Consider the following 71778-nt stretch of genomic DNA (forward strand, 5'->3'; position numbering starts at 1 on the left):
CTCGCCCCTCCCCCCACCACACACGGCAGGCCCGCTCGGCTCCAGTGCTCCCCTCAGGGCACCTAGCCAACTACAACCAACCCCAGGAGGACGAAGACGCTCGGAACAGCCTGAGCCAGCTACTGGCCAGACTCATCTCCAGTAAAAGTGAGTGGTCGCACGTACAGCATGAGATGCATAGAAAGTTTATTAGGAGCAAAAGTCTTTCCCTTTAGTCATTTTACCTCATTACACACAGAACATTCCTCCCGTCTTATTTTGCTCCTGGTCTTGTTATTTCTATCTTCACAACATCCATCCATGTGCAATCTGCCGTCACTCATGCTGAGTCTTCGTCCCACCATCTGGCATTTCCTGCCTCCCTCTAGCTCACTCTCTCTCCTCCCTCCATCTTTCCATACCTCGTTGTTTCTTCCTCCTCCACTCGTCTCCCTGCCTCCTGACCTCCCTCTCTGCTCTCTCTGTCACCGTGTGTCTCTGTTTCTCTTTCAAGTCAACTCTGTGTGACTGGGAGACCTGCTGAGCTCACTGGTCTTAGTGAAACACACAAACACAGTAGTAGAAACACAACAAGTCAGCATGATTTACTCACAACCTCATTTAGAGTTTTCCATTACACAGTACAGTGGTATAGGTAGAAAAATGCGCACTGCAATCATGTTTGTGCCGAGCAGAATGTCATCTTCCTGTCTTCATCACATCATCAGTGGGATGAAGTGTGTATCTGTCTCCTCCAGGCTCTCCCTACCACACCAGGTCCTCCGTCAGCAGCAGAGCCAGCGGTCTAGCCCCCGGCCACAGGATAAAGGACAGAGATTACCTCGGCTGGATGGACTTTGGTCGACGCAGCGCAGAGGAGTATGAATACACCTCCTAAAGGCATGGCTTGCTTTCGCCAAAACCTAAATTACAACCCCCCATCACCACCTATTAAAGCCCCTAAAAATAATGAGCCCTTTTCACACTGCACTAACTGTAACCAAGAGCTGACTTGACTGGATTCTAGAATGAGTTTAGCATCATAAAATAAGCAGAGAGAGGGAAAATATTTCAAAGGGCATACCCTGCAATCTGTGGACGCTGAATCTCCATGCTCAAGTTAAGAGCACTTTCCAAACCGCTCCCCGAACACTATGTCAGAATTGTATATACTGTATATGCACAAATGTTGAATGAAAATATTCTATATGTTGTTGTCAGGAAATTCTGTGAAAAAAAAATAAAAACCAACCACTCAAACAGGAGAAAACACACAGTGCAGCAGCGTGACTCATTTATGGGTTTGAATAGTTTTTGGCCAACAATGGAGGTCTATGGTTGGAGGTTGGAGGTTGGTATTGGTGTTTTCATAGGATTTGTTGACAATAAGAAAAATATAGAATAGCTTTTACAACAGCTCAGTAGACTGGCTCTTAGGTATTTGGGTCTCTGGGGTTTGACTTTAAACATTAGTATCAGAAAGGAGTTTATTGCCACAGAAGTGACCCTATGTGGAATTTGCCTCCACAAACAAACACATTAAATACAGAAACAGAGACAAATATATACAAAATAGCTGTTTAAGTAGTTGTATGGTAAAAGACTATCACGTGGAACTTGTTCCTTTAGATATCAATTCAAGCACTATTCTCAGTGTCTTAGGACTCAAATGTATGTCACTCAAAGTATTGTTAAAGGGTCTCATTTAGTTGACAATTCAGAATGTATCAAAGGCCTTATATTGGAATTTAATGAGCCACTTAGGTGTCTTTGGAAAATTGGACCAAAAGTGGGATTTAAGTCTGGAGCTTTGATTTGTACCTTAATACAGCCCAGAGCTTCAATTCCCTTCAACTTTACACAAGTGCACCAGAAAAAAAGTGTGACACATTACATTACTTTAGGCCTACCTGTATGAAGTCAGTAAGGTTGTCTCTAAATTGGAAGAAAAGGGGCTTAAACAGCACCAACCCTGCCTGCTGAAGGTAACCCTGGGCTAAAAATGTGCAGTGTGAAAAGCACAAGATACGTCTCAGAAAGCACAAGGTGTTGTCTACTGTATATATAAGATCATTGGGAGGCTCCCTATTATTGCATAATGGACCTCGGTGGAGGAAATCGTAATAACAAGTACTGTAGATATGAACAGAAGAGTGTCTTGTTCTTTATGAAAGATTATGTATGTATGCACTCTTGAAGGTTAAGTCTCTGTGATGAATAATATGTTTCTACCAACTTTCAGATTCAATCAAATTCAAAATAAAGCTCCATTTTCCTCTGATGAGCAAGAAATACAAATGCCTTTGTTTTGGGATTATGATGTTATTATGTTTCAAGCACAGTTGGTGGCCTTCCATCTAGCCTCTGCCTGCCATGTCTGTCTATGGGTTTCCTTCCACACAGCATTGGGCGTAACTCACCAGGGCTTCCTGGACTACATGAAAGCCAGGACATTATCATTAGTGTCTACTGTTTACATAAATCAGGCTTTCCTAGGATTAGCACTTGGAATAATGAGCTAGGTTTCTGAACAGGGTATTAAATTAATATAATCCTGTTTTAGAAGTGGCTCTGAATCACATCTTAAATTTTAATTATTTCCATTATATAAGTTAAAAAAATATTGAACAGAACAGAACAGAAGTTGCTTTAAAGAGTAGCTGTCCTCCTGGGAAATGAAACTAAGTTTTAATACAAAATAAAAAGTGAGGGAACACCTGCATCAGATTTAAATCCAATGCTGAAGAGGAGTGAAGACCCAAATGTTCAAAGTGAAGGCTTCTCTGCCACACAGCTGAACATAAAGCTGCTGCACCCCGTTTGTAGAGAAAATTTAGTTTTGCGAAAACAACAGTAAATAGATGATCATGTATCTGAAATTTGTTTGTAACACAGATATGAAGCAGTATAAGTGTATGTGTATATCAGTTTTGATTATGGTTTTATTTTTTCAAAGTGAAGCAAAGACAGATCTTGATTTATCAATTGCTCTGGCTGGGGATTGATATACTATATTGATTCATGAATAAAACTCAACTGCCTTCAAACACACGTCTTGCTGCATCTTTTTCCACACAGAACACACATTCCAGGTTTCTCTTCACCTCTAAAACTTACCTGCTATGATGACCACTCTATAGCCACCAAGCTTGTTATAAATTAGTCCCTTCATCCACTGAGTCTAAAATCTGACTGATCTGTTCTCTCAAGCTCACACACTAATTGCTGCACAAATATACGCACACAAGAAACAGAGCACAGAATGTGGTGTTGTAGGAAGTACTCAGATCCTTTACTTTAGTAAAAGCACTAATACCACCCTGTGAAAATCCACTCACTATTAATCCAATCCAAATCACATTATTAGTACAAGTCCTGCATTCAAAAACTTACTTAAAGTGCTCATATAATGCTCATCTTCAAGTTCATAATTGTATTAAGAGGTTATATCAGAATAGGTTTACATGATTCAATTTTCAAAAAACATCATATATTTGTTGTACTGCACATTGCTGCAGCTCCTCTTTTCACCCTGTGTGTTGAGCTCTCCGTTTTAGCTACAGAGTGAGGCATCTCACTTCTGTTCCATCTTTGTTGGGAGTCACACATGCGCAGTAGTTAGGTAAGGACTACTAGCCAGTCAGAAGCAGAGTATGAGGGCGTGCCATGCTAGCAGCTAGGCGAGCATTATAACGTGTGTTACAAAGTGACGCACGTTTGTCACGGAAGTAAAGGCTGGACTACAATAGAGCTGTTTGGAGCAGTTTGTGAACAGTGTTTTGTGTTGGAGATGGTAAGTCCCTTTGGGGTGGGGCTTTTTCACTTTGTACCTATAAAATGCACATAAAAGATATATAACACAATAAAGGAAAGGGAAAAAGCCAAAAAGCATAATATGAGCACTTTAAAGTGGCTATTTGTAACTTTCAGTTTGTATTGATTCTAGTGGCCCCTTTGGTCAAAAGCAGTTGTGTTTTTACCACACCTGTTTACTCTGCTGTATTACCCACTGTAGATTACCAAGTTAGCGTTACCGGGAGGTCATATAGTTGCGAATATAGTTGAATGTTTTGCTCAGACAGAAAATCATTCATTTGCAATAAGAGAATAAGTTACTTATGCATCGTTGCATTTCAAGTGTTGCATACTGTAACTTAGCCTACTTTGGATGTATTGTGAGCTAAACCGGGTATCACTGTCACTGGGTCACAAGCCAAATCATTAAGAGATTGTTGTAGCAACCAACGTCATAATAACTTTGATTTATATAGCGCATTTCATGAAACCCCACAGGGGTACAAGAAAATAGTAGGCCAACACAAACACGGACTAAAAGGAATAAAATGTCCGCGCTAAATGGAAGGGGGACGTAATTTAATGTCGGCTACTGGCGTACAACCACATCGCGCAATCTAAAATTATTTTATGAATGAAAGAGACATACCACATACCTGAGGGCCAATTCTGGGATGTTTTTTAAACATTTACAATCCCGTAATTGTCTCCATCTGTTGAAAGCCCGACCGAAGTTGACTCGCGTTATCGCCCGTCGTCTTTCCCTTTCCCTTTTAGCTTTTAGTTGTTCTTCGTTTAATTTCCTTCTTTTCTGTAATGGCCCTGCCCCAGTATCAGCCATAACTACAACAGATAACTAATACAATTACATTAAAATACAATAAGGCCTATATAAAGAAATCTCCTGCTTCCTTTTACTGGATACGCTAACACATGCTTTTCCGGTGTTACAAAGAAATCTGTGGCCCTTCATAATGTGTTACTGTAGCGCCATCTACCTGCCGCAAATCATTCTGTGACTTTGCGGGGAAAATCGGACCCGGCCAGAGGCCTTACTAAAAACTATATAAAAATAAAGTTGTTTTCACGGTTAGTCTCGTTTGCTGTTACAGGTCATTTAAGACCATAGTATGAATAATGACCTTCAGAAACATTAAAAAGTTACATATAGTCACTTTAAGTAAAAGTATGTCAGTATTATCAGCAAAGTGTACAAAAAGTAAAAGTATTGACTGTGCATTAAAATGTTCTCTGCCAGTGTTTTCCTATTACAGTATATATATGATGTTTTTGGATTAATATTACTGCTGCATTCATGTTTATTTTGCATTTTACTGCTGTAGATGCTTAAGGTTGTGCTCATTTTAAATAATTTACATACTGTTGGGCAGTTTAATTTACAGCAATGCATCATATTCTATAAAATCATTATGTTTGCAGCGTCGCTGTCCTGTGAGAACCATGTATCTCTAAAAAGCCATGGGGTCAGAAAAACAGCCGGTTTCAGCTTTGTGACGATGCTTTTTCCAGCTGATCCAAAAGGTTTTTAAAGACTTAGCTTAAGAAGTAGGAGATTTTTTTCAACACATAAAGGAACACCTAATCAGTTTATCACAAACATTCAAATTCAAAATGACTAAATTCGGAGACACCTGGTTTTCACTGGACAGGAGGGTCATCAAAATGTGTAATCTAAAAAGTATTTGCCTCTGAAATGAAAATACTCAAGTTAAGTACAAGTACCTTAAACTTTGTACAGTACTTAAGTAAATGTACTTAGATAGATATATATATATATATATATATGATAGGTTACAACAGACAGATAAACAAGGTCGGTGTGTGTCTAACACATAATGTAGACACACACACACCCACAATATACAGCTCGAAGAATGACATCTGAAACACACAATAGTCATGTTTACCATCTGTCTGTCTGTGAGTGAAGCTCTTATACAAGAGCTCATGTGGCTCATATTTACTCTGCTGCTGTTATAGCACACGAACAAAGAGAGGACAGCTTCAAATTCCCACTATGTCACTGTCACACTGACTGTTTCGGTTAGTTTCACATAGGTCAGTCCACATAGACACACAAGTAAAGACCAATCTCTTATGACCAAATTGATACCCAGCTAATCACAAAATAAATTCCCAAAACATGACTATTACAGAGCTTTGGTATACTGGACATTTACATCAGGTAGAGATCATGATGAAAGAGCAGACATAGAACTTACAGTAAGACAAAGAGAAGTGAGGGGTATATGCTGCAATTACATTTGGAGTGTTGTTTGACTCATTATTATGCCTTTATGTTTAAATTAAGATATGTCTAATCTATTCTGTTGTTGCATGAAGACAAACTGCACCTGAGGTAAATACAGGAACACTGTGACCTTTTTAAAAAAAAAAAAGCACCATCATTGCATGATCACAATACCTTGCTTTTCACTGCACCCATATGGACACAGAAAAGTACACGTATGTCAGACATTTAATTTTGCTAACCAAAGAAATACAAATAATGGTTATATTTTTGATGGATGTTTATTTCTTCATTTTAAATACAATTGATTGCCATCATCCACTCTCTCTTGTGGTCCAGTAACAAATGGTGCGCATTCACACATGGAGCCATGTGTCATACATACTGGGACATACCTTCAACTTGTAAAAAAACAGGTAGATGACATGAACAAAATCATATCAGTGGTATAAAATTCACAACAGCTTTTAAAACGCATTACTAATTACCATTCACCCTAAACCAAGCCATAGTGTTAGAAAGTGCTAGAAGCCACGAGTCCCTGTTTGTAGAACATCTAATACAACGGATCCGGATCCAGCAGCAGCCTTTTTAATTTGATTGAGACATTTACAGCATGAAAGTTTTTTTTTTTTTTTACACACAAAAATTCTAACATTAGGGAAAACATTTGTTTGTTGAAACAAGCACAAAAGAAAACTATAGCAGCTCTCAGTTATCTATGGGCAAAGACATACAAATGTTCTCCACGTGATTTGTGTCTCGTGAAATTAAGGAAGATAAAAAATAAAAATAATAAAAAAACACAACAAAAAAAACAGGTTCAGCTCCTTGTTTGCCTTTCAGTTCTTAAAATCAGGGACTACATGACGGAGCTTAAAAGTGCAACGGAAATATTTAAGGTAGACATACATATAACCATTTATTCCAGAACAAACTATGTACTGCTTTTACCTGACTCTGTATTAGACATTTGCGGTCACCAGATGAATTTAAATTAAGATGAATAATGGATTATTTTGCATCCCTCCTTGTTGGCATTTGGAGATATAAAATGTACATGTACATACATCCTTACATAATACAACACTCTATTTACATGATAGTAAGAGTCCTGCAAACCAACAACTGGTGCTTAAAACTGTACAAACTCAAACATTTAATGGAATGACATGGAAACAACATTAAGTGCATTTAAAGTGAGAAAGAGAGAAAATCATTTACAGCATCTCTATGGTACTATTATATGTGATCAACGAACATTTGGCACAAACTGTTTTCAGCATGGCTACACTGGTCTGTTCTTCCTAACAACACAACAGTAATGGTTTGATTGACTGGAACTGGCTGGTTCAGTTGTTGAAGAGTTAGGTCTGTAATTTTAGCCCGACTAAAAACACAAAATAATGTGAACCCTTCTCAGAAATACATTAAATAGTGAGGACTTAAAAAAACAGGGTCACCACATTAAAAACTGTCATTTGGCTGGTGTGTTTACAATGGCTGCCTGGCAACGTTATTGTGGTAATAAATGTTCGTATACATATAATGCTTGTGTGACCCATAATGTGAAATTGAATCTTGAACTGTGTGCAGATTAAACAGACAGTGGTCAAAGAAAGAAAGTATAGTTACACCAGGAAGTGTCCACACTGTGTGTGGACATTTAGAGGTGGCAGTGATTTATAAACGGCGTCATTATGGCTTAGAAACAGAGGTGAGCTTTGCACCAATTTGTCCATGGGATTAAAAATAATAATAATTAAGTGGATGGTTTAACTGTCTTTACTCTGTTCTGAACAAGCCAGTTCACATGTGAGCTACTGTCCAAAGCAGGACCATTAGTAAGCATGAGTCCTGCTGTTAGAGATATTTTGTAAAACTAAAAAGTATAAGCAGTTACAGACTGGTTATTGCTGGCTTATTGGACAAAGTCAGCTAGATGACTGGACACAAAGATGAGACCATCTGGTTTTCTTTCAGTTGCATCTTACACACACACACACAGACACAGACACACAGACACAGACACACACACACACACACACACACACACACACACACACACACACACACACACACACACACACACACACACACACACACACACACACACACACACACACAGACACAGACACACAGACACAGACACACACACACACACAAGTCCTGCTGTAGCTTTTGTGCATTCAGCCTTTTTAGCAGTTCTATTACACACTTCACTTGAATTTACTCATGGTAACATGCATTTAACTGACCTATAATGTTTTATTGGTTCTACATAAGGATGGGCGGGGATAAAGCTCAGAGCTGATTTGTGAAAAGGAGGATACCATGTTAATCAGAGGGAGGGTCTTCAGGACACTAAAACCAAGCCCACTTCATTAGAACTTCTCTCTTATCTTAAAAGATAGTCTGAAACTAAAACAAACATCCACAAACAACACTATGAAACACACACACACACTTCAGCTCCAAGTCATGCGGAACGGTTGTCATGCACTTTAAATGTGCCTTACTGTTAACTTCTTCACATAATATTTGAAGAAACTATATTCATTCTAAAAAAAAAAAAAAAAAAAACTTTTACTCAAGTTCAACTGTGTCTTTAACCTTTGGATTGGAAAGGTCTTTATGCACGATACATTTCATTGACAGAACACATAATAACTGGTGTCACTAACGGAACGCTCAACACTGCAGACAACGTCCATCTGTACAGAGCTACACAGTCTTTGGTCACTAAAATATAGCTAAGAATTAACATTTTCTTTTAAGTACCATAGTTAAGTGTCAAAAGAAGCTTAAAAAAGCTGCTAACGGCTAAATATATGTGCATTTGTGCGATTGAATAAGTATTATCAGTGTTCATTTTATATGATTTTCGTAACATTGGTAAATCTGACAGTTTGGCTCCTGGCGCCACATTTGAGTCTACTTTGGTCCATGTTTTGATATTAATGAAGGCTGCAGTTGCGTTATTTAAGTACGGTTCTAATGTTTGCACATTTAAATGGTGGGCTCTAGATGTTTTTTTAAATTGCGGGCACAATTATAAATATTCCTGTTCTCTATGTAGTGGCAACCTATCACTTGTGTCTAAAGGAGATACAGATGTGTATGAGGGCTTTGTCTTTGTGTCGGTCAGTGGAAACGTCCCATGGCCTCAGCAGCCTTCACTCTCACCACAGGATCTGGATCTTGGAGCAGCATCACTAAACCTGAGGATGAACACACAAACACAGTCAATACCAGAAGACAAACATAATTATTTTTCATTTAAATAAAGAAAAGGTTGTGCAGTGAATCACCTTTAGTGATGGTGCCCATGTTGAGGTGGGAGAAATGCTCCTCTGGAAGATTCCCCAGCAGAAACCCTACACACACACACACACACACGTTCTAGAAGTTTTAGACACTAATGTTCACGGCGTGGAGCAAAGTCAGAGTGTTGCAGTCATACCGATAAACATGGCGGCTCCTGCTCTGACTTCAGCCCAGTGGCTCTTGAAGAACTGGATGACTGAGATGTGATAGAAGTTCAGCATGCCTGGAAAGTCCTGAATCTATGAACCACAAAACACGCACTTATCAAACCTAACCCTCTTTTATGTAGTTCAACAATATCATCTATTCTGACTTTGCAAAGAATCTGTGTGATTGACCCTAAAATACACTTTGTGTTGAAACCAGAAAATGTACTAACTAGTTCTGATTCTTTTTTCCAGATATCCATAGCATTGTTTCTCAATTGTTTAGGAAAATGGCAATAGAAAACCTGCATCTAAATCCAACACCCTTCACAAAGAACCATCTGAATACATTTCATACTTCAGAAGAAGTTGCAGAATGCCTCTTATTCAGCCATGCTTATGCTTGACTGTGTGTGGCTCACCAGGTACTTGGTGAGGTCATTGATGAACTCTCCATAGTGCAAGCTCTTGTCATCGAGAAGGTGGTTCTGAAACATGGCTGTGATCTGCTCCGATCCCACCACAGGAGCACACACTCGCATTGAATACTTGCACGCCTAGACAGATGGAAAAAAAGAAGATTTTAAGATTTATTTATTTAAGAAATAATGTGTTTTTTTTTTAAGTTTGTGTGTGGATGCTCATTTCCTACTGTACCTTGACCACCTGTGGGTTTGGGTCAACCAGGTGTAACAGCAGACTGACCAGAACATTGTGGATCTGGTCTTTGAACACTGGCTCTCCTGAGCCAAACTTGGACAGGTTCCCCATCAGATGGATGGAAGCACAGCGGATCTCATCATTCTCCTGGATGAGCACAGAGCCAAAAAGGTGCTGTTAGTGTTATATGTGTCTGTATGTGTTTTAAAAACAACTCCATCTTCTCACAAGGCTGAACAGAGCTACAGAACACTAACAGACATCAGCTCTGGAATAATTAAAAGACCCTAAATCCTGTAGGTTAAATTCAGGGTCAACGCTGAAATCGCTAAATAAGTTTGGATATTTCTGATTATTCTGAGAGTTTTCATACAATATATAACATCATACATACGACATGCTGAAAGATCTAAGGGAAACTTACACTTTCCAAGAATGGTTTAATCTTCATGAAGATATAGACCACTAATAAGTGGACGTTCTTCTTGTCCAAATAAAGGAGAACTTTGGAAAGACCTGACATGGCTTCAAGGGCAATCAGTTTACCTGCAGAAAGACCAGAGGCCAGAAATGAACAATAGCATTTTCTACTAACAACCAATACGGGATGAGAAATGTTGTTAGATAAACATGAGTGATGTGGTGAATGAAATGAAAAACCTAAACCACTAGACTTTAAGCTTTAGGAATCACTGCGATCAATCATGAAAGCCAGACTACAGATTACAGTAACTTTACTTTTTTCAACGTAATGGAAAAATGACTCCGCTGTCAATTTACCTGGATCGTCTTTCTCCTCCATGCCTGAACTCATGGCTGCCAGCAGCTCCTTGGCATATTTATTCACCTGGTGGGAGACAAAAGTGATAGTTAGAAAGAGGAAGAGATGGAAAGGTTTGTAGCAAGGATTCCACAAAAATGGCATCTGTCAGTAACAGCTAGTTTCCATTTGGTAGCACAGATCTGTGCTCTTGTGTGTGTGTGTGTGTGTGTGTGTGTGTGAGAGAGTGTTGTACCTTTTCCGGTGATCCCACGGCTATATTGCCGAGCCCCCGCACAGCCAACATGCGGACAGTGCAACAGGGATCTGATATCCTCTCCATCATGTTGTTCATTAGCACATCTATCAACATCAGCTCCGTCACCACATGATGGTTTAAGAGCTGGACTCAGTAAATGAGAGAGAAACAAAATATATCAGGTTATTTATGTTCTCTGTGTATCTGCTGGTCAATAAAAACTGAGCGGATATTCTTTCACCATCTGATTATCGTTTTGTTTTTATACACAATGTAACTTAAAATGTTACACACAAACACACACACATTTTAATTGTGTATCACCTCAGAAAAGAAAGCAGTGACGGTGATTCTCTGGCTTTCGTAAATGTTGTTCAAGGACGGACACAGACACTCCACAATGGCGGGCAACCTGGGACCAGCATGCTTAGCCATGGCCCTTTAGACAGGAAAAACATACCCACATTTACACAGTCTACAATTTTACTGGACAGTACTCTACTAGCATTTATCTGGTGTAGGTTTCTGACAGCGATCTCAGACTGAACCCACCCAGGTTAGTGTGTGTACGCACCTTGCCAGTAGTGTAATTCCAGTAACGTGTGTATTCAGTTCCTTCATTGCATCCCAGGCTTTATCTTCATCCAGTCTTTTCATCACCTCATCTAACTGGGCTCGTGCTAACAAGATTCGCAGAGCTTCAGCTGCTACCCTATAAAACATTACACCAAATTGTTAGCCAACACAGATACACCTGAAATTAAAACATTTATTTAGCAAACCCATTTAGATTTCAATAGCTATAAAGAAACAAAAGATGCCCACCCTGCTACATGGACAGCGGCAGTGTGCTTAGTGTTGTTGTCCTTCGGTGCCGAGACCCCGACACTTGCTCCCAGTCTGACAGTGAGACAGGAGAAGAGCTGAGGAAACAGACTGACTGCCGGCTCCTGACTCTGGCCATTTAATAACAGTTCTTTCAGACCACATGTCATCTGGAAACAAAGAACAGATGGACAACATTAACAAGTTAGAATCATTCTCTTCTGCAGTTTCTGTTTGGTGTGGAGCTGCTGCTGCCCAGTGCAGAAACTAGCTGAAGAAGAGTGCTGTGTCGCTTCTATTTTAGTGAATCCAGCTGTCTTAACTGGCCATGTAAGCGCCATCCAAAGATTTTTGTGCTTTAAGTCCATTTTCTTCCATTTTATGAGTGTCCCTACAGTGACTGTGTAGTGGGCCCTAAGCACTATCAAAATGCAGGTGACCTACTCCCAATACTATCCCTGAACACATAATGTGTAGGAACAGACAGACTGTTGGACTAAAGCTGCTGCTCTGCAGACATTGTATACGTTAAGATAATGACTAATAATCAGTAGTAAAAACACCAAATTCAACAACAGTACCTTGCCAGAGGACATACAACTGACCTTACAACCATTAATGGCATTGGTTTCTTTTTTTGTGATTAACAATTTTTTATTTATTTTTTAAAAACACACAAAACATACAATTTGTAAGTACCTTCCTCATTTTCCCGAGTAGACATCCAATCTGGCAAATTGTATGTATTATTTTCAAACGCAGCCACCCTAGCCATCTCACAAACCCACTTGTGTATTGAAGGCACCCCTTCATTCCTCCATCCTCTTAAAAATAAAAAAATAAATCTGCTTGGCTACCATTAAACTAGTTTGGATGCAGCATCTTATGTGCTTATCTATCCTGCTTAGGATTGACCCATCTCACAGAACAAATAATCTTGGGCTGAATGGAACCCGGGTCCCTGCAATCCGACATAGGTTATAAACATAATTATATCCGCTAATACACCATAGATGTTTGGCACGGAAAAATGCGATTGTCTCTGTGAGTCAGTTGCTGAGGCTCAAACCACCATGATGCACAGCAAGGCGAGACGCACGGATCCATCTCCCCAGGAAAAAACAGTGTCGGGTGTGCAAACTCGTGCGTAATTGATCCTGTGGATGATGTATAAGTAAGGAACAAAGGTTTAGAAAATGAACCCGACCCAGGCCCACCAAAACATTGGGCCGAATGCAGCAGGTTTACAGCTCTGTTTGGATGTAATAAACAGAATGTGAAAAAGTGGTCGGGGACTTAGCATATACGTTTTAATCAGTTTTTTTAATGATTTGCTTTATTATTATTATTATTATTATTATTATTATTATTATTATAATAATATTGTTGTTTTAAAACATTGTTAATTTGTCTTGGTTCTGATAATATTTCTGTTATCGTATTTATTTCATTCATTCATTCATTATATTAGTGTGAATTGTGTAAGTTGAAATGAAAGCAATCATGTATGAATTTTAGAATCTAAAACTTACTACATACAGTGTACTCAGTGACATGTCTGAGGGTTTGTGACTTACAGCCAGTGGCTGATTGGTGGCCACCTTTGTTGTCCCTCCTCTGATCATTGACTCCCTCTGGTCTACGTAGGGCGCCATGATGAGAAGCTTCTCCATCACCATCTCAATGATCTGATTGGCTACGATGGCATCTGCTCCTAAGGCCATCCACATCTCACTGGTCCAGCTGGACAGAGAGGCAGAACATTTTAATGTTTAAGTGTTTGTTTTTTTCATTGGGAAAAAAAAAGAAACTCTTTGCTCTAAGAGCTGTGAAAAATTCTTTGTCCTGCGGAAAAAACAAAAAGATAATCTAAAGAATTAGGCAATCCAATTTAATGAGTGAAACATTTTGAGGCCATGCTGATGTAATTTATAAGTTTTGTATATATACCTGTCATAAGGAAGTGGTTGGTTAACTAGTGTATTGATAACAGTCTGTAGATGCTGAGAAGCCAGGATTAGTACCGTCTGTCCCACTGCCACTCTCACCTAAACACAGGTACAATGAAACAGGGAGCAGATCATTACTGCAAAAAACACCATAAAAGGGTGACTCAAGTCTGTGATTCTTGGTTATTTAAAACATAAAAGGAATAACAAAAACAAACTATTGAATACTAAATATCTATGCTGAATACTGTCATACTGATGTCTGTTCGTACCTGCTCCTCTGTGATGCTCTGCATTCGCACATGTAGCACCTCCAGCATCTCTGGGACCTGACATACAAACAAGCACTGTGCTTGGTATTCCAGTACAGCAGATGTGTTTATAATAATTTAATTAATCAGCAGTTGCAACAAAGGGCTGTGTGAGAGTCTGTATATGTGTGTGTGTGTGTGTGTGTGTGTGTGTGTGTGTACCAGCTCTTGTAGTCCTCCTCCTCTGTTCTTCAGCAGAGTATTTAGGATGACAGATGAGGCTCTGCAGCAGTTTGCCTGACTGTCCACCAGCCCCTCAAACAACATGAACACCAATGTCGTCAGCTGTTGCTGAGGCAGACGCTTACTCATCACCTGACACACACAGGAAGAGACGCAATTACACAGTTTTACTCTATGGTTTACGACTTTGCCCACAAACATTAAAAAGAGAGTAACAATATTTTATGTATGCCAATATTACAGTGGACAGAGTTAAGCAGAATAAAGGCAAAACAACAGTTTGTCATTAAGAGCCATACTAAGGAGTACAATAATCTACCGTGGTGATTCAATACATGTAATAGTAACAGAATTTGTAAGACAGCCTTGCTGAGTGGTACAAGCGTACCTTGGTAAGGTCGGAGCAGGTCTTGTAGAGAACAGTGTGGTCAGGCTTATCTAGTCGGTCTTTTAGAAGCAACAGACTGTCCACACCTTCATCCTTATAATTTAGAGCGAAACCTACAAAGAGTCAAAACAGCACGATTTACAAACACGATGTAGGTTGAGTGAGAAATATTTTATACTATTTTAAAGGGGCCGTACTCGACATTCAGGACATAAACATAGCAGCAGGAAAAAATATGGCAGCTCGTGCATGTGGCCGTGAAAAAAATAAAGGTATTTCACGTGTTTGGGAGAGGTCTGTGAGAGCTGTGTGGAGGCAATGCCTTTTTTTTGTATTTCAAGTACAGTCCCTTTAATAGTTATTAAGTGACTGACAAAGGTAAAAGTTTGAGGCTTTGTGTCTCTGTACCTTCATAGCGTAGCTGTATGTAAAGCAGTGAGTATATACAGTCCATGGCTGCAGTGCGTACAGTAGGGTGAGGGTCAGAACATCGTGGAGTCAGTCGACCCAGCAGAGCTCCAAGGTTATGGAAAGACACCATGTTCTGCATAAAGATGCACAGAGATGAAAGAAAGCAACGGCACAACATTTTCGTTCCATCAGGTAAAGACAAAAACACATCAGCACAGACGTGATCCTTTAGTGGCCTTCAATGGCTTATAAAAATGAATATATATAATACTTTTGGAACACCATTTAAATTTGAATGAGTTACAAGAATTATATATCAGGACCATAGTGTTGACGAACTGACTGAAGAGCTGGTTAATTAACCCGACTCGTGTCCCTGAACCGGGAAAATCGAGTGCCATACGTCAATGAACCGACTCACTCCTGTTTTCTTTTACCTCATTTGTGCCGTTGTGTGTAGCTGGTATTCTTCTGCTACTGTGTGTGTAGTAATCTAGCTCATTAGCGCCTCCACTGAAATGGTGGTGGTAGAATCAATCAGGAAATGAGCTACCTAGACCACGCACCAGGCTACTGAACGAGACCGAATGTAACTGTGCAACCGGCCACTCGAGTCTATCAAGCGGTGTCTTGGTTCTCGGCAAGTTTGAGTTATTAACCAAGCCTCGTTTCTGGAGCATCTTAGATGATTGTGTTCATGGCAATTCACACATTATCGATGGAGAAGTACGTCACAAACAAATACGCGTAATGTTATCTTGGTAGTTATGTTAAGTTAAATGTTAGAAGTGAATGTTGCTACGTGGTAGTTAGACTGTCACGAGGAGATCGCGCACCAGGCTACCGAATGTAACCGTGGCCAGTGTGTGAGTCTAGTGTCGGTCAGTATGAGTGTATAGTATGTCGAGACCTAAAGTAACCGCAACCGCTCGAGTCTAATGTAATCAAGCGGTGTCTTGGTTCCTGGCAGGGGAAGTAAACCCCCCCCGCCACCGAGGGCACACGAACCGGTGACCGTATCTATTAACTCGGTAGGCCAACCAACGACCGTCCGGTTGAACCGACTCCTGTAAAGAGTCGGTTGTCCCATCACTACAGGACCATTATTAAAAACTACCATCTGTGGTGCTTTCACGAAAGTTACGTTGTCAGAAATCCACAACCCACAAAACAAACATGGAAGTGTGTGTGTGTGTGTACCTTGACAGTCAGGTTATCCAGGTAGTAAGTCAGCATGTGAGCAGTAGCTGTGACAGCTCTCTCTCTCTCGTGGTCCTGGCCGGAGCTCAACCATGATTCAATGTGCTGCACAGGACAATAATACACATCATGTCAGAGAAGTTGTTGGTTTAAAATGTTTGAAGGTACTGTTTTTTTTAAGCTATAGTGAAATATGCTAAATAAAGCAATCATCTAAGTAGAAATTGATTCTTGATGTTCCAAAATATTAGTAATAAGGATTTGCTTTATGTGATGACATGATCTGCCGTCATTTGTAGCCACAGTATTAACTACTCAGTTTTTTTAAATGTACAATTAGAAAACAGACTAATGCAATGATACACATATCTGGTACTGATACTATGTTTAGCTGAAAGGTGAGAAGGGTTGAGTACCCTGAAACACCACACTTTACCTTGAAGACACTCTGCAGGCCATCAGGTGTGGGATCCTTGGCCAGCACACTTTTCAGCAGATCCTGCAGTGCAGCCATTGTGTCTTTGTACAATGCCTGTACATATTTATTAGTTACTTTGACAACATGACAGCCTTCAAAAAAATAGTTTATGAAGTTTGCATGTATCAAAGGTTTGTGCACCTCTACACACAAGAGTAGTTAGAAGTTAATACCAGGTAGTTGTGAGCCTTACAAATTTGTGATAGCACAAGTCTAATACACTGCAAATTTGTAAGTAGCACCAATACCGTATGTGTGTGCACACTACTGTCTGCTGTACTTCACCTTTCTCTGCTTGGGGTCCAGTGTCTCCTCTTCTTTAGTTTTCTCTGGAGAGTGTGTCTCAGGAGGCAGAGAGAACACACTGTTCACACACACCTTTAGCAAGTCAAAGCTCTCATTCTCACTCAGCGCAGGTTCCAGAGGCCTGAAGCACTAACGGTCAAAGATAAAACACTGGGAAATGACAGAAACTCCGGTGCAAGAACGCAGGGATACCACGCTTTTGTGTGAACCTGTGTGATAAACAGATTCATTGAAGATGAAGGATACATTAGGTTGGCACAGGTGGTCATCACAAGATGGCGTACTGGAGTCCTCAATGAATCAGCTGCTTCTGCCTTGATAAAATCCTGACCAGGGTAGATGGAACAACAGGAAGAGAGAGATCAGAAAAACATTGTTGTATCAGCAATTAAACATGTACGACTTGTTCTACCAAACTGAAATGACTGACTACTGACCAGCATAACAGTAATGAGCTCCTGTTTGCGAGAGAAGACAAAGCCTTGTTTCTTCACACACTCACTGATGGCTCTGGCTATGAGCCCAACACTCTGGATCAAACTGAGTTTCATAGTCAGGTCCTGAAATGAGGAAAGACACATGAATACACGTCGACAAAATACACAACAACACAACAAGCACAAGACGGGCAAACGGAATAAGTGAAAAAAAGATTCAGGTCAAGAGGCTAAATATAAAAAAATTAGATAATTGCATTTTCCAAATTGTCAAGAATGCAAACAAGTCCAACTGCAAGCGACTGAGCATAAGCAAACACTGTCCAAAATCATTCCAGCAATATAACAATGAAGCAATCAATCCACTCAGTCCATCAATCATTCAAATCAATCCAAAAGCGATATTGTAGATTGATCCTCCATGCCTATGGATGGAGAGAAATTTGAAATTAAGTTGTGTGATTAGAGATTAGTTGAACAGCAAACCACCCGCAGGCTCTGGTCTAAGAAGACACACGAAGAGTTGTTAAGATATAGCAAGAAATTACAAAAGCCCTTTTACACAAAGCGCAAGTCATTGGCGAGCATTTGAAGAACAATCCACCATTAAGTAATGAAAGAAAAAAGAGAATAAGACAACCTCATGTGTCACACAGGGAGATGGATCTAAAAGGGAAGGTCTTACTTAATGGGATCTACTGATTTCACTTGAAGCGAATGCAGCTAGTGGCAGTGTATAGTATGTTTGCCAAACTATTTGCATCAAACAAAAACCAGTTAGTCATGCTAACAGCTTACCACTCTGTACATAATGCAGCATGGTTGTAAACCAGCTTTATGAAAAGAGCCAAATATGGAAACTATAAAATTAACAAGATGGCTGAAGTAATGAACTGTAGTAGGCATGTTGCTAGTAATGTAGGTCATTCAAAAGACATCTTGAACATTCTTTGCATTATATTTGGGTTCAGTAATTGCCAGAGGAAAACCCAGAGGGCCAGATGTACGAACGCTTCTGCGCCCACTTCAGGTGTATTTGTTTGGCAACGTGCGCGTAAAAGCATGGCGAGGTATGTACAAACAGGCCGCACTGAGGTAAAAGCGCAGACTGCCTGTTGAGGGGCACTGAAAAGGGCAAATTGCGCTTTTCCGTGTCATGCATATGCATTCACGGGAGGGTGAAGGGGAAAGTGGGAGTTTCCCATAAAGAGATGGGAGGGGGAAGCGTAAAGTGCGCCTAATTATGTATTCCGCGGTATGTACAAAAACTGCCCGTGAAAGCGTGCCTCTATTTTGCGGTGAAAATTCCCCGCCTCTTAAAAGCAGGTGTAAACCAGCTGCAAGCGGGTTTCCTCGTATATGCCTCCTGGTGAAATGGCAGCAGTAATCCGAGCAAGACGGAGACCAAGGAGACGAGCTGAAAAGATTTTTGTCACAAGGATCACACTTTTTCAGTTGAGTGAACACAAAATCATTAAGCGTTACAGATTAAGCAGCCATGCAATATTATAGTTACTGGAAGAAATCAAAGATGACATTGAATCTCCGACTCAGCGTTCACATTCCATTCTAGCAGTTGTTAAACTCCTCGCTATATTACAAATATTGGCATCAGGATCATTTCAAACAGTCATAGCATCAGCAGTGGGAATATCGCAGTCTGCACTCAGCCGTATCATAGCACCAGTACTTAACGTTTTGCTACAGCGCAATTTACGGTGTAGTTGGCGGAGAAAGGCGCCGATTACCCGATGAACTGCAGGTTTGGTAAATACGATGTAAGCTGATGTGCGTGCGCTTTCTGCGGGTTGGCCATGGCGCTGATAACGCTACATTTGCAAATGTACGTACATCTGGCCCTGAGGCTCATAAGACTTTAGATGCAAGGTTGGAAACACCATCTAGTAACCACGTCACTGGTTTTACATTACTGCAATAAAGTGATAATCCACCCTAAATATAGCTCAGCATATCAAACACCCAGGCTTCACAGGTGGCTGTGAAAGAGGTTTTGATCCTTTTCCCTGCTGAAAACTGCTCATGACTAAAATCCATTGTAACGGATTCAATTCAAGCTGATCACAGCCACGGTTCTCAATCAATGTGGAAATGACAATCTTTTAAACAGCCACTTTTCAAGCCTACATGGGCTAACTTTTGGTGGTGTATCACATAAAGCTACATTTTACTGAGGTAGAGCAATTCCACTTATAACAAGAGGCACACTTATAGTATTGTCAACTTGCAACATTAGGTCTTGATTTCTACTCAACGAACTGCACAACAGCAGCTTTCATCGTGACCCCAGTTGGTCTAGTTGGTATTAATAGTAAAATACTGCATACCTGCAGTCCATAAACTAAACTACATTTTCAAAATCAAACATGCTCCACCACCACAATGAATACATTTTAGTAATGGATCATTAATGAATGCCTTCAAGACATCGAGCGCTCCACCACTGTAAAATATAACTAAAATACAGCAAAGTAAAAAAGAAAAAGTAGTTGCTTTATTGTAACAAGCTGTGTTTTCTTGGATTGAAGACTTTCAGTAAAGATTTTAGTGCATATCACCACAAGTATGCAGAAAAGTTGGAAAAATACAAAGAAGAGGAGAGCAAGATAAAAGGGAGGAAAAGTTAACTAGCAAAGAAAACCGAGAGACAGCCCCTGTATTCCTGTGACAATACCTTTGTCTCTACTTTAATCCCCAGAACCTGTATGAAATAGAGGTGATAAAGTCATGAGTGCACATACAAATACAGCCGTCTTACCTGCAAGACTACATTTACTCAGTATTGTTACTCTCCGCTTGGTTGATAAAATCCCCAAAGTGGCACCAGGAAGACATTGCGCAAGAAACAGAAGTGTTTCTGAGAGACCAAAATACCAACACTCACCTTGCTTGAACCTCCCACCTGTTTGTGCCACTCTTCCCACCTGTGCACCGTGCGCTTGTCATTGCTGCCACGAAAACATACTATACTATATGGGCCCTATTTTAACGATCTAAGCGCACGGCGTGAAGCCGTACCTTGGCGCATTGCTATTATGATGGTGGATTTGCACTGTAATATTTTTATTAGTAATATTTTGCATGTTTGTGTGCTGCTGCACTTCCCTGTGTGCTTGTAACAAGCATAGTGTGCGTGCGCTGTGCATAAGCCTAGGCGCATTTTACTAATGCGCTGTTAAAATAACAATGAAATGCTGCGCTATTGACTTTAGGTTTTTGTTGATCAATGGCGCGATCACTTCCCACTGCCTCAAGATAGCAATACGCCAAGAATTCACCTGAACACACCCCCCTGTAAGACCAGCACGCCCATGGGCGCAAAGACTGGCGCAGGTGCATTTCCTTTTTAAAACGACGTGGGCACTGGACGGTCTTACAATAGCAAAGACACTTCTGTCGGGCTTTACGCCGCGCTGCGCTGGGTGCAAGATAGGGCCCTATGTGTTAAATATGATGCTGAGTCAGTCAAGAATGACCATTCACAATGAGTGTTTACCTCAACGTTTTCACCAGTTACTCCCAGTTGCTGTCACACACCCACACAAAGTAAATAGGTCAGTGGTGGCTTAAATTTAGCCCCGTTTTAAATGAACAAGCTGACAGACATCAGAGGGTCCATTTCACGGCAATGTTGGGAAAATACACTGAACTAACATTAATGAAAAGGCTTAAAATTAGCTGCCACTAGCAACCATAGTCGAGCACTGAGTAGGCTGAAATCATACATGGTACAATATCCAGTTGGAAGTTTAGGTGGAATACAGAAAAATATTGTAACTCTAACTGGAATAGTTTTGCATTGTAATTAGTCCCGTTCATCATATTTACATAACATAGCTTTTATTACATCCCGCAACTCTTGTTTGTACTTATTATCCCGTGTATTCTTTTTATATATGCAAATTATTATTAAAATATGATTATATCATGTTACCTTAGTATTTACATTACCTTGGTATTGAAGTGTTTACTGATGCAGCGAAGGATGTCTTGATCAATGCGGGTCAGTATCTTTTCTGGAGGTGCGTTTAGAGCCACTTGACCATAACATAAGATTAATGTGCTTTTCACCTTCTCCACCTCAACATCATTGCGTTCCTAAAGAAAGGCAAGATAAAGACAGACAACGGAAGATTTTTTTGAAAACATCAATAGTAAGAGAACCAGATCTTAATTGGTGATATTTCATAAAAGTTCCTTGTACTTTGAGAAGGTTGAAGATGCTTGGGGACTTCTTGAAGGCGTCTGACTTGCCGAACTCTTCCAGCTTGGCCAAAGTTCCCTCTAAGTGGCTGTTGGCACACAGACCAACGCTCATCGCAACTCCCTGATAGATACAGATGACAGAAACCATAAGCTAGATATTTTACCTATCCAGGTGTGAAACACACAACACCAATCATTGAAAGACCACAACACCAGACAAAAAAAATCATCATATGCCATCTTTCGGTACCTCTCTTTCAATGGCATCGTTGTGTCGTGCTGTGAGGAGGATTTCCTGCAGCTGTTTCTTAGCCAACTCCTTATTGAAACACTGTTGGAGAGTCACTCCTACACATCGATAGAGGAAACTCTAGAGAGAGTGAAAAATGCTAATTATATTAATGGCATGTATGTACTGTGGTGGAATTTCCAGAAACACCCTGTTGCGGTATGATGAGACTAAGGGAAAGCTTACATGACCACATCAGGTCATTCATAGGTCAGAGGTCAGGGGACGAGAATATTGGGCCAGTCTCTAACAACCAAACCTCTTCATGTATATCTACACATTCAGAGGTTCTACGTAGGCAGCTACATGATAAGGGAATGTTTTGTCTCAGGGCTCTCTCTTTTTGGAGGTTGGTGGGCCAGCCACAGAATGTACTATCTGTGTTAACGGCGCCTGCAATATCTTTGTTCAAGGTTTAACTAAATGTAACGTCTCCAGCATGAGTTTAAATACACCTTCCGGAGGACAGGAACTTCAGAGAGTTGGGACGGCACTGCACAATAACACATTGTGGTTATACGGTACTGCCTGCTTAATGGTCTCCTCAATTGAGAGTTCATTAAATGCTCCTATGTAATTCATCAAGGTCTCCCGAACCTTCTTCACATATGTGAAATGAATTGTGCTGCTCTCCTGAGTTTCTCCTTAACATGTACTTTACTGTACTAGATACTGTTTTACTGTCTATGTTCCTCATCAATGGTTCTTATCCTACAGGTTGGGTACCCTCCTCATTGTTGCAAGATCACATCAGGGTGTCATGAAAATACGTTTAGGTTGCAGAAATACCATTTGTACTGTCCAGTTTTACAATCACTTAATTATTGTCAACATTTGTCAAGATTCTTTACTTACTATTGTTAAATAAACAGCATAAAGTATCTACACTGCACCCTTTGGTGCCGGTGGATGTAACTGTTCACCTCTCTGTGTACACATTCTGTGGCTGTTAGGTCACGAGGAGGCATGGCTCGGTTTATGGAGGTCATAAGCCCCAAAGGATGAGAACCACTGTTCAACACAGTCCGCCTTTTGAGTTGAATTATAACCAACGTGAAGCTCTAAATTAGGCTTGCTGTTCGGGCTTAGCAACTCATTCATTTAATGTCACTGGACAAACTCAAACAATTTTTGGGTGAAAAAGCTGTTTAAAGCACTTACCTTCTCCTCTAAGGCGTTGTTATATGTGGAGAGGTATGTTGTTGCCTCAACTGCCAACTGACACACCCACTTGTCATCATCAATAGTAGCCAGTGTTTTAGACAAGAGCTGAAGACAAGCATATACAAGATATTTCACTAAATCAACTCAGACTTGAATATTTCTGTATCAATAAAAACAATTAAACCACTAATGCAAAATAAATTGGGAATTATTAGTCTAACATTGGATGGAAAAATAAAAAAAAATAAAAAAAACACAGACATGTTATGATGTGAATGAGATAATATTCCCATATACAGTAGACAAACACACCTTCAACAACTTTTCATCCCAGTGCATCTTATCCAGGGTCTCTGCAGTTGACTCTGGAAATAACAACGCACAGTCAGACTACAGTACATGAGGAATGAAAAGGAAAAATGACCCAATACAGCATGCAGCCTACAAATAGTGCTCTGGTGTCACTACAGGCACGTGAGGCTTCCTCCAAAGTTATTATTTCATATAAATAAATAAATAGAAAAGATTTCCATACCCTCTAGCATCGAAAGCAGAGGAGGTATCTCTTTCTCCCAGAGTATCTCTGTATTGGGGTGGATGTTGATGCTGAGAATTAGAAGGAGCGACAGGGACGGAGCTCCATGACCTCTGCTACTGAACGGGAACGCTGCATTTACCTGGAACACACCAAGACAAACCAAGGAACAAACAAATGTACACAAACTTTTTGAAACAAGTAAACTGTAACACTTGAGTAGGATTATAGTGTTACTCGTTTCATCCCTGCTACATGGTGAATATGCAGTAAGAGCAGCTCTAAACATGAATAATAATAATAATAATAGAAGTCAGTTTGTGGCTGAAACATTAAAGGGAAGATTAAATAATTTGTCTAAAACCAGGCGCTGCAATTCATTATGTAGTTAATTACAATCGGTTTCTCCTGCCAGTTTTTAGACTGGATGTTCAGTGAGCCTTTGTTCTATACTAGAGACACAAAAGGAATGCAGTTTAGCCAATGCTTTTAGCACAGTGGCCTGTGATTAACTTTGGCTTCACATGAAGTCACCAGTTTGAAAAGTGTGTTATAGAGTTGGATTTACTTACCAGCAGTCTGACCATTAGTGTTTGAGGAGAGGGCAGATTGACTGGAAGAGAGATAAGACACATTTAGCTTGATATGGATCACACAAAATAATAAGAATGGTAGCAAATAGCAAAGTTCAATGCTTAATGATTCATTTGTGATCTTTTCCATAACTCAAACCTGCTCTTCATGACTGACTTAGTATATCTAACATGGATAACATTCACAGAGATGCAGCTGGTCAGTAAATATTTCTCTTACCTTCCTGTGTAAAGTCTATGTTGAAGCTGGGCTCCTGGTTATTTTTCTTTTTGTTGCCCAGCACTATCAGACTCTTACACAGAGGAGTGGTGGCATTGCTGTACTGTGAAGGAGTCAGATAGTACAGCAGCTTGGGCCATAGCACCTACAAACAACAAAATACACACATTACGTTTCTGAACAATGTTCATCTGTCTAACACATGGACAACAACTGCTATTAACGGACATAAATCTAATCCCAACGGATTCATTATAAAGCTAAAGCTTCATAAACATGCAACTGCAGTGAAAGAAACATCTGCAACAACATCAGCAGTTAAATGATTTTGGGAACATCGATGAATCAGTCCTCAACAGATTACAGCATTATGGCAAAAATCATAATTCGGATGATTTTGGTCAATATTGAGATCACGATTATTAAACACAATTACTCATTGACTTTGGAAACACCACGCATTTATTTAACTTTAAATATAATTAAAATGAGAATCAAATAAAAAATTTAAAAAAAAAAGTAAAAATAAGTGAGATAAAAACAATTGAAATAAGATCAACTGTGTTGTAACATTAGTGCACTACAACAACCTACTGAAAACTATATTTTATATATATATATATATATATATATATATATATATATATATATATATATATATATATATATATATATATATATATATATTTTGGTAAACTTTATTCAACATATTCAAGTTAGTAACTCAGCAAAAATGTGCAAAAGCGCACCGCTGTAAAGGAAAAGGGTGAAACGGAATGCAGCGCTACAATGGTTTTATCTTGATCATCTTGTTTTCATAATTGCTGGAAGCAAAAATCGTAATTGAAAATAACATTTGAGTAATAGGCCAGCCCTACAACAGATCAGACAAATGGGTAGACAAGTAGATAGTGCATGTACATCAGCTAGTCGTCCAACAGTGGTGGTGAGGAGATGAAGGGTGTTGTCACACATCGTCCTCAGTGCCTCGTTAGTCACCTCCTCTGGATCTGTGGGCTTCTGGACTCGCTGGAGACACAATCACAAATAAACACGTGTTGGATATTCTACTCTACCCGCTCAGATGTTCTCATGTAGTGCAAAGTTCTGTCTTCTACTTTCAGCCTCAGCAGATGCACAACACCTGTGCACAACATCTAGTTGCACTGATAACTTATTGGTTGGTGTGTATATTATATATATATTGTATATTTGTATATTGTCCATTGACCTTATGGATGTACAAGTATGCATGTCTTCAATTGTTTTCTTAATTTTCTTTTCCATTTATAAGCCTTGTTAAACATGAGATGGCAAATTCTTGAAATTAGTTGAGCAGTAATTCTCTTTCTGGAAGATTCATTAAGTAATAAAAACTACCACTCAAGCTACAGTACCGTAATCCCCCAAGCCACATAAGCAAAGATATAAATACATGAATAACTGGTTATGAGAAATAACTTTGACACAAACAACAAGGTTGTACCTGATATGTGTCAGGTAAGGCACAGTGTTGAACGATGAATCGAACCAGTAGCTCCCCTCCCTCTAACTCCAGGTAGCCGTGATGAGCCATCGCACTGATCACCTGGACCACGCGCTTCTTGACCTGGGACACAGAGTCAGACAGTGTGAGACACAATGTCATGATTATCAGAACAAAACACTTATTCAGTTGAACTAAACTGTTAAAAATGTTTAAGAGAAAAACTTACAGAGATTAGAGACTCTGTGAGTCTACATAAAGTACGCGTTACCTTGTTGCCGTGGTCAGCCATTGGTTGTCTGATGCTGGCCAGAATCAGCAGCTTCTTACTCTCCATTGTGGAAGCTGCAACACACACACACACACACACACACACACACACACACACACACACACACACACACACACACACACACACACACACACACACACACACACACACACACACACACACACACACACACACACACACACACACACACACACACACACACACACAAAATGACTAACCTGCAATTTCCACCAACTGCAGAACGGCTGCGGATCCGCTCCGGAATGGCGGCGGAGTCAATATGTCAAGTCAATGTGTGTATTTGCACTGACTGCGTTCCGGCTGCATTCCGGCTCCGTCCCAGCTCCGGCGATCCGCAGCCCTCCGGAGCAGATACGCAGAGCTTCTATTTTTGCCGGATGCCGGTAAGCTCCGCAGCAATTTAGCACAGGGCAGATTGTGCGGGACAGGAAGTCGAGCACAGAAACAAAATAAAACATCCGGTTAATCAAAATAAAATACACCGTGCTCACGGCGGATCATATTTCAGCAGGTCAGCACAGAGTTGTTTCCCCTCTACTCCTCTGGATGGAAACAAACTGTTGTTGTCTTTGTGGTTCTGTTTATAGAAACTACGTCCTGTTATATTGCGCGATCATACGTGAATTCGCTCTCGCCTCGTGGGTCCTCGTGACTTCAGCTGTCAGTCATGGCCGTAGCTGTTCCGCAACAAATCCGGACCTGGTGGGTATTGAAGGACAGCGGAGCACAGAGCCGACACGCAGCGGAGTTGATCTGCAGCCGTTCCGCAGTTGGTGGCACACCAAAGGACTTATAATAAAGTCAGTGATGCGTGTGGAGTAACAGATATTAGATTAGACAGATATAAATAGATTCAGTGTGTATAGGATGAGTAGGGGGGTGCATGTGTCACTTAGTGCATTTTCTCACTGCTGGAGTTGATGAGGTGACGAAGGACAGCCAGGGAGCCCATCCTGCTTCGCTCATTACTGTTCTCCAACTTCTGAAGAACAAACATGACCAGTCGGTCTGGGAAGGAGTTCGCTGGAGGGAGAGGAGTGGAGAAGACAGAAGGGAGAATGATATTAAAAATAGTCACAGAATTGCAGAAAATGAAGGGCAAACCACAGGAAAGACAAGCGGGACAAAAGAGAAGGGGAGAGAAGTAGTCCACCTGCCACAGTTAATGTGATTATCTCTGAGTGTGGCACACTAATGGATGATCTAATTACCGTTCTTGTGACTCCATAGAACTAGAACATATAAAAAGGCCTGATGCTGTTGGACAACATTCAGCTATTAACTTCTTCACCACAGACTCTCTTACACAACCATCTTCACAATTAGCATAATTTCATTTAGTGGCAAAAAAGAGCAAATTTCACATATAGATACACACAAACAAAGCTTTAGTACCTAGTAAGCTGAAGCAGCGCAGGACCTCGTTGTGGTTCTTGACAGTAGGAGGGTTACTGTAATCCACAGGGGCAGACACCTGGGGGAGAGAAAGGAAATGTTACACTGTTCTGTGACAGCCATGTGTCAACTTGTGCACCCTCAAATGCCAGTACAGTATATGCCGTGATGTGAGAACTGACATTTTAGTTATATGGAGAATTTTTTTTTTTAATTAATAATGAGGAAAATAATAGTATAAATGGTAATGGCAGTTTTTAGTGACTACCGTTTGTTTGTCCGAGGGAGTGGCTGACTAAACATGCTCTTTGATTACAACCACAGTCTCTTCCTTGGGGTAGGTTGTTTTCAAGCAGCTAATTTGGACCTGCTAATCTAGCCAACTTCAGTTTTACACACACACACACACACACACACACACTTTTGTGTAAGATCAGATATGAATAATAACTAACTATTATGACAGCTGCATTGTGGTGAAATACCCTCGGCCCCCACCAGCCAATCCAGATCATACACGCTTATCATTGGCAGAGTCATTGTGGTCAAATGTTGCAGTCAAGGCATAAGGCCAAGCGTCAGCTGAGTCACAAGGAAATGAACACATCTGACTAAATGGACTCTTTAACAGTCATTTGACACGTGTGAAAAAAAAGCAGCATAAGATAAATATAAGATACAAAAGGAATAATCCAGTCTGCCCAATATTTAGGCACAGATTCGTGGTTTCAATGTGGTGAACCGTTCTGTCAACAAGCAGGAAGTCTGAGACACAAGGACTGCATTGTATGACAGAAACCTAGTCTTGTGATAGAAAGTGCTACACAGACTAGTGGGAACCAGCAACCAGTGGCAGTGGTCAGACCTGACAAATCCAACTAAAGCTAATATAAGGTAGAAGTGTTTCATGCCTGTGGTTTGCTCCAAGGATGTTACTGGGCACTCCCACTGCTCTTTTTTTCTCAACATTCTGAGTTGAAAACAAGTAACAGCAAAAGCCCCATCCTGCTACAACTATACCTAAATGGACTTTTTTTTTAAAAATTTTTTATAATAAATGGTATTTATATATAATGTTAAAAAAATAATTTAGCATTCCAAGTTAAGCTGTCAGGACTATGGCCGTTCTTATTTGAAAAAATATTCCAAAAAATGGTGATGGTGTTTCTGACCACTGAGTGGAGTTGTTAGACAATTTTTCCTCTTATTTGCCAGTTTAATAACCATTTAAAACTCGTTGCACATTGTGTCTCCTAAATTCAATAGCTGTGTTAGAGTGCTAAACAGTCTGGTCAACAATACCTGCTTTGGATGTATATCTATAAGTACCGGAGGGGCACAATCTCTATGAGCATGATTTCTGCCAAGTGCCACCTTTTTATGAGCATTGGTGTCACGTGTCAGTCACCAGTTTAGTATTAAAGCTGTAGTGTTTAACTTAGTTTGCACTGAATGTGTACCTGTTGATGCAGTGCAAAGAGTAGACTATCCAGTTGTGTCTCCAGCACCCTGCTGCCCATGCTGACGGAAGCATCGAGCATTTGGCACAGACTCTGAGTGGAGGCAGAAGAAAGAAACTCAACTGAAAGTCTGAAAAAGCTAATATCTCACACACACACACACACACAGTTTAGAGGGAGAGTGATGGCCTACTGTTGTTATCCATGTGACCATAATAAACAGTCCACTGGACTCATGCTGCAGCCAATACGCACCTTGCTAATGACATAGTGCTCATTGTTTTTCTTGTACAGAGACAGGATGGCAGGAATGAGTTTAGGAATCTGCTCCTCCAGTTTATCACTGGCCATCAGATTGCACATAGAGCCCACTGCCTCAGCTACTGTTAACCTCAACTGGAACACAATGAGACAGAAAGGTGAGACACCACAGAGATTAGAGGACATAGATTCACTAACTTGTAACATCAACTAGGTGTGTGTAAATAGGGAAGGAATTAAAAAGGAGAAGACTAGAAATAAAAATATATAAAAGACATCATGTCCCTCAAAAGATAATACTACTTGTGTTAATTTATTTGCGTTGTTGTTCGAATACTTCAAATCCACTTGGTGGCCATCTCATCACAGTTCTATACTGTAGAACTGCACCCTATTCTATATTTACTTTTCAGGTGGCTTTTCAATAGCCGACAGAACAAAACAAAAAAAAGAACAGATTTAAGCAAATGTTCTGTCACTGTATGAATATCCTTCTGAAATCATTTGTCTTCCAGAGTTTGAGTTTGCTTGTACTAAAATCTTTGTTTACATATTCAGTGAACAGAGTTGTGAATGTTGTTCCAGTGAACCAATTAGCTCTAATAGATTCCCTGCCTTCTGTAATGCAGCACTGGGCCATAGTGGTTAAACTCTTAGACAAGGTTAACATGGCTTAAGTATAGACTCAATACAAACACAAACAATACCTTGTATGGTTACTAAACTATTAAGATCCTGTAGAATATATGCTCTACCTTGCTCTGACAGATCGAAACTATGGCCAAGATGCTAGTGGTTACCATGTTGTTTCTCTAATTTAGGAACAGAAGATTACAGCAGAAAAGCTTCTCACTTTGAGAATTTGCTGCTTTGGTCTGAACCAAGCAGCAAATTCGGGGGCAGAAATAGTAAAGCCAATGCATTAGATCTAATTTCAAGCTTGGTCTGAACTAGGCTTAATCAAACAAATGTAATAAAAAAAAAAAAAAGTCAGCTTTTGTAACCTCCTTGTGTCTACAATATGAGTGCCTGTCAGGTGATGCAATGTCTAAGGCTCCTGTTATGGATGAGTGTGTGGTCGGGGTCAGGGATTTCCTGGTAGTTGTAATGGCCTGGAAAGCTTAATCACATTTGTTGGTGTTAACCTGCAGTGTTTTTTCCCGGTGTGCCTTCAAAGCTTTAGATGGCTTACCTCAGCTTCCCTACCTACTCAACTTCTTTCAATATTGTCTGAACATGACTTTGTAGCTTGTATATCAAACCATCTTGCTCAACCCCTAACACTGACCTACAGCGACCGTACCTTAGACTCTCTGCTTTGTAACCAATTATTGAAGAGGATATCGAAAGCAGCATAGATTTCACTGGAGAATGTGTCTTTTCTGACTGTGGGATCTGGAGCCTTGTCCAGGTTGGCCAGGTACTCCAAGATACTGTCGCTGAAATGACACAGAGCTGAAGGGAGAGAACAAAACAGAGGGAAAGGGAAATTAGGGAGAGTAGAAAACAATGTGATGACAAAACTGGATAAAAGAGTAAGGGGAGAAAGTTTAATGTTTTTGAAGGTGAATACCTGGAGTTAGTGTTTCAAGAGTTTGAGAGGTGGATATACTTCTACAAATATCACAATTTCAAAAAAGCATGAGGGGAGGTTCTTACCAGAAGAGAAGACCCACTTAATGTTGTCCTGTTTGGCCATGCTCAACATGGGCAACATGGTGCCCAGAATAGCATTGAGGAAGGGTACCATGCCATAAACTAGAGAACAAGGAAGAATACAGCATTAATGGTGCTTTATTGTTATTTACTACTTCCTCTGTAAAGCAGGAAGACGTACACTGTAATGCTTTTTTTGCACTGATATCAGTGCTAAATAACAGATAATAACAATGTACAGACATTAAACAAAAAGCATGGAGGAAGATTTTTGTAGTCCCTCGTGAAATCCATCTTTTGTTAAAATTACATTGTGTATCAAAATAAATATAATTTCAATGTATCGCTGTGCTGGTCAATGACTTACAGCTACTAAAGCTGGCTAGTTTGTACTTCCTCTAAACATTCTGGGCTACGCAACATTAATCCGTTATTGCAGGTTCTGTGGACACAAAGAGCAGCTACTCAGAAGCTGGCAAAACACAATGACCAGGGTGCTGCGTGGGACCTTTTAGTCCTGGATCCAGATCTGAGTAAATTACTCATTTAGTATCTGCTTATAGAGTCCTGACTATTTTATACATATAATAAAGATGCAAATGCACCTTTAGTAGAACTGCATTTACATTTGTAAAGCAAGCTCAAAGTAGATGTGGTTGACAGCTTATTAGCTCTTAGCAGGAACTGTAGCTAACCTAACCCTAAATAAACAACAGTTTGGCCTGTAAATGCTGTTTTTGGACAGGTTTAATGTCTTTCTCAACAACCTCTGAATACACACACCTTGTGGTGTATGTATGTATGTATGTATGTATGTATGTGTGTGTTCTTCCTTATGGTGGTTTCTTTCCTGTTGTGTGTGTGTAAATATTGTCTTACCATTGGAATCAGAAAGGTTGGCTAGTGTCTGGACCACAAAGAAGTGAGGTAGGAGCCCTGGCTGAAACTTGCTTAGTATCTCCTCCATGATGTCATTAATGTGCTTGTTACCCACAGCAACCAAGATATTACTGGCTGCCTTCTGCCAATCAGGGATGACCTCCTGAGTAAACCAGAAAGACGGAGAAAACAGTAAGGTACATCATTTAATATCTGCCCTCTGCAAGAAACAAACAAAAAAAAAAAAAAGAATAATTAGCATCTCATATTTTTACCTTTGATCGTGTCATTTCATCTGAGGCCAGGGAGATGATACTTTTTATCCTTGGGTAACTGATCTCCTCTATCCTGCAGCCCACAATCAGCTCAATAGTCTGAAGAATCACAACTCTGTGACTCACTACCAACTGAAGAAGAAGAATTTATTTAGCTGCAGTAAAATGTTTGCAATTGGCTTTCACATAGACAAAGTAAAATATGATACAGCATACATGTCACTGATGATTATCAATACATTTCCTCAGAGTAAAGATGCCATCATCTGATAATCACAATACTGGGCTGTGACAGTATGATAGGATGTTGCATCATACAGATAAGCTGATTCAGAGCTCTATGGTGAAATTTCTATGGAGAAAATGCGCTACAAGTATAAAGCAAACAACTGAATTTGAGGGATATTTTTCTGTTAAACATCGAGCCACATAACTTTTTAGACTGATTCTATCGGCCCATGCAGGTTAAATGTTAGCAGAGTGTATACTGCAAATTAGGATTGGGCAGTAGAGTAAATGTCATTTTATATCTCAATAGTACATTTTCTGGAAATTAAATTGACAAAACATGTACAGATTAAAAAACTATTCCAGTGAATTTAACACCTGGCAAACCAAAAGACCTTCAGCACCAGGGCTGAACCATTAAGTCCATTATTCAATTAGTTGATTGACAGAATGATAATTCCCAACTATTTAGCTTATTTGCAAATTACTCATTCAAGTAATTTACAAGCAAGACCTTTATGAGGATTTGCTGCTTTTTTCTGTCTTACATTGTCCTAAACTGAATAGTTTGCGGCTTTGGACTGTTGGTCTAACTTTAGGGAATTGTGATAGACATTTTCACTCTTTCATTCTGCTTGACTGCCATCTGAAAACCTGAAAACCTCAGGCTCTGTGACAGAAATGCAACTACTTATTGAATGTTTACATAATGTACACAGTACTGTGCAAAAGTCTTAGGCAGGTGTGAAAAAATGCTGTAAACTAAGAATTAGGGCTGTCAGCATTGACGCGTTAATCGCGATGCGATTAAGGGTCGAGCATAAAGCGTTAATTTATTTATTTATTTTAAATCGTATTAATCGCATGCCGCCATTTATCAATTTATTTTCACTTCACTCGGCTTTGCATCGTGTCTAACAGGCTACTATTTTGCTGTAGTTCCTCGTAACACATCCTGCTGCTGTAGGAATAGCAACGATTCGGCGCCTCATTCTAGTGCCACTGATATGCCTGCACTTCTCTCTGATGCTGTGAAACAGACGTTACAGGCAACAGAAACATTGCTGCACGTGACGCTAGTTAACACTATACTCGACAGCCGCTAACATTAGCCTACCGCTAGCTAGTAGCTGGATTAAACATAGTTAAATGCTGACAGCTAACGCTAAACGGTGTAAAGTTTGTCTGTATTTCACTGTAGATGATTCCGACACCAGGATGTAACAATCTGCAGCTGCTGTTGTCGGAAAAACACATACGGTGCGTTCAATGAAACAGGTAATTTACAGCCTCGTGGTGCATTCAAAGCTGATTACATTATTATTAAATCATTTAATTTTGACGATATGGCCTTAGCAATAAACAAGCCGTTCTTTAATGTCACCAACTGTTTAGTACCCTTCTTTTTTTTTACTTTCTTAAAAAGTATCGGTTCAGGCACCGGTACGTTTTAAAAATACCGCTTTAGCACCAGTATCCAAACCAAACAATACTCAACCCTAATATTGACTCTAGATTCAAATGTGTGACTAGAGTAAATATATAATAAACAAATACAAATCTTAAAATCAAGTTCATGAAGTCATTTTCTTTGCATTCATTTGATTCCTCAAGATACACTGGTAAGAATGGCTTTCCATTGTTAATATGTACTTAAAAACAGTTCTGAAATGCAAAATAATAGAATTTTAATCATGTGATAAAACATGCGATTAACTATAGAAATTCAACGATTAATCGCGATTAAGAAAATGTAATCGTTTGACAGCCCTACTAAGAATGCTTTCAGAAATATAAATAATGATTGTTCATTTTTATCAATTTACAAAATGCAAAGTGAGCGAACAAAAGAAAAATCTAAATCACATCAATATTTGGTGTTACTACCCTTTGCCTTCAAACTAGCATCAATTGTTATAGGTACTTGCAAAAAGTCAGGGATTTTGTAGGATTGTAGTCAGGTGTATGATCAACCAACTATAGTATATAGGTAGTTATACTGCATCAGCAAGGTCTCTCCCAGACAAATAATTCAAAGCAGACTGGTGTTTCAAGATGTGCTGTTCAAGCTCTTTTGAAAAAGCACAAAGAAACGGGCAACGTTGAGGATCGTAGACGCAGTGGTCGGCTAAGGAAACTTAGTGCAGCAGATGAAAAACACATCAAGCTTATTTCCCTTCGAAATCGGAAGATGTCCAGCAGTGCCATCAGCTCAGAACTGGCAGAAACCAGTGGGACCCAGGTACACCCATCTACTGTCCGGAGAAGTCTGGCTAGAAGTGGTCTTCATGGAAGAGTTGCAGCCAAAAAGCCATACCGCTGACATAGAAACAAGGCCAAGTGACTCAACTATGCACGAAAACATAAGAACTGGGGTGCAGATAAATGGCAGCAGGTGCTCTGGACTGATGAGTCCAAATTTGAAATATTTGGCTGTAGCAGAAGGCAGGTTGTTCGCCGAAAGGCTGGAGAGCGGTACAATAATGAGTGTCTGCAGGCCACAGTGAAGCATGGTGGAGGTTCCTTGCAAGTTTGGGGCTGCATTTCTGCAAATTGAGGTGGAGATTTGGTCAGTATTAATGGTGTCCTCAATGCTGAGAAATACAGGCAGATACTTCATCATGCACTACCATCAGGGAGGCGTATGATTGGCACCAAATTTATTCTGCAGCAGGACAATGACCCCAAACATACAGCCATGGTCATTAAGAACTATCTTCAGCATAAAGAAGAACAAGAAGTCCTGGAAGTGATGGCATGGCCCCCACAGAGCCCTGACCTCAGCATCATGGAGTCTGTTTGGGATAACATGAAGAGACTGAAGGATTTGAGGGAGCCTACATCCACAGAAGATCTGTGGTTAGTTCTCCAAGATGTTTGGAACAACCTACCAGCCGAGTTCCTTCAAAAACTTTGTGCAAGTGTACCTAGAAGAATTGATGCTGTCTCGAAGGCAAAGGGTGGTCAGACCAAATATTGATTTGATTTAGATTCCTCTTCTGTTCATTCACTGCATTTTGTTAATTGATGAAAATAAACTATTAACACTTCCATTTTTGAAAGCATTCTTAGTTTACAGCATTTTTTCATACCTGCCTAAAACTTTTGCACAGTACTGTACATGTGTGAAACCAAACCACATGCATGGGCTCTCAGAGGTCTTTTAAGTGTGACAAGATTTAACAGATTAGTAGCAGACTATTGTTAGCAGGGGTTAGTAGAGTCAAGACAAATCCACAGGCATTTCCATCATAGAAGCAAGACTTTTTAGTGCTTGCTGCAATCCTGGTTGATGTTCAACATGGGGACTTCCCCTGTTTAATGTGTATAGTATGATCACACAGTGCGGTCACAGCAATTAAGCATTGCATGTAACTGTGAAGTGTCTTTAGGTAGTTTTGACACATGACACCAATAGTAACACCAGCACTAGAGGCCAAGTTAAATGGTAGTTTCAGCATGGTCATGTAGTCATGCTTATCTGGCTTTTTTGACATGGGCTACAAGAACGTATACTGATAATTAGTTCCAGATTACCTTGGTATGTTTTCTTAGGTAGGCCTTAGGCTGACACGAAGAGTTGTTTGACATACAGTGTAAAGGCTGATTTATGGTTCTGCGGAGGTTCCATGCAGAGCTTTCGCCGTAGCCTACGTAAGTGGCCTGAAGTTTATACTTGTGCGTTGGTGTGTGCATCGATCTCTTTAAGAGAATAGAAGCGCCGTGTGTGTGCGTGGGGAGTGTGTGGTAGATCGAGTTACAGAGTGACAGTGATTAGTTTTGGAGTGAGGACTCTAGAGAGGCATAGTGGGAGAAACAAATGTCTCCCCTGTGCTTTCTGACCATGGTCGAAAATATGTAGCAGGAGCAGTTAACCCTCTCCTTGATTTCATGTGGTTTATGGAGAAGAAGTACCCCGAAATGAGTAGGAGGAAATGCAATGCTACCAAGCCACGGCCGAGCGTCGTGCGTCGCCAAGGCGTCTAGTTACATTTCTGGAGAGGTGCACGTCGGTCCGACATTGAAGGGTCCCGGCGTAGGGTCGGTATCTCCACGTCACTACGTACGTACCCAGGGTGTCGATTTAACGTAGAAGCATAAATCAGCCTTAAGTGTTTTCTGGAGTTTTACCTTTGGGTGTTTCAGAAGGTAGTCCTGGCACATGGCTAACACTCTGTCTGGCTGCTGTTTTCCGAGGGTCAACATTGACTTTCTGACCTGTTCCTGGACCTCTGAGTCTTTATCAGTGGCTGCATCAAGTAGAGCCAGGGTCACCTCTAAATGGAAAAACAACAGAACAGAGACGAATCTGATCAGGTAGATTTAACTGTTATAAAAAAAAAAAATAAAAAATAAAAAAGAAATGGAGTAAACACAAATGGCTAGACAAAGTTTGAGAACCGTGTGCAGCAAAACTTTGGAAATCTGAGAAAAAATACACATGGGTTCGCATCCAGAACTGTGTCTAATGGCGCAAATAAATTCTGTTCGCTCACTAGAGGCAGACATGGAAACAAATTGGCAGAAAAGGGAAGAAAAGAGCAGTGAAGAGAAAGGACTCACGTTCCACATCCGTCTTGTCCATGGTGTACAGTAAGAGGGCTGGTCCTGGAGCCTGTGGCCGAGGATGTAGCTTCCCTCTCGGGGTACAGGTGGGCAGAGGCTGCCTGGAACTAAAGAACATAATTTGAAATGTGGATATAAAGTGACCATTAATGTAATACTGGCAGTGGTTCTACGGACCTTTTGTAAATATTTTAAGATATCTCATTCACATGACTGACACTGACCGACAACATGACAGCAGACATTAGAGATTACAAATATTGAGACAATGTTTTAGTCGTTAACCAAAAGCTATCGTATTTGGATAATCTAAATTTGCTTTAAAATCTCACTTCAGTTGTCTGTGCTTTAGCTACCTGTTCAAGCCAGGTGCTTAGGCTAACCTAACGTTACCACCAACTAATATGTTATAACGTTAACAAATACGAAGTAACTGTAGCTCGTACAGTAACGTTAACTTTTAAACCCAGCAGAGTAAAACTCTTAGCGTCATGTCTTTTGTAGCTGGTGTTATAACGTTACTTTCATATACATGTATGCTTTAATCTGCTTGAGTGGTGGTGATGCAGCAGCAGCAGCAGCGAGCTAACCTAACGTTACTGAGACACGTTAGCATGCTAACCTAGCAGCTGCTGCTACGGAAGAAGAGCCGACAGTGTCCTCACATTACAGATTAAAGAAAAACAACAGACTTGCTAATAAGGCTAACTTACCAAGTCCCAGTGAGCGTCCGCTAAACAATGACCTCTCGCGAAAATACTGCTTCTTATCTCGGTTTAAACAATATGCTTCCCTGTCAGTGGCACGGTCAGTGTTGGAGCTGTGTGTTATTCGGTCACTGCAGGTGTAAACATGCCTGGTCATGTGCTTCTAGTCAGCAGGAACCATAGATATATACTGCAGGAACGGATCAGCCAGGGGGCGTACCTAAACACATAGCACTGAGGCAGATAGAGCTGCTACTCAACATCTATGCATAAGATTGCTTTATGGAGATTGTTATGCAGGAATCAACTTTATAATCAAACTAGCTATCAAACATTACCCTTTCATCCAGGTTTCACACTGGCGTAATGAAGCAGTGGTGAAATATTGAGATACTTTAATTTAGTAAATGTACAAGTACCAGAATGTACTGTACAGCAATGTATTTGAAGAATTAAATTAAAGGTATACCTACTAACTATGCATACAAATGGGAGAATATATTATTATCATAAGGATTATTCATACTGATGCATTCACATGTTTAAGCAGCATTTAGTTTAATGTAGGTAACATTAGGTAGGTGGAACTCATTGTAGGCCTATCTTCTTTATATTGTGCTGGTTTGTAACAATTCATCATATTTTATAATCTGATTACATAAAGATTATAATAAGTGAAGTAATGATAGAAACTACAGCTATCAGTTAAATAGTAAAAAAAGTAAGTTTAAAATGGAAATCCTCAAGTAAAGTACAAGTAACTCAAAATTGCACTATGCTTTTCAATGTGCAGTTCAGTCTCCTTCAAACAGATAATTTTTATAAAGGTGAATGATAAAATGTGTCACGCACCCTGCACCTTCAGACTCTTTTTTGACACAGATTGCCACATCTTTTATACCTCAGTCTTTAATGACAGTCTGACTCAGCTTTGACTCAGACATCTCTGCGAACCAAACCCTCCACTTCCTCCCTGTACTCATGTCAGAGCAAGACAAACATCAGCAAAAGAGCTGTAACAATTCCATCATACTCCTGATGAGTACGCATGGCTATCAACATGTGAAAGCATTTGAAAACTGGGACCCAAAATATGCAAAGGTTTTTGTGATGTCTGGTGCAGGAGACTTCATGGCAAAAATTCTAGAAATTTAGAAGAGTTGAAGTTCAATGTGCAAATCCGGAGTGAATTATCCAAATACAATCATACAAACAATCCTATAGTCCACTGTAATAATTTGCAGTGTGTCTTTCTGTTTAAATGTGAGCCAATGTTAGTTACTGTTGTTTCATTACTGCTTGTATTGGTTGTTTGTAGCAGTTGTTATGGAGCCGCCTGTATTAGACTGTTGTATATTTGTTTCAAGGTAATTCTGATTTTCAGAATTTGTGCAGCCATGATCTTAGTGCTGCATTTGACCCTATTGACCATACCATCCTGTTACAGAGATTGGAACATTTAGTTGGCATTAAAGGAATCGCACTAAGGTGGTTTAAGTCCTATTTCTCTGATCAATCTCAATTTGTTAATATTAACGATAAATCCTCCAAGTACGCTGAAGTTAGCCATGGCGTTCCACAAGGCACTTTACCAGTACGTCACCTGCCCAACTAGAAAAAATAAAATTCTGTACTTGTGTTACGGTTCTATAAAAGGAGCATATAAAGCTTATTCTAGACCCCCATTAGGTTTGTCTGACCACAGCACCATCTATCTCACCCCTGTGTACAAGCCAATGCTCAAGAGGGAGAAGGTGAAGACAAAAGAAGTCAAGGTCTGGAATGAAGATGCTGTTTCTAAATTACAGGGATGTTTTGATTGTACTGATTGGACTGTGTTTGATGACTCTGCCAAAGATATTGATGAACTAACTGACACTGTATGCAGTTATATTACCTTCTGTGAGGATACTGTTATTCCTAAAAAGTATGTTAAAGTGTACCCAAATAACAAGCCATGGGTCACTAAATCTCTGAAAAATGCATTAAACAGAAAACAAAAGGCCTTTCTTAAAAGTGATGAGACAGAAAAAGGAAGCAAGGAGAGAGGTCAGACTGCAAATTAAGAGGACCAAGTTACAATATAAAAATAAGCTAGAGGAAAATTTAAGCAGCAACAATTTGAAGGCAGCGTGGCACGGAATGAGGAATATAACGGGCCAGCATAATAATACTGAAAACAAGCAAGTTAGTATTGCAGGCTATGATAGCAACAAAGATTTAGCTGAAGCTCTTAACTCCTTCTATTTAAGATTTGATATTCATGACTTCACAGAGCAACTTAGAGAAACATGCAAAGAGTCTTCCTCTTCCACAAAGCTAAGCTAGATGTTTGATGCTCATGATGTTAAGGCAGAGTTTCAGAGAGTTAAGACAAATAAGAGCAGGGGGCCTGATTGTATTACAGGATGATTGCTTAAGCACTGTTCAGAACAGCTCTGTGAGGTGTTCTGTAATATATTTAGGATATCTCTGGAGCAGCGAAGGGTCCCAAAGTTATGGAAGGAGTCCATTGTTGTTCCGGTGGCTAAAAGCGGAACCCCTAAGGTGCTAAATGACCTCAGACCAGTGGCATTGACTTCACTGGTCATGAAGTCATATGAAAAGCTGGTCAAAAGGGAACTGATAATTATGGTGGAGGGGGCTCTAGACCCCATGCAGTTTGCAGGGGCAGGGATGGGGTAGAGGATGCCTCAATCACTTTACTTAACTTTCTGTATAAGCACCTGGAAGGTCCTGGCACTCATGCCAGACTTTTATTTACGGATTTTTCATCAGCTTTTAATACTATCCAACCACATATTTTAGCTCGGAAACTGCGTACCTATTTTAATCTTGGTGTAAATTTTGTCGGCTGGATTGTAGATTTTTTAACATGTAGATCTCAGAGGCTTAGGGTTAATGGCTTTCTGTCAGAACAGTGCACCTCTTCCACTGGCTCTCCTCAGGGCTGTGTCCTGTCCCCATTGCTGTACATTCTTTACACCAATGACTGTAGAAGCCAGCATGGGGACAGGCACATTTTGAAGTTTGCTGATGACACGGTCATCATTAGCCTGCTCCGTAAAGATGAATCTGAGCATGGGCCAGTTGTGGATGAGTTTTTCTATCTTTGACCAGCAAGTACGCCGCAAGGCTCGGTCTATATTAAACTGCACAAACCACCCCCTTCACTCTGAGTTTGTAATACTCCCCTCAGGTCGCAGATTTAGAGTACCTCGGTTCAAGACCAATAGGGGTAAAAACTCCTTTGTCCCATGTGCAATAACCCAGCTTAATTTGCACATGTAATGTAGTACTTGTTTTGTTTTTAGAGATTGCTCCAGTGGTGATAACTTGTGTGTATTACATACAGAAAAACCTTTGTTGTACTCATGTCTTGGATTGTTGTCTCTATCTGTATGTTGCTTGAATGTGTTTCTTTTTATCTTTCACTCCTGACTGCATATCAAGTTTCCCATTTGGGATAATAAAGTAACTGAACTGAATGCTCAGTGCTTGGACCAATTCTATTCTCCTTATATATGCTTCCTCTAGGCAATATTATTAGGAAACACTCAGTTAACTTTCACTGTTATGCGGATGACACCCAGTTATACTTGTCAATCAAGCCAGACGAAACCAGTCAGTTAGCTAAACTTCAAGCATGCATTAAAGATATAAAATCCTAGATGACCTACAATTTTCTGATGTTAAACAAACAAAACTGAAGTTATTGTGCTGGGCCCCAAACACCTCCGAACTTCATTATCTGAAGATATAGCTACCCTGAATGGTATTGCCCTGGCCTCCAGCACTACTGTCAGAAATCTAGGAGTTATTTTTGATCAGGATATATCCTTTAACGCCCATCTAAAACAATCCTCAAGAATAGCCTTTTTTCATCCTGTCTCAAAACGATGCAGAAAAGCTAGTCCATGCATTCGTTACTTCCAGGCTGGACTACTGTAATTCCTTACTATCAGGTTGCCCAAATAAGTACCTTAAGACTCTCCAGCTAATCCAGAATGCTGCAGCACGTGTTCTGACAATAACTAAAAAAATAGATCATATTTCTCCTGTATTAGCTTCTCTGCATTGGCTTCCTGTAAAATCCAGGATTGAATTTAAAATCCTTCTCCTGACCTAGCACCATCATATCTAGAAAAGCTCTTAGTACCTTATTGCCCCACTAGAGCACTTCGCTCGCAAAATTCAGAGCTACTTGTGGTTCCTAGAGTCTCTAAAAGTAGGATGGGAGCCAGAGCCTTCAGCTACCAGACTCCTCTCCTGTGGAACCAGCTCCCAGTCTGGGCTCACGGGGCAGACACTGTCACCACATTTAAGAGTAAACTGAAAACCCTCCTCTTTGATAAAGCGTATAATTAGGGAGTGAGGAGATCCAGAAATGCTTGTTACTAACCTAGCCTAATCCTTATGTTTCTTTTTCCCAGCATATTTCGTTGGATTAGGATGGCACCAAGATCTCGGTTGTAGCTGTCGCCGTGTTCCTGCTTCACTACACCGTGCTACGCTTTACGGTGCAGTGCTGCATCCTGCTGAACCTGCTACATCCAGCCATGCCCTGCTGTGCCACGCTACATACTGTAACGCCCTGCAGTGCCCTGCTATGACATGAACTACTACGACTACCATTTTCTAGTCACTGTTCTATTATCTTAACTGTGACTATTATTGCCACTGTTCATCACATCCCCAACCGGCACCGTCAGACACCGCCTACCAAGAGCCTGGGTCTGGCCGAGGTTTCTTCCTAAAAGGGAGTTTTTCCTCGCCACTGTTGCACTAAATGCTTGCTTTTGGGGGAATTACTAGAATTATTGGGACTTTATAAATTATAGAGTGTGGTCTAGACCTACTCTATCTGTAAAGTGTCTCAAGATAACTCTTGTTATGATTTGATATTTTAAATAAAATTGAATTGAATTGAGTGAAAGACCAAAACATTTTCCATTGTGAGTTTGTGATCGATATACTACTAAACTGAAAAAATAGACATTAATTTGGTAAGCACAAAAGACATAAAAGTCCATGTTTTTATCTTTTAACACAAATATGTAACGAGTGTATTTACAGCCATGTACAGTGTATAATAAAAGATTACAACAATATCAAAACACTTCATTAAAAAGGTCAAGTCATTTGCAAACATGACCTACTTTGAAGAATATTCTAAACAAAAAAGCTGCAATGTGTGACTTGAAACATTTTCACTTGAAGATATTTGATAACTGTAAATATTAATATGACTATTCAGTTAATACAAAATAACTTACATCAGTCAGTTTGTTAGGTGTATATATGTTTTACATCTTGCCTATTATTACAGGTACTTGAAAGAAGGTTCTCATACAGGTCCTCTGTGTGGCCAGTGTGTTAGTTGCCGACTATAAAGTTCCTTCACAAAAAAGTAAACAGTAAAGCTGGTTACAAAGTCAAATATGGCTTCAAGTTCAAAGCCTCTCATGATAAATACCTCTCATGTATGGTTTAAAAGCAATACATATTAGTGCATGATAATTATATAAAGGTTAGATTAATTTAAGCTGAAATGCTCTTTAAATGATTTAAAATACTGGTCAGTATCAGGATACAGTGTTATTTCATCCAAAAACATAAGATGTTTAGTCTAACATAACCATCAGAAGAGCTTCCACAATGCATGTTAATAAAAAGTTAATAACAATTAAAAAAACATAATTAACAGAGACAAATATTTTCAATGCATTACATAGGATATCCATGATACGATTAACAAAGAGCAAAAATAAGTGTCTGTGTACAACATTCAACATGCAGAAGGTAAACATTTGTTGTGACTTTTATAAAATAGCAATTTGAAGATTCATTTATAACACCAATAAGTTGTAAAACACAGACATCACGATTACCCTGTAAAATGTATTTTGAACTGATTTAAATTAACCTGCGAACCAGCCAAATCTGCGAGCTCATTCATTTGCGATTTGGTCTGGCGATGTCAGGCTAGATCTAAATCAGAGCACACAATTCCTACCTGTTGCCTGTGTCAGTCTTCCTGTGAACTGGAAGCTGAGAGGTTTTCAACCCACTGTCCTCTCACTCCGACAGCACAGACGTCTGAAACAGCCCGGTTTTAACAAACCTCAACAACATCAGTATTTTCCCTGCAGTCTCTCAGTGATGATTGACTTTTCCCATAGCCGTTTTGATCAAATGTCAAATGTAACGGTCGCTAAGTGTTCTGAGTCGGTTATTAAGAAGATATGAGTGATTGATATCTTCTATTGTTGTCTATACATTATATATATTATTATAGTTTCTTGTTTCTCCAGTTTCTGGCCTCACGCATCGACAGTGTGCAGGTCTCTACCTGGCAGGTTTTTTCTGTGGGAAAGAAATAATCAATGAGATATTAGTATACAAATATATAATTGCTTAGAAAAAAAGTGCAACTCAATCACTTTTGATTCCACTCTGTGGCATAGATTTGATCTTCATGTAATCTAAATGAGCAGAAATAGCCATGAGGCAGAGAGAGTATTTAAACTTGAGTAACAGTCAAACACTGTTGCCAAAGTAAGACTGTCTTGCAAACAGATCTAGCAGATGTTCATGGACTAAATGTAGTTTTCAATTTCAACACCAAAGACCTAAACAACTTTTTTTTCTGTTCCATTGCACATTTATGCTTTTTACTAATTTAGCCATCAGATATGCATATGATGGGTGCAGACACTGGCTTTGGAAAAACATTTATGGAAACATAGAATTTGCTTTACTGCTCATGCCTGCAACTGTCTATGGATAGAGCTTCCTTAGATGTCAGAGTGAAAGGAAACAGCTTAAGGCAGGTATTTAAACACAATGTTTCCTCAACAAGTAGGTTTGCTGTATATGGTGAGTGAATGAACATACTCGTGTTTGGTAAGGGGGGCTTTGTCGCAGGTGATCTCTGTGAGCTGCCCCTTGTCTTTAGTGTGTGTCTGAACCACTGCATTTTGCACACTGCCTCTCGGAGTTGATATGGCCTTCAGCTTCACTTCTCTGCAGCCACATAAAGGTTTGAAATATGACAATTTGATAAAAGACAGAAAAAAGGGTTCTATTTTGTGAAAACATACATGATACGTGAATATACACTCACAGACTGTTCCAACACCTACTTACTTACCCATTAGTGGTTGCCTCTCCATCTTCAAGCGTTTTGAGGCCTGGGACTTTCTGACCAAAGAGTTTCACAGCGATGGACATGAGAAGGCCGCAGCGGTTTCTGTAGCAGCAGGTGGCGTCTACCACCAGGAATACCACCAGGAAGATCACCATGACGATACCAGATACGCTGCCTTTGGTCATGCTGCGGCTGCTCACTTTGAGGGCAGAGATGAAAAAGTAAAGGTTACCTAACTGAAAGTATGGCAAACATCTTCATTGTGGCAAGCAACACAATATTGTTAGTGGATCTGTCAAGCCACAATATTAAGGTGCAGTTAATGAAGTTAACCACTCCCAGTTCATAGTTGAAGCCACATTTCCTCAAGTGTATGATGTAGAGAGTGGGAGGCCACATACCAGGCTGTTCTGCGATTGTAAAGTTGAACACGGCAGGGATAGAGGAACCATTAGCGTTGACCGCTGTCACTTCCAGTCTATAGTCTGAGCCGTAGGACAGGTCTTGAAGGGAGACAGAGTCAGCATCAGACGACAGCTGCATGTCTTTCCACTCAGTCTTCTCTTTATCCTAAGAGAGCATAAAGAGAGAACACCTAAGGATGAAAGTAAGGAAACAAAAAGGACCAAGAAAGAGTCATTCATTAAGAAAGGCAGAGACAGTCTTACATGTTTCTTACCTGTCTGTATCGTATGTTGAAGTGCAGCAGAGGAGATCCACCATCATCAGACTGTTCGAGAGGGACAGAGAAAGAGTTTCCCTCTATTTTCATCTTATTGGACGACAAAACTGGACTGTTTGGTTCACCTACAGAGTACACACAAGAGGCAGAGAGAAAAGAAAAAAATGATGACCAACGGATGACCATCCATGAATAATAATTAATTCCTAATCTTTGGGTTAAGATACATTCATTTTTTATTTATTTTATTTATATAGGCGGCTACATACAGATTGACTGAGCATGTCAATAAATATTTGTCATTGTATAGTAGATCACTGTGTAATACTTTACCCCCTGAGGAAGGATGACAGTAGATTACATCAGGCAGCAGATGATGATGTCATGAAAATGTTATGATGATGGTTGCATGAAAGATGAATAACAAAAATTAGTGATGGCAGATGAGGTGGAAACGCCTTGGTTGCAAGACATATATACCACATACACTAGCATGCATAAATACTTGAACTTACATATGCTATACATTGTATGTCAATAAATAGGCGTCATTTATACATTCATGTAAATATGTACACAGACATGCTGCACATCAAGTTATTGCTCCACACATAGCATGTACGGATTTGTGTGTATTGACAGTTGCTAATGTGTAGTTAGTGATTAGCACTTACGTATTCCCTGGGTTTGGACGGCGTTTGTGTCTGAGAACTTTCCCACTCCCACTGCATTCAAGGCAGCCAAACGTACTGTGTACAATGTGTATGGCTTGAGGGTGGTGATAGCTAGGGGATCTACAAAAGCAAACACAGACACATAGAAAGACACCACATTAGCTAATGTGCATTATTGATTGTCATTTATGGCAGAATAACGTTTATGATGCAATCAGTTTCAAGTATAAAAGATGCACTGACTGCGTGATAGTCATGATACACAACTGCAAAGCTTTTTTTGAAGAGCAGATGTTTTACCTGAAGCTGGGACGGCAATCTCCTTCCACTGTTCTGCTGCACTTTGCCTCCACTGCAGAACGAAACTTGTGATCGGTGTTCCTCCACTGATGGGAGGGGTTTTAAGGGAGAAGATGACTGAGGTTGGTCCAGGTGAAACTGACAGGTAGAGTGGCGGACCGGGCTGGGCTGTGTATAAGGAGGCAGGGCGGAGAAGGAAAGAGAGAGAGAGAGAGAGAGAGAGAGAGAGAGAGAGAGAGAGAAAATAGAATGTCAGAGGCATGCTGATTAAGTACAGATTAAATCTACTTTTACTTCACTTAGTTTTTTTTTAAACACAAAGACAGACATTAACTCTTACTGTGTATTGCAACGTCTCTTGATGCATTTCCAGAGGTGCTGACAGCCATGCAGGAATACAGTCCACCATCAGAGGGCACTACATCATCAATCACCAACGCACCATCATCAATACGGACACGACCAGAGGCAGAGTCCTGACAGACGGAGGCACAAAAAGGAAATATCCAATCATATATTTGACCAAACATAAGTCTGTAAATGCTGGATGGTGTTTAAAGTCAGCAAATATGTCAGTGAGTTAGACAGTTACATGGAGTTGACTGGCAGTGTTTTGAATATAAAGAGGCAATTTTATTGAGTGGAGCTGATGTTTTCAACGGTTCAACATATAATTATTGCCGCCTTTAGTACACAGATGACAAAGTATTTGTCATCAGTACAACTGAAAAACATTTGCTATAATCGAGGGAGAACGTATGCAGAAAAAGGTGTTCTCCTTTTCATCCTGTGTTATTCCCCTGAAAGCTGCACATTGTGTGTATACATGTAGTATAATGCATCCATACACTCTTACCAGTGTGTGTCCATTGTGCTTGTTGATCCAGTATAGCTCAGGCTGAGGATGGCCAGAGATGTTACAGGACACAGACACATGCTCGCCCACTGATACACTCTGCTGTTCTGCTGACACAAACACCTCTGGGGCCTCTGAAATGAAACATGTGTCATTATAGTGCAGCAGGATAAAGTAACCATGTCAGCATGGTTGAATGGCAGATTCATGTTGAGAAATTACTAAGTTCATTTTTATGTTATGTGGTTGTTGTTGTTGTTGTTGTTGTTGTTGTTGTTGTTGTTGTTGTTGTTGTTGTGTTTCAGTGATCTAGTGGAGCTATCAAAGAGGTGGGGAAAAAATCATAAGTTGAGCTAACCATAAACATGAAGCATAATGGTAGCACTACTCTCAGCGATCTTGTTGGTGGCGGTGCAGATGTACTCTCCGTAGTCGGCCCTGACAACAGACCTTATAGTCAACTGGCTGCGGTCTGAGTTAAACTGATGATGTGAAGGGTCAAACATCATCGGCCTGGGAGGAGGACATGCAGAGCAAAATACACACTGAGTAATGCTTTGTTATTTATTTGGATTCAAAAGAAGAAAGAAAGAGACCAGAGAAGGGAAACAATGCCATAGAACATAAACGAAATAGTAAAAAATTAGAGACAGGTTTAGATCAACTAAATTCAGTCCACTTCATACAGTACTTGTACATTATCAACAAACTGATGCATGATGTGCCCCTCTGAATAAAATGTGTGGAGATACTAAAAGATGTGACCAACTCTCCGCAAGTCAATACTTACATGGCCCATGTGATGTTGGGCTTTGGTAGACCGTCAACCAAACACAACAAGGAAACGTTGGTTTCTGGTCCGGCCATCACTTTTTTCACCTCTTCTCTCAGATGCACAGAAGGAGGAGCTGCAGGAGGGAATCGTATTTCAGTCAAAAATATGCCTCATTTACAGTTCAAATATATTAAGGCATCATTATGACACAAAGGAAAATACTAAATTTGTTTGTGCCTAACCAATGAAGCGTCCCTAACCATAACACTGAATGGCTAAGTGCTGTGTCATGTCACACACATCAGATTTAAGGGCCAGAAAGGATCTTTGTGTCATAAATTATCTTTCAAACTCCTGACCTATTTAATTGATTTAATCTTGATGTGAAAAAGATACCGACCATTGACGACAACAGAGACGGAGAGTTGCTTATAGATGGGCCTTCCTCTGATCTGGGCCTGACACAAGTATGTCCCAGCATCCTCTCGCTTTACTTTTTTAATGAGGACTGTGTTATCAGGCAGCTGATGCACACGCTTTCCGACTGAAGTGAGAGGTGGCAGCACAGAGTGATGGAAAGATATGAATGTAAAGTCAGAGAAAAACACACAAAAAAGACAGAAAAGGCATAGTTGTGTTTCTGCATGAAAGTCCAATATTCAGTCATGCTATGTTTGTCACTCTTATCTTACCAATCAATTTGATTAAAGTACTAGACATTTAAGGTACAAAAGCTTAGCAAGTGGAACGCCTTTGTAAACCATAAAATAACCCTTCAAACTGCAGGAAAGCTCCAGGCCCAAGGTGCTGGTCTTACCATTAGTGGAGATAGCTTCATTGTCTCTGAGCCAGTGAACATCTACTGCTGGCTGGCCAGTCACCAGGCATGGCACCACACCATCTGTGCCCTCCAGAAACTCATGGTAGGTGGTGATGCTTCCAAATGATGGACCCTCTGACAAAAGAGGAGAAGGTTAGGATACTAACATTTATGCAATGAAAACAACAAAAATTAATGATATCATCAAAATGGGGTTAGATCATTAAACAAGTCTTTATAAGCTGAGTATTACCTATTTCTATTTCCTAACTAAGATATGTTGCAATAGACAGCTTCAGCAACAACTGCCAATTGTTACGTACCATAAACATACAGCTGTGTCGTAATTTCATCTTTGTGTCCATTTTCGAACTCACACGCACAAGTATATTTCCCCATATCCTCCATCGTAGTGTTATTAATGTCCAATTTAGAGGAAGACTCATCCACACTTGACACCTTGTCTTTATCGATTTCTTCCCCATCCTTTAGCCACGTTATGTCTCCCTCTCCCCCAGCTAGGACAGGACAGGAGAAGCAATGGAGGAAGGGACAGAGTGAAAATAAATGCCTATTTTAAAACATCTAGAAGAGGTTAAAACAAGAACATGTCATTCACATCGGCAAGTTTTATAAGTCATCAAATGAAATTGATATGACTCACCTTTACACAACAGTAAGATCTCTTCTCCCACCAGAACATCTTGCTTACTGGTAATGATGTCCATCTTTGCATCTAGAGGAGGAGAGGAGAAGAGTTTTGTTTTTCTTTTGCACCTGTTTCTGCTTTTTCCAAAAGCTATTTAGAACCCAATAGTTGTATGTGTTCCCGCTTAATGCTCTGTGGGAGAGCATAGATTAAGTTGATTTAAGATCCACATCGTAAATTCCCTTATGATTACTAAACTAACTGACAATTAATAAGAACAGTGCATATTACTATTTCTCATTTTTAAACATAAAAAATGGACTGATATAACACATGTATCCAACACTGCATTTGTGAGGTGTGAACTGACCTGTCTACATTATTACATAAAGGAAAAAGGAAAAATAAAGTGTTGCAGAAAAGACAGATGTGGTTTGCAGCCTGAAGATGTTAACAAAAACTGATCCCAAAATATTAATGGTAACTTTAATTTGAATAATTTTGTTTGTCTATTATTTTTTTTAAATAGAAAACTCTATATTTCATCAGCCTTTTCAGCTGCAGAAAGATGTCAACTGTTTATAGGATTTATTTTTAAATGATCTTTTTCTTACTGTTTGAACAGGCAGAATCCAACTGAAACATGTTTTTTCCTAGTTTATACAGACATTGAAACTTTAGATTTTAGGACAAAAACATTCAGATATTGGTTATTTCCTGTGTAACTTAGGATTATTGACATAAACTTACCTTTGCTCAAAGTCTCCATATTTCAGCCATGCAGTATGTATCAAACATATTATGTCAACAGATCTTACCTGTGCCGTGCAGCAGCAGCAGCAAGGCCATCTTTAGGATGAGAGCTGATTGGTTTGTCATGTTCACTGGCTACTGATTGCCAATCCTGTATGACTTCAAATCAAAACTCTGCAGTTTGTCTGTTAAGTCTAAATGTTTTGGTTTTCCAATCAGCACAGCTGTACAGAATGCCCAAATACTTATTAATAAAGTATACAAAATGAACAAGAAATCTGCCTCAAACCTCAAATATCTAGACTCTGTATCACACTGACATGCAGACACCTGTTGTTTCCTATCCACCTGATATGAGTATGATAGGGAGAGGGTCTGTGTCAGGGGTTATATAGGGGCACAAGAGCAGTGGAAATGAGATGAGAGGAAACAAGAAAGGGGAGGGGTAGAGAGAGAGAGAGAGAGAGAGAGAGAGAGAGAGAGAGAGAGAGAGAGAGAGAGAGAGAGAGAGAGCGAGACACCAACACCAACCAACTTACTATGGGTCATTCATGAAGAGAAATGGGAGGCGATGACTGAATGATGTCCATCCTTCTCTCATTCCTTACTTTTTCTCACTCTTCCTTGACTCACAATTGTCCCTACCTATCCTCTACCTGTCTCTATTTTTCTATATTTTTACCTCTTATTGCATTATTTCTCACTCACTCACACACACAGTATGCCAAATCCACCACGCTGCCACCATTCACATTTCCTGAAAACGTACATCCTTTAGGATGCTGAAATCAACGCACCTCAGTGACACCCATTCTACTACAGAGAAAAAAAAATCTTAACTTTGAAAAACAGTCAGTACTCGGTAATTGCAAAAGAAACTGAATATGATGTTGTTGATGGTCAACTAAGTCGGTTACTTTTAATCATCTATTTCAAACACAAGCTTTTGTATAAGAAGTCAAGTCAAAGTCACATCATAGTATTCTTCAAAGACTTGAAAGTAAAATTTTGATTAAGTGAGTGATTGAATAGCTTTTAAATCGTCATGAATATGACATTTTATCATTAAAGGCCTTTCTCACAGCAGACCTTTGAACTTGCCATTGCATGGAAAGCACAGGTGTTACTAAAAGTAACAATGTCTCTATTTAACTGCAAGTCATGCCACTCAGCAAGCATGTACAATAGGCTGTTTTCACAGCAGACTTTTTGACATGTCACAGTAGGAAAAACACAGGTGTAAATAACACAATTATTGACAGCTGAATTCCATGTAGCTGCTTTAGTTTCAGGCTCTGGGTATTAGATAGGGTAGTAGAACATACCCATCTTTAATGTTAGTATGACAAGTCAAAATGTCTGCTGTAAAATAAAGAGCTACATAACAGTAACTAAATCAAATGCCGCCATCATCAATGCTATGTTATAGTTACTCTTGTGACAAGATCATTGTCTTATATTGGAAACAAAGAAATTGATTGGAAACAGAATATGTGTGTTCTGTATGAGTATTGCAATTGGGATTCACTTCTGGATATGGTCACTGATCATGATTCCAACTTCCCAGGGGACACTCACAGACACACAAAGTAGCTTTGTCCAATCAGTCATCTCATTGGTGAAAAACCCATTTTCTGACAACAGGTACCCCCCTCCCCCCCTCACACACACACACACACACACACACACACACACACACACACACACACACACACACTCACTCACACAATGAGCAGATTGAATTTGGTGGTATAAAGAGCGATTAGTTTTTACCTTCCCTGTGCCCTGAATACTAGCGTTGTAAGCTAATCAGCGGTCCGCGCTAGCGTCTTTCAAGCTACAAACACATTTGATTAGCATGAAAACATGCCCCAGAGAACGATCGAGTGGATACACATCTGTTATTAAGCCCTAGGTTCGTTTTGCGCCGGAATTGTCCTTTAATATGTTTGACATTAAACCTAATTCAAATACGTTTTAGTCCAGTTACCACTGCATTGTAACTGAAAAAAAGGGTATTTTTGATGCTTTATGTTTTAACATGAATGGGATAATGAAAATGACCATCCTTAACTGAAACACCCAAACACACTGCTTACGTCACTGCCCTTTTATCTAGTGGTGTTAGTGCACGCTGCCAGTCAAGTGTCGGTCCTCTGGGTCCTATCACTTCTATTGGCCAACAGCCAGCCTGCCCCTCCTACATCCCCTTGATAGCCTATCAGTGTCTCCACACCACCGTCCGGCCAGCCAATGAAACGGGTAAAGAGTCCAAAGGGGCCACCTATCAGGTTGATCAGGAGGTGCTATTATGGCTCATTAGAATGGAGTGTGCTCACAGAGAGGGTCATTAACAAATGTGGGCGCACATTTACAGCTGACCTACATCACATTCTTTTGAGCAGCTTCTTGTCTTGTAAACTCTTATAATTCATTAAATTGACATGTTTTAATCAATGCTGCAGTCTGAGTCCACATTGGGTTAGTGCAGGCCCGAGGCTCAACAACAACAACAAACTGCATTTTGATAGAGCTCACAAGGAAATATATGGTAATGTACTTAAACCATGTGACGGCACAAAACATCGACTTAACTTATCGATAAAGATGTTTTCTGTTGCAGTAAGTCTGTAAACAGGAGTGGAGCTTGAGCTGTTTTTGATGCAGACAGCTTAGATGGATGTAAAAACTGAAGCTGAAATACATCCAGTGTATAGGTATCCTGTTTAAAGGTACATTAACCCATATAAGAGCCTCACTAGATCATCTGTAGATTGTTTACAATTGGTCCAGAATGCTGCTGCTAGGTTGCTGACAAGGTCAGGGAGGTCATGTCATATTACCCCTATCCTGGCCTCTTTGCACTGGCTACTTTACTACCGGTTAAATTCAGGATCCAATTCAAAATTCTTGTAATTACATAGCCATCAATGATCAGGCACTGGCTTACATAAGTGATCTGCTGCACCCTTATACTGTCAGCAGATCTTTGAGAACATCACATCAGGGCTTACTGGCTGTTCCCCGTACTAGGCTGAAAACAAAAGGTGCTGGAGCTTTTCAGACAATCGATCCTAGACTGTGAAACGCCTTACCACATATTTTAAGAATGTCTGCACATGTTGAAATCTTTAAAAAAAAAAAAACAGCTCAAAATGCATTTTTTTAGTCAGGCGTTCATCTAGCTAAATTGCAGACTGTATTATTTTGTATTTATGATCATGTGTTTTACTAAGATGTATTGTGGTTTATTGTGCTTTTTATGACTATTGATCTGTTTTAATGTATGTATTTATTTGGCCTGTGAAGCACGTTGTGACTTTGTCTGTGAAAAGTGCTATACAAATAAACTTCACTTACTTACTTACTTACTTGCTTACTTACATATTCTTTAACGATTTCCATGTCTATCCCACACCTAACCTCATGTGCTTTAAAGTAATGAATATTTAAACAATGTTAGTTTGTTAGTTTCATTTTAACTAAAATATTATCCTTCCCAATGATCCGGGCGTCAGAAAACCTCATGAATGCATTTTTGCCATGTTTAATGAACAGTGCTTTTACTGTATCATAAAATGCTCTTTACTGTAAGTTGCCCTTCCACAGGAACATGGGCTCAGTGACTTGCTAAATGACACCGTGGTAAGGTGTTTGCTTGTGGACAGTACTGTGCCTATTTTCAATTGTGTTCGACAAATACACAGACAATACACACAATACATTGTATATAGTAAAACAATATACATTTACATAACCCATGTTTATGTCCGTGTACAGTATATGTTATACAGACACAAAAACAAAACAACAGCTACATGTAACACATAGACTGACAGAAACAATGACGTGATAGCTGAAGACATGAGGACGAGACAGACAGGAAGTAGAGAGAGACAGACACAGACTCTCATGACTGGAGAAAATACACCCTCACGCTCCCCTTTGGAACTGCACTGGCTGAAGGCAAAACATTATACCATTTCCTCACTGTTTTATGGTTTTATTTTTTAACCCTAGAGTTGATCAGGATAGAAAAAAAAGCCTTTTAGAAATGATGTCAATCACCAAATCTCTTCTGCAATAACCTGATTGGCATGATTGTATTTGCATGACACTGTACTTACAAAATGTAATAAGAATACTTAGGATATACTTGGACTGAACACAGACATCCTTTGGGTTTGACTGAACTCTGATCATTGGTGTTTGTAATATTGTGCTTGCATGGACAGACGCATATTTACAGTCAGATTCATACTGTGTAAATATGAAAAATACGATACAGGGATTAACCTTCAGTTGTGCCAACACAAGAATATTTCCATCTCAATTTTTTGAAACTACAGCTTCCATGTCCCAAATTTATAACAACTTACAGTTTTTTCAACTGCTTACACACAAAATCTTTTCATGTCACACGATTTTTGAAACCTCTCACTCAAAGTGCAAAACTACACACCAAATCTCCAAAACCATAAGCTATTTCTCAGCCTTTCACTCAGTTTATTTGCATAAAACACTTTTTTCAAAACACTATACTAGGGCTGTCAAACAATTAATTTTTTTTAATCACTGAATTTCTATAGATAACCGCGATTAATTGCATGTTTTATCACATGATTAAAATTCTATCATTTTGCATTTCAGAACAATTTTTAAGTACATATTAACAATGGAAAGCAATTATTACCAGTGTATCTTGACTGGGAATCAAATGAATGCAAGGAAAGTTACTTTATGAACTTGACTTTAAGATTTGTATTTATTATTTATTTACTGTAAACAAAAGAAAAATGTGTGAATCTGTCATTATTGCACAATTCCTCCAAGTACCTAACTAAAAAACTAAAAATCCCTATCCTTACCAGAGTCAAATCATTTGGATTACTCACTGACGTCCAGTGACCACGGGTTAATGAGACAGCTTTGCAGCAGTTTGCGGTTGTGAACTTTGCAGCAGTTCCAGTTGGGCTGCTTTCTCCGTGTCATGCAGGCTGTGTATGCGTGAAACTACTGTCTCCCTCGACAGCAATGTATAAGACGGGTCAGAACATGCCAACCGTAGTACGTCTTTAAGATCCAAGTCTTCTACGATGCTGACAGGTCTGCAGTTAGTTGCCACCCACTTTGCAAGAGCGGTAGTAATTTTTTGGGATTTGGTTTCATCAACAGGTCGGCGAGTAGCACTCTCCAAAATAGTGCTTTGCCTGAGCCCGCTAGCATCAACCTGAGTCACGTTAATTAGCTCGTAGGCATATGGCTTTCGACTTGTCTAATGAGCTGTCCAGGAGTTTTGGAAAATAAAAAGCGCCATTCAGAATTGTGTTGCTGCTGTCTTTCTCCATCATGCCTGCAGCCTGCAGCAGCAGGATTTGTTACGAGGAAGTGGCAGCTTGATGATAAGTAAAGGTGCTGCAAAGGGTCAAAATAGTAGTCTGTTAGGCACGACGCGAAGCCGAGTGAAGTGTAAAATAAATTAATAAATGGCGGCGTCAAAAATGTACTATTATGAAAAAAGTGTTTGCCATTTGATGCAAATGCTTCATTTTGAGATGTGTTTATGGCATTTTGAATGAAGTGTTTCATTTTGAAGGAGATGTGAGGCATTTTGCATTTTGTGTGTGCAGTTTGGGGAATTGTGTGAAGAGTTTTGAAAAAGGGACAGTTTTGAAACCATGTGTAAACAATTGGAAAAAACTGTAAATACTGTGCTTACAGGACAAGAATTATTTCAATTCAAAGTTAAAAACTGAAATGCTCATACAAAAGAAGTCAAAATTAGGAGTAATCCCGCCAGTACAGTGTTGACATGTCGTCATATTACTGTAAGATCAAGATGCAGAAAGTAACGTGTTGACTGTCACAGACTCAGGACACAGAATACCATCCGAATATCTTTAATGGAGGTCTTGGACAGGGTACAAAAAGTAACAATTACAGAAAAACTCTGGAAACTTCCACCCAAAAATCTAGGGAAAAAACTTGGGGAACTTCAATTCAAAAACACAGAAAAGCTCAGGAAACTTCCAGTCAAAAACACAGGCTAGGAGATAAACTTAACTTCTCAAAAGATAAACACAGGAAGATCTGGCGCAGGAGCTGCAAAACCAGGGTGCCCAAATGCCATGTGGAGTCCTATCATGATGAGACCAGCCAACAACTGAGCCATGGAGAGGGTTCTTGTAGATGAGATAACGAGTTCAAACAGGCAACAGGTGAGGAGTGCTAATAGGCTGGGGATAGTGAACGATGATACTGATTGAGGTGGGGGGGGTATCCACACTCTTCAGTTAAGCTCCAACAATCTCCAAGGTCAAGTTATGAACATCTGTAAATCTGGAAAATAGAAATAAACGCTAATTTGATCGTAACTCAACATTGTCAAACCCAAAGCCTTGAACTGACAAATCCCAGTTCCACGTTTGTTTGGCAGTTGTTTTGGGCATAAACAAAATTATATTAGGTAACATATTTCACTTTAAAGTAAATAAGAAAACTGTGTCTATATTTTATATAGTCTTTTTTTTTAAATTAAAGATAAATCAATGGGTACATCATTTTACACTGACTTCAATTTCAATTAAGTGAGAATCATTTTTCACGTTTACTTTAGTTCCACTTTTTTGGTTGCATCCTACCTATACTGTAAATACAAATTAATATCATATTTAAGGAAAAATACTTTTAATTAACTGCTGTGTTACTGGATAAGGCGGACGAACATGTATACTTCCAGGATCTTTTAGGGATTGCAAATATATGCTGTAGCAGTGCAGTTGTAATTGGCATCATAGTAATCCAAGTACTGCTGATTCCTCGCACGCAAAGCCATGGTTTGAGCACACGTCTGTAACATCATCACTGTTCCTAAAATAGTGGCAGAGCTGACTCCAAACTAAAGAAATATTTCCCTTCTCATTCTCATTGTTATCAATGTGATAGTGACAGCAATGCAGCTGATGGCTATATTTATCCCGCTTGTATTTATACACAGAGAAGACCGTAAAAGAGGCGCCCTGAGGTCATCTAAACCTCTGTTTACGCCAACCATTGTTGTCACATAAACAACTAACAAACACTGCAATGTGTTCTCCTCCTGTACACCGACTGTGCGTGCATTGTGTGTTTTTTACCGTGTCCTGTCTTTTCCAGATCGGTCCAGCTTTTAGCCAGACCTCTGCACTCCCTTTCAGCTAATAATGGGAGTGACCCAGATTATTTCCTGCACTGTGCTCCTCTCTTTCTGGCCTCTTGTGCCATACAGGAAACTCGTAGTGAAGAACACAGACAGGTGACAGGCACGGTCTTCTAACATCCTGTCTGCTTGGTTTGTTATTAGCATCTGTGATTTCATGTCAGTTAAATGAGGCCCTACTCGCAGTGCACAGGCAGGATGAACTTTCAGAGAAACTATTGCTATGCAAGCCAAAGGTCAGGGACACAGCAGCACCCCACTGGCAGTCCTATGCCCACAAAAAGATGAGCAGGGTGGTACAAAGTATGGTGCTACTCAAAGAGATGATTTTTTACAGCCGAAGCCATGTCCCTCATCAAACAGCAGGGCAGTCTAAACAATTCTGAATGTCGCCATCAGATATTTAATTTGAACATCTAAGCCCACTCTGACAGTTCCAGCTTCAAATGTGCTGCTGATGTCACATCGCTCTGATTAAAATATAGCCTGCAACAACAATCAGAATGTCACAACTGAGCACCACAGAGCAAAATTTACATTACATTACATTAACATTTTACATCAAGTGGAATAACTGAGGGAAATTGTATGGAGGCATTTGTCAACACACAGCGTTAGGATGAGGTATCCAGTTTGAGAATTTAGAGCTGTTTGCCACTAAGATCTCATCTTTAAATCTTTTTAATGTGTTATGTGTGTTGTCTGATTAAAAAGTGAAGAGTTTCTTTAGTACTCAAAATTCTTCACACATTCAGTCCATCATCGTCTGTCATTGTTACTGTACTTCACTGAAATTCAAAATACAATCAGCAACAACAATAGTAGGAAGACAGATGGAAGGCTTGTGTGCAGTCAGCTTGTCTAGAAACTAAGAGTCCTTAGATGTGTGTTTAGACTAATAAACTGTCTTTTTTTGTAGACAAACAAAGCAGCATATCAACTGAAACTTTCTCTTATAACTGCTGCTCAGGTGAATTTTGACCGATAAACCTGCTCAGGCAGGATTCAAATTAGATTTGTTTTCCATTTACAATCAGCTGATTTACTAAAAGATTACATAAACAACATACGTCTGTTACAGCCCCATTGTAACAGACGCATGTTGTTTATGTAATCTTTTGTAGACTTCAGTTCAAGTTTCCATTGACATTTTGAAGTGAAAGGGAAGTTGTTGACCCCATCCCAGCTTAGCAATACAAACAATATTACCAGAATGGAGACTTGTTTATTTGACTTATAGTTTATTTTGCATGCCATCCTATGAGTGAATGAATTCATATCCAAACACTGCAACCAGTTGTGAGCTGTTTGCCAGAAGCTGATATGTTAGAATAACCGATAAGGATGTTTTCTTCTAAACACATGCGGCCTCTCATTTGGCAGACATTAAAACTGACAGCCTTGTATATGTGCTGTGCTTTTCTGTCCGTTTTCTGGTTTTGAAAGAATGGGGGTGGGGGGGAAGTATATTTTATGAATTCACTTTTATCTAGTAGGGAACTTAAAGATAGGATTGTTTTGGTTGGAAAGTTGAAGCATTTAAATTGCTGCAACATAAAGAAAAACAACAGTTACACTGTATTTGTACATTAGTATGTAAGTCAGCAGCACTCATGGATGGGGTAGAAGTTCAGTGACACAGTGTTGGGCAAACTGGCACGTAGCCTCTCCATGCTGCATTACTGTAAGTTATTTCTTAGTGGGTCTTATCTTAGCCTCCAGTGTTGACTGAAACCTTTCTTTTGTTGAGCTGTTGCCTTGGGGAGATGACGAAGGGAAAAAGGAAGGTTTAATACATAAACACTAAGAGTAAAGTCCCCTCTCTCTTTATCACACACACACACACACACACACACACACACACACACACACACACACACACACACTGTGGTTTGTACATGGTGGTTGGTGTGAAGAGAGGCACTTGATGAACAGCATTCAGAATGACGATAATGTGTGCTATCGCTTGAACTCAAATTCCAGCTTGGTTCTATTTGACCAAAACAGATGTGTCCACAGACCATTGTCTATAGTGTGGATAACCTTTCAATTACATCCGTAGAACATGCATTCACATATACTGTATGAGCAATTTTTTGGCAAATGAGGTCTAATTTTTACAAGGCCATTTTAACACAATACTCACATGTGTGTACATTGAAAGAGTTATTGGTCGCTGCAATCATTAATCCTGTCCACACTGGCTGAACTGTTTTATTCTCACCTGCACAACTTGCTTCTTTTCTTCTGTTGCGGAAATAAATAATTAAATAAATAAATAAAAATATGAGGCTTAAAAAAATATAGAAATAAATATGCTAAAAAGCACTTTTATGCAGTCATTTGGCATCAGCCACATTCTGAGCTCCAAGACAATCACATAGTATCACTAGTTTTTTATTCAGTCTTTGAAGGTACTCAACTTCATCCTCATATGCTGATATAAATGCTGCATAAATAAAATCACAGTGGACCATCTATGTGCGCCTGCCTGTCTGATTATGTGATCTGGAGCAGGTCAAAGCTATGTGACTGTTGTTGTGTCTGAGCCTCATTCAGGGATTTCTGCTGTTTATTTTGTTTGGTCTTTTTTGGGCCTCCCTGATCACATCCTCTTGCACTCTACAGCGCTACTCATACCGTCACCACCCTCCTAGGCATGTGTGTATCGTCATGCATAGGCTACAGTAAGAGAGATGTGCTGCTGAAACAATAGAGAGATATCGTAACTGCAGCCAGATGCTGCAGTGCAAACGAAGCAATGGCAAATTTTTTGACAAATGTCAATTTGAGGAATCATTTTTTCTGTTTATTAATGGCTGATTTATAGGTTATTAAATATGTATGTTGTAGTTTTTGCCTAGACAACTATGGTCCTGATGACCACAGACTGAGAATATCTGATCAATAATAAAAAAAATAAAAGAATTCAAAAAAAAAAAAAATTATTTAATTATACTCTCAACAAACAATATGGGACTAAACACAGTATTTCCTGGCTCCCTCAAGTCTCATTTCTCGTTCAAGATGGGGCCCAGCAGGTGAATAATATGGATATCCCCTCAGCACATTTGCCTGAGGGCTCTTTGACCACCTCCTCCTCCCTTCCAGGCTCTCTGCCTGACTGTCTGTGTCTCTACGTGACTGGTCCAGGGTCAGTGCCAGTGGAGGCCGCCATGTTAGCAGATAACACTAACTATCTTCCTGCCATTACTGGTAATTGCCGCACAGCCCAGAACGGTGCAGACACCCTGGGTGGGGCGTGACTGAAGAGTATGTGTGTCTGTGTGTGTGTTATAGAAATTGAAGTTATTCACATGTCTGCAAATGCTACCAACCTGTTTACATGGCTGGATTTATCACTGTATACCTTCCCTGTCTGAGGGACACATGGTTGATGGGTTGTTTCAGTATTGTTGAAGCATTCATAGTGAACGGAAGAGAGGATGAAGGGCATGTAGACAGCGGAGGCATAGTGGGAGAGATATATGTAGCCAGACAAAATGTGTATGTTGTTTTTCACAAAGCAGAAGAGGAAGGGCTCATCATCAAAACTGGCTCTGAGTTGGTTGACATAAGAAATATGTAAAATCAGATGTATACTAGGGAAGACCTGGTGTGTTCGATCACACAGATGTATGAGGTAATGCAAAGGACAAAGCAACAGTAAAGTAATACTATTAATATAATTTTTAATAATAAAGCAATGTTGTAGTGTTGTAGAAATATAAATTATAAATAACCAAAAATAATCAAGAAAATAAATTAAGCACATCCATATAGCTTAATACAGAAAGTGCTGCAACACTGTGTATCTGGTTAAAAGATGAATATGAAGAAACACAGACATGATGCCATGTACTGTATTTAACAAGAAGTCATAAAAGGGTGATGGTGCATCTGTGTTCTTGATGACTTTCCTGTGTCATACATAAAGGGAGGAGAGGATGTTTAGATGTGGCACTGTATGTTATCACTGATCTATCTGCAGATGTCTACAGCAGGCTTATATGACCCTCGGGAGAGCTGTAGGCTATAGGTATCTAAGGAGGACATGCAGCATGGTTATTTTAGCTATGCAAATGATACCGAAACATCAGGGATGAAATACTCAGCTTCGATTACTGCTTGTTTAATGGAAGAAAAAAATCCAAACAAAAGCTGTATGGCTCATTTTCAGGCCCTAGCTAGGATTGTGTATTTATGGTGGTGTTGAAAATACAATTTTCTTTGCAAATAAAAGGAATAGTTTGGCTTTTTAGGTACCCTAATACAGTCTATTGCCAAGAGTTTGATGAGAAGATTGATATCAGACATCAATATTGTGCAGCCACTGGAGTCAACAGACAGTTAGCTTAACCTAGCTTAAAGACAGAAAACGGAGGGATAACAGCTAGCGTAGCTCTGTCCAACTGTAAGAAATATGACACTACTTAACACATTATATCTTGATTGTTTAATCCCATAGACTGTAAAAGTAATGGACGGAGCTTCTGGGTCTGAAAAGTGAAGCCAGTTACATCCATGGTTTTAACTCGTCTCGTCGCAAATCTTTGGTCTGAACTGGGCTTTAGAAAGTGCCTTAAACCTGCATTCTGTCTAATCCAGCAGGAGGCGACTCCACTTGTTTCAAAAAGTCTATTTCTATAGAAATCTATGGGAAAATTATTCTACTTCTCACTTGATTTATTACCTCAGTAAACATTTTTCAAAATGAGTTTAGCATCTCAATTGTTAGTTTCAAGTCTTATTCAATACAACATGATGTTCATTTTGTAAATTGTGCTCCCATTTATTTTAAAATAGACAATAAGCAGGGGATGCTCTAAGGCGTGGCTACATGGCGACCTGTCAATCACGATCATTACGTTGAAAAAATGATGCCGATGGCCAAATTGCCAAACTCGAAGCTTCAAAATGGCAGTTCACAAACCAATGGGTGACGTCACTGATGCTATATATATATATGTAATCCCTACAAAAACTGAAGTGTAAAAACGACAATTTGCCAAACCGGCAGCTGATTGGACGAACGCGTCACGTGGGTCTGGCTGCTCCTGGATTTTTCAGCTGGGCATAATGGCGGCTTCGTTCGGAATACGATTTCATATTTTACGACGATAGTTCACCGAAACGTGTTTCTGAAAACATTTTAAGCGAGAAATAGGCCATGTAGTTGCTGAATCTGTCTTCATTTCAAATCGACAAAGGTCAGTTTAAAAGATTTTCGTCAGATTTTGAGAGGCTTAGTCACGCTCATCCCGCTCGTCATTTCCGGGTTAGCACTCCACCAATCAGATTGGTCATTGAGTCCGACTGCCCACCCTCCGACCCAGCAAGTCAGGTCAGCCAAAATGTAGGCTGACAGCTCCTCCAACGGACAACAGCACGGAACACACCGAACAGACTCGAGTCATTGACCTCGCCAGACTGTCCGACGGCCGATTATCGGGTTGGTGTGTCAGGGCCATTAACCTTACTCAAGCTGGTGTGCTTATTGGCAGTGTTGTATTACTCAAGATCGGTCTTGTTCTTAAGACCGGTCTGAAGACTACTTTTTAAAGGTCTCGGTCTCGTCTGGGAATCGACCGCATTTTTACTTGGTCTCGGCTAAAGAGGACTCAGGATTTTATAACTGCAGAGATATCAATAAATTGCCTCTGCAATGTCTAATTGTATGTGTTAACATCATTACTGTGATCGGATGTAAAACTTCCTGCTTCAAATGCAACCACTAACTTCTCATTTCTCATTTGAAATTTGTTACTGTTAACCCCCTCTAAATCTTCTCGATACACTCTGGTCTTGGTAATGACTTGGTCTCGGTTTAAAAAAAGGTTAAAAAGTTACAGGGACATTGTTTAGATTTAGCTTCATGTGGCAGAATACCTCAGATACACAAGTGAATTTCATAACCCTTGAATCTAAGCAGCCTATTCTAAACAGTGCAATTGATCAAAAACATCGGGTTGTCGTTGACTGAAGCTTCATCGGATAAATGTGAGCATTGCTCTAGGCGGAGGAAGTCTACAGACTTAAGAAGACTTGGCTGACTGAGTGTTACAGACTTTACAAAAGATTACAGGATCTTCTGATGGGTTATTAGCTATCTTGTGGAAGTGTGTATGTCTGCAGTATGTTGATGGGAAGGAGGCATCAAAGCAGCATCCTGTGGGCAGCCCAGGGCAGGACCAGTGGACATAAGACGGCAGCGAGGTGGGTGTCCTGGGGTAGGCACCACACCGTCTGCCTCAACAGATACACACACACATACCCACACCCACACACCCACACACACACCCACACACACACACACACAAACACACACACACACACACACACACACACACACACACACACACACACACACACACACACACACACCTCCCCGGGTACAAAAGGCCATCATGTAATTGAAGTAGTGTCAGAACTCAGGGGAATGCGAAATGGGAGGGACACACACACACACACACACACACACACACACACACACACACACACACACACACACACACAGGGAATTAACCAATTTAACTTAGAAAGCAATGTTACATTTACAATGTTGTGTACAATTTAAACCTAAAAATAAGGACAAAAACGATTGAGGAGTGTGCATTAACACTTTGTGGTTGTAGTCACGTTAATGATCATTGAAATGTATATGAAGTACAGATTTCTACAGATTTCTCAGCAACATCCAAAGGTAAATTCCTAATTTATTTTAATGTCTCATTGTGTTGTTTTGTTAAAGATATCCTACTTGATGGGCACTGATGGTAGTGCTGATAAATTTAAATTAAGGGAAGTGTTCCATGTATTTACAGTTATGATACAGTGCAATGGGGCATCACTGTAGCAGCAGTGTTGGTGTAGATCTCCTGATTGATTAGATATATATGGTGAAATGAAAACCTATCGATTTATATATTCAGTCTTGCTTGGCCCATCAAACAAATATTCTCTGTAATGCATGGAGTGTGTGTGTATATATATATGCATAGCCTATATTTAAAAGAGAATCATAAGGGTTACGTAAATGTTTTATGGATATTTACTAGACTTGTATTTTCTTCACCCAGCAAGGTTTTAAAAAAAAAAAACAGTAGCTCTCTCACTAAACAGATACAACTGAAGATAAAAGAGGACAAACTAAAACACAAAACATTTAAGTCAGCAGAAATTATTTAATATGCTTAAAGTGATTATATTTTATCACTGTTCAAACATTGTAATTTAAAAAAAATGTAATCTATCTGTATGTGTGTATGTCTGTGTGTCTGTCTTTGAAATATCTCATGAACCCTTCATTCAATCTACTTCAAACTTGGTTTCCTGGGTACCCAATGAACTTGGGGTTTGGATTTTGGAGCAGTTTGGACAGCATTGAATATTGGATATTAAAAAACTGTGAATAAAACTAAACGGCCGAACAATAAAGGTTGAGGAAAAAGTTTGACGTAAAAAAACCCAAAAAACTGCAGCACGCAACACGAAGCACGCAGCAGGCTGTTGACACGCTCTGTACAGCAGTGGGGGGGAGCTTCGCCGGCTTTGACTGTGGTTTACTTTTAACTGTATGTACACACCGCCACCGACTTGAGCTGCAAAAGAAGCTCTGGCCACCCTGTCAAGGACGCTTGTCAAAAAGTACGGGGAAGCTTTTGACGCTTTGGCCGCTCTGATGTGGCAGCATTCTATGTTCGATTATGTTCAACTTTACTTTACTAACAACCCTCACAGTGTTGTAAGCTGCACCCCGCTCCTTTCAACCCAAAGGCAGCCTCACAGCACTTCCTGTGTGAATGATACTGTGTGTGCTCACGTGCATGTGAGGGAGCGAGGGGGCAGCTGACAGCACTGCGCAACAGATTCTCACTCCCATCTCGTAAAATATGGACGCTTGGTCAGGTGCCTTTGTCGTTGTTATTGACGCTAAAAGTCTCCTTTAGCGTCATATAACGCGCTTTAACTAAATGCGCTTGGTCGGGACTATTGGCGTCCCTTTTGACGCAGTTATGTTAAGGAAAAGGTCATGAGTGGGCTTACGCTTCCGTGACACGCGGGAAAAACGGGACGGTTGAGTTTAGAAAAAGGTCGTGGGTGGGCTTACGCTTCCATGACACACGGGAATAACGGGATGGTTAAAGAAGAAAGCGCCTTTACGAAAATTGCCACGCGAGACACGAACCCCGGTCTCCTGGGTGAAAGTCCTGTGTTTTGACCCATCCACCACCCCAGCCAACCTCCCTACTCGGAAATTTCGTCCTTACATACTACTCACAAAACCCCATGTAGCTGCTGCTCTCCCCGGTACGTTATACAAACACGCTGAAGGGCGTTTTTTTAGTTGCTTAAAATGCTGACAGACACTGTCCAAACCTCCGTATTTTACGAGTTCGGCGTGAGAACAGGTTGCACTGCGAGGGTAACAAGCTTACTAACACCCCTCACAGTGTTGTCAGCTGCACCCCGTTCCCTATACGCAAACAAAGTCATATCATAAATTATAGGGAACCCAGCAACAGCAATGATGAGCTTTTCCTCCATTTTCTCGGAACTAATGTTTTCGCAGGAACGAAAGTTTACATCGTATCTCTGGAATCAGCAAGTGCGAGGGACGTCTATATTCCAAATGGTTGCTGGTCGTTTGCCGCTGAACTGCGTCATAGCTCATTACCATAAAGTTGACCAAACTTCAACTTTCTGCTTGACACATTTTACCGCTTCTTGCAGCTGAGAGAAGCCGGCTTCCATTGAAAATGAATGACTTCCTGTAACTTTAAAGCTCAAGTCAGCGGCGGTGTGTACGTACAGTTACTGCTTCCAATGTTACATGATTGCTGCATTTACCAAACAAACTTTTCTTCACTTTCCTGGAGCATGAGCAAATAGCTGACAGGAACATCACAACCATAGACTGTTAATATTAATGGACAGAGCATGTGTGACGTCATCCATTGGTTTTTGGAGATCTGCTATGAGTCAACGAGTTTGCTGTTACAGGCGCAGCCATTTTGGTTGTGGATGTGACGATTTTAGACGAGAGGCAGGAGTGAGGGAGGAGCAAGCCCCCAGGAAGAGCGCCATGTCTAAAAGCCACCATGGGCTTAAAGCACCCATATTATGCTCATTTTCAGGTTCATAATTGTATTTTAAGGTTGTACCAGAATAGGTTTACATGGTTTAATTTTCAAAAAACACCATATTTTTGTTTATCCTGCACAGCTCTCTCTCACTGCTGCAGATCCTCTTTTCACCTGGTCTCTGTTTTAGCTACAGAGTGAGACCTCTTTTCTTCTTCTTCTTCTTCTTCTTCTGTACTATCTTTGATTGCACTCGCACATGCAGTAGCTCAGATGTAGATCATGTCAGCTAGCTAGCTTCATAGACAGTAAAAGAAAGGCTGTTTCTCCAACTTCGGTCAGTTACAAGGCAGGATTAGCTGGGAGACTTCTAAATGAGGGCGCTTCTAAATGTAAGTAGTTCTTTTGTAGATTATGGTGAATTTGTGTGTGTTGTAGCAGTGCTTTGCTATTGAGAACGAGGTAGCATGCTAGCGTTAGCATGCTAATGCTACGAGCTAACGGTTGCGGTTAGCCAGCACGTTTCGGCTTGTGACGTCACAAGCCGTGCCGATTTTGAACAGCTCACCCAGAGACTGAAGGCAGGACACATTCAGAAACCGTATCTCACTCAAAACAGCATGGATGGATTTTTTTCAAAGTTGGTATGCGTGTGGAAGCACCAGAGACACAAAAGAACACCCCAAATCCCAGAAAATGTGTTTTTTTCATAATATGGGCACTTTAAGAGATAACGGTGGTACTGCACCCCATGGCCCAGAAAGACTTTTAACATAGACTTTGCATGGCGAAAGAAACGTCTATATTTATTAAACAATTAAAGGGTCCTTGTTTAAAACATCATGTTTTTAACATTCACTAGTAGCGAATCCAGAATTATTAAATTAGGCATGATGAACGCGCATAATGGACGCGAGCAGAGCCGCGGGACTGCGCCCGCCCGCTCACATGACTGTTCTCCCGAGGTCATGTAGCTAGCTGTAATAATGGATATAGCTAATGGTTGTAATTCACCATGTGTTCTATTAATACGTCCATGGTATTATCTTATGATGTTATGATACATCCGAGGGATGTATGTATGCTGTAAAGCCTGTTAGCTACGTGGATGTAACGTCATTAGCATTTCCCAAACTGGCGAGCTATCGACTAGCTAGCTAGTTGCTAACATCAGGGGTAGCTAGCATGGCTGTATTAAGATATATAGCTACATAGCTAGCTATATGCCTACATAAGTAGTAGCACGACATAATTATTAAATCTCCTTGGTTGTCTAGCTAAATACATCTATCATTTATTTAGCTAAGCATGTAAACGATCGGGAACAACGAAAACACAATGTTTAATGTTAGTGAATATTTTAGACAATGAAAACGGCGAGTTCATGAGTTCGCCACTTGTAAGAGACACGAGAGATAAGCTCATGAATGAGCATGTTGCTACCGGTTGCTAAGACAACACAAACAAATTGTTGCTTTGATTGCTAGTGCGCGTGTCCATCGTGACGTCATGGGCCAACAACGCGGAAGATCCGAGCTCCATGTTTGCTTTATGCGCTTTTGAGCACTCTCATTGGAATGTACGGGGCTTCCCGCCGAACACTGTATCCAGTTCTCGTAATACATCTGTGGGGAGGAGCAATAGACTGTTGGGTGGTATCTGACTGTGACGTTAGCTGAGAGTTGGCAACGCTGCTTACACTACGTTACATCATCATAGCCAACCCACGCCCTAAAACACCCCCTGCTTTATCGCCGATTTTAAAATCAATGATTCAAAAAATGAACATCATTCTGTATTGCAGAAGACTTAAAGCTAGCGATTGAGACCATAAACTCATTATGAAAATGTTTACTGAGGTAATAAATCAAGTGAGAAGTGGGTCACTTTCTCATAGACTTCTATAGAAACCGACCTCCTTTTACAACAACAATTTTACAAAAATTCAGATAGAATGCAGGTTTAAAACACTTCCGCATTTGCAGCACTTCGCCGAACCGGATGCTTTGTCCATTAATATTTACAATCAATGATCACAACTGAAAAAAGGCGCTACCATAACTGATATCATACATATGATGATATATATCAACATATCAACATGCAATATCGTTGATGAAAAAGCACAAAACTGTAGTTGAAAAACTCTTTAACTTTAAAACTCTTTATTTGCATTGCCTCCCACCTTTTCTTTCCACCCCCTCAGTCTCTCTCTCTCTCTCTCTCTCTCTCTCTCTCTATGCGCATAGACACACTCTCACAGTCCGGAGCCGACTCCGTCCCTGTGACTCCATCTCTGTACTCGATCCGGTTCTGGTGGTTGATTAATGCAGCTTTTTGCTGATTGGCTCTCATAACAGGCCAGATGGGTAGCACACTGCCATGACTCCATGAGGCAACTGTCTGATTATTCCACATTTTAATTGTGATATTATGTGATCAAATTCTGAATCTGCAGCATTCTCTGTCAGGTAAATGCAGTAGTATAATGTCTTTCTCTGATGTAGAAGTACACTGCAAGTCAGTAGTAGGTTATACAGTTGTGTTACATATTAGTTGGTTTGGGGTCCTTCTGTAAGTAATTTTGGGGTACAATTTGGTTCTGGAGAATGCTACAAGCAGCAATACCACAGGCCAAGCAACGGCCCGTTCCAAACGGGCACTGTACTAGTTTAGATAATGCATAACCAAGATCAATGACAAATTTGACATCTCTTACCTGACTTAATGCAGGATATAAGAAAGAAAACCGTGATTGGGAGATGCAGTCATTGACACATTTGCTGTGTGGGCTATTGCTTTATAATATTTAAACTTTAAGACTGTTGGGCTGATCCTAGTAACATTGTCTTCCTGTAGTATGTTTTTTTCAGATCTCTAACAAGACATTTTTTTATTTTAATGTGGCATAAAAACGAGCAACAGCCTATTTTTAACAGCAGCACCACTCAGACTCCCAGCCTTCTGTGAATGTACTATAAATAAAGTTTTGTGATTATTATGACCTTTGTGTGTATATGAATCGGTCAGCCCATGTCCTGGTATTTTTATGAGTGAACAGAACCAGTGATGATGTGTGGCTGCCATCTAGTGGAATCAAAAACATTTAAAGTAAATAAGTGATGTGCAGCATTTGGCTTCGCTGTTAGTAAAATTACAAGATAAAACTAGAACTGCAAGCAGTTATGATGGGGTCCAAGCCTCCCGGCGCCAGTCGCCCCCAACGACCCGGGGAGCACGCAAAAGCGGGACCCAAAGCGTAACGTGGGGAGGCAAACGTCAGGAAATATCGAGAGGTTTGAGCCGCAAGGTCTGTGGTACGTTGCAGTTGCAAATATCCCATTAACATTGACTGAGTAAAAGGGCCAAAACTCGTCTACGTTAATTATAGCGCCCCCTAATGGCCGATCCTCACCAAATTTGGTACAGATCCTCAGAGTGGGATGTCGGACAACAATACCAAGTGTTGCTCTGATACCTATTAATTTGACCAAGATATGCTAAAGTTTGTGTTTTGTAGCTAGCTAGGAAAATTAGTTTGGTCGTAAAATGCGCATACTTTATCGTAGCAAAATTCTTTTGAAAACATTTGGTCAGGTCCATCTGGCGATGCAACGTACCAGGTTTCGTGCAGATCAGTCGCACGGGCTACGAGGAGATAGAAAAAGTTGGTTTTGCGCATTGCACAATATTGCGAAAAGATTTGTTAGCGGAAATGGCCGTGGCCTATATGATCAGATTCAGCTCGATTCAAGGAACACGTAGATGTAAGGTTTTCTAATGTGCGATGTGGAATGTGGGAGTTATAGGCAAAAACACGTTTTACATCATTATAGCGCCACCTAGTGGTCTATATGTGTAATTTCTTGTATGTGAGGTCCATGAACCATTGTACATCTAAACTGTAAATTTGAAGTTGCTCACATTAGTGTAAGTGGTGAATCCAAACTTGGGTCCCATAGACCACACTCACTTTGACGAATCAGTACCCTACTGTAGGCGTGGCCTCAGGAGTGGCCCTAGATGGTACCCTTAAAATTTAATTTGAGCCGTTCATGAGATATAAACTTTTTGTACTTGTAGCGACCCCTAGAGGCCAATTTTTGTAAAATTGGTTGGCGAGCCTCAAAGGGTCATGACAAACAAGAATCTAAAGTTTTGCAAAGATAGCATTTATTTTGGCCAAGATATGGCAAAGTTCGTGATTTCGTAGCTAGCTACACAAATTTGTTCGTAGAAAAAGTAGGTTTACAATAAATCACGATGGCACCCCCCCCACCATGTACGGTTTAGGCTGTAGCATCAGTTTTATCAATAAAAGAATAATCCTTAGGAAAGCAATAGGTGAGCCCCCTCGGGCTTGGACCCCTAATAAGATAGATATTAAATAAGAGTATACAAGATATACAAGTAAAAATTAGAATCAAAGACATAAACATGAAATAGGGCAACATTTAAAATATAGGAATAGAAAACAGTAGAATCAAATAACACAATATAAAATATAGTAAAGAATATAGATTATTATTGACTAGGAGAATGATGTTGGATGCATGATTGGTGAGGTTCTACATGACTTTTCCTTTATTATATACTTTAAGGCCAAAGCAAGCATGCAATAAGTAATACACATAAGATATTGAAGGAATACATATCAGTCCAGTAGTAATTCAAAAATAGTGAATTTGAATTAATCACTCAATGAAATGTCACCAAATAATCCACCAAAAAACATCAATGAAGCATATAATGTGTGATTAAAATTACATTTCTGTCCCTTTCATTTTATTGTGTAAAGAGCTTGGGAGATTGAGACTGTTGGGAAAATTAACCCCTAGAATACTATAATCCGATCATAGCACATTGTTTTACATGGCATCAAGCTTTTGTTAAGCATATTG

General features: G+C 40.0%; 5 protein-coding genes across 9 annotated transcripts in view; 1 reads left to right on the forward strand and 4 right to left on the reverse strand.

Annotated features, from left to right (window-relative positions):
* ccka (cholecystokinin a) overlaps nt 1-3026 on the forward strand; it is a 5502-nt gene extending 2476 nt beyond the window's left edge. Inside the window, exons 3-4 of the mRNA XM_078253491.1 lie at nt 1-147; nt 738-3026. The exon at nt 1-147 is cut by the window's left edge and continues 40 nt beyond it. Coding sequence (XP_078109617.1) covers nt 1-147; nt 738-877 — 287 coding nt within the window. The 3' untranslated portion in view covers nt 878-3026. The remainder of the gene's footprint in view (nt 148-737) is intronic.
* Nucleotides 3027-6308: 3282 nt separating this feature from the next.
* mroh1 (maestro heat-like repeat family member 1) lies at nt 6309-38103 on the reverse strand. 2 transcript variants are annotated; one of them, XM_078253492.1, is made up of 45 exons: nt 37944-38103; nt 37228-37337; nt 36796-36941; nt 32437-32568; nt 32162-32324; nt 31286-31384; nt 30930-31081; nt 29621-29761; nt 29366-29458; nt 27906-27984; nt 27420-27533; nt 26469-26542; nt 26198-26320; nt 25633-25740; nt 24712-24856; nt 24471-24511; nt 23899-24040; nt 23676-23728; nt 23361-23468; nt 22161-22280; nt 21909-22031; nt 21656-21802; nt 20379-20405; nt 17687-17809; nt 17496-17575; nt 17229-17370; nt 16902-16997; nt 16466-16570; nt 15263-15398; nt 14855-14967; nt 14446-14598; nt 14245-14301; nt 13974-14071; nt 13601-13766; nt 12024-12193; nt 11773-11910; nt 11523-11637; nt 11196-11342; nt 10960-11026; nt 10604-10725; nt 10177-10326; nt 9942-10076; nt 9510-9612; nt 9358-9423; nt 6309-9267 (listed from the first exon to the last, which is right to left on the reverse strand). In XM_078253492.1, the coding sequence occupies exons 2-45, from the start codon at nt 37247-37249 to the stop codon at nt 9191-9193; spliced, it is 4911 nt and encodes a 1636-aa protein (XP_078109618.1). In that variant the 5' UTR covers nt 37250-37337; nt 37944-38103; the 3' UTR covers nt 6309-9190. The 2 variants fall into 2 exon arrangements, with proteins under 2 accessions (XP_078109618.1, XP_078109619.1); XM_078253493.1 differs by lacking the exon at nt 20379-20405.
* Nucleotides 38104-42939: 4836 nt separating this feature from the next.
* Nucleotides 42940-45933, reverse strand: LOC144519951 (neural cell adhesion molecule 1-like). 2 transcript variants are annotated; one of them, XM_078253496.1, is made up of 5 exons: nt 45767-45931; nt 45489-45657; nt 45091-45286; nt 44835-44963; nt 42940-44303 (listed from the first exon to the last, which is right to left on the reverse strand). In XM_078253496.1, the coding sequence occupies exons 1-5, from the start codon at nt 45857-45859 to the stop codon at nt 44261-44263; spliced, it is 630 nt and encodes a 209-aa protein (XP_078109622.1). In that variant the 5' UTR covers nt 45860-45931; the 3' UTR covers nt 42940-44260. The 2 variants fall into 2 exon arrangements, with proteins under 2 accessions (XP_078109622.1, XP_078109623.1); XM_078253497.1 differs by lacking the exon at nt 44835-44963 and having other exon boundaries at nt 45767-45933.
* Nucleotides 45934-46417: 484 nt separating this feature from the next.
* On the reverse strand, nt 46418-50967 carry LOC144519950 (neural cell adhesion molecule 1-like). 2 transcript variants are annotated; one of them, XM_078253494.1, is made up of 11 exons: nt 50662-50967; nt 49859-49930; nt 49518-49718; nt 49192-49329; nt 48775-48918; nt 48390-48507; nt 47958-48112; nt 47600-47733; nt 47084-47219; nt 46744-46911; nt 46418-46563 (listed from the first exon to the last, which is right to left on the reverse strand). In XM_078253494.1, the coding sequence occupies exons 1-11, from the start codon at nt 50720-50722 to the stop codon at nt 46433-46435; spliced, it is 1458 nt and encodes a 485-aa protein (XP_078109620.1). In that variant the 5' UTR covers nt 50723-50967; the 3' UTR covers nt 46418-46432. The 2 variants fall into 2 exon arrangements, with proteins under 2 accessions (XP_078109620.1, XP_078109621.1); XM_078253495.1 differs by having other exon boundaries at nt 49518-49712; nt 50662-50966.
* Nucleotides 50968-71438: 20471 nt separating this feature from the next.
* LOC144519953 (sulfotransferase 2B1-like) overlaps nt 71439-71778 on the reverse strand; it is a 9669-nt gene continuing 9329 nt past the window's right edge. For both annotated transcript variants that reach the window (XM_078253498.1, XM_078253499.1), the window contains exon 6: nt 71439-71778. This exon is cut by the window's right edge and continues 2666 nt beyond it. The gene's annotated coding sequence lies outside the window, so the exon portion shown is untranslated.

The sequence above is a fragment of the Sander vitreus genome, chromosome 6 (genome assembly GCF_031162955.1).
Source record: "Sander vitreus isolate 19-12246 chromosome 6, sanVit1, whole genome shotgun sequence".
NCBI classification, from domain to species: domain Eukaryota; kingdom Metazoa; phylum Chordata; class Actinopteri; order Perciformes; family Percidae; genus Sander; species Sander vitreus.

Bases quoted from the DNA above. Each gene is read 5' to 3' on its own strand.
- mroh1 (XM_078253492.1), bottom strand. From the start codon at position 37,249: ATGGACAAGACGGATGTGGAAC. The intron at 10,077-10,176 runs GTACAGTAGGAA...CCATCTGTCTAG, and splicing joins CAAACCCACAGGTGGTCAAG to GCGTGCAAGTATTCAATGCG. The intron at 9,613-9,941 runs GTGAGCCACACA...TGTGGTTCATAG, and splicing joins ATGACCTCACCAAGTACCTG to ATTCAGGACTTTCCAGGCAT.
- LOC144519950 (XM_078253494.1), bottom strand. From the start codon at position 50,722: ATGACAAACCAATCAGCTCTCATCCTAAAGATGGCCTTGCTGCTGCTG. The intron at 49,931-50,661 runs GTAAGATCTGTT...CTCCTCCTCTAG, and splicing joins GCTGCTGCTGCACGGCACAG to ATGCAAAGATGGACATCATT. The intron at 47,220-47,599 runs GTAAGAGTGTAT...TCCGTCTGTCAG, and splicing joins AGCACAATGGACACACACTG to GACTCTGCCTCTGGTCGTGT.
- LOC144519951 (XM_078253496.1), bottom strand. From the start codon at position 45,859: ATGAAAATAGAGGGAAACTCTTTCTCTGTCCCTCTCGAACAGTCTGAT. The intron at 45,287-45,488 runs GTATGTGGCCTC...CTGCCCTCAAAG, and splicing joins TACAATCGCAGAACAGCCTG to TGAGCAGCCGCAGCATGACC. The intron at 44,964-45,090 runs GTAAGTAAGTAG...ATGTGGCTGCAG, and splicing joins GGAGAGGCAACCACTAATGG to AGAAGTGAAGCTGAAGGCCA.